At 43.4% G+C, this 67971-nt stretch overlaps 13 protein-coding genes and 2 non-coding genes across 17 annotated transcripts; 12 read left to right on the forward strand and 3 right to left on the reverse strand.

Annotated features, from left to right (window-relative positions):
- The first annotated feature begins 29236 nt into the window (after positions 1-29236).
- Positions 29237-29310, forward strand: TRNAI-AAU. The gene has a single exon. It is a non-coding gene; the product is annotated as a tRNA-Ile (tRNA).
- A 106-nt stretch (positions 29311-29416) lies between these two features.
- On the forward strand, positions 29417-29998 carry LOC112345666 (18.0 kDa class I heat shock protein-like). The gene has a single exon (XM_024672909.1). It carries the CDS (start codon positions 29512-29514, stop codon positions 29929-29931), a length of 420 nt encoding a protein of 139 aa, XP_024528677.1. The 5' UTR covers positions 29417-29511; the 3' UTR covers positions 29932-29998.
- A 409-nt stretch (positions 29999-30407) lies between these two features.
- On the forward strand, positions 30408-32439 carry LOC112345648 (pentatricopeptide repeat-containing protein At2g13600-like). Its single transcript, XM_024672852.1, has 2 exons — positions 30408-31170; positions 31226-32439. Exon 2 carries the CDS (start codon positions 31227-31229, stop codon positions 32352-32354), a length of 1128 nt encoding a protein of 375 aa, XP_024528620.1. The 5' UTR covers positions 30408-31170; position 31226; the 3' UTR covers positions 32355-32439.
- Positions 32440-32515: 76 nt separating this feature from the next.
- Positions 32516-33172, forward strand: LOC112345590 (pentatricopeptide repeat-containing protein At2g34400-like). The gene is made up of 2 exons (XM_024672712.1): positions 32516-32992; positions 33107-33172. Exons 1-2 carry the CDS (start codon positions 32516-32518, stop codon positions 33170-33172), a joined length of 543 nt encoding a protein of 180 aa, XP_024528480.1.
- Positions 32952-34383, forward strand: LOC112345649. 2 transcript variants are annotated; one of them, XM_024672855.1, is made up of 6 exons: positions 32952-33047; positions 33107-33325; positions 33394-33635; positions 33704-33814; positions 33885-34096; positions 34154-34383. In XM_024672855.1, exons 2-6 carry the CDS (start codon positions 33189-33191, stop codon positions 34265-34267), a joined length of 816 nt encoding a protein of 271 aa, XP_024528623.1. In that variant the 5' UTR covers positions 32952-33047; positions 33107-33188; the 3' UTR covers positions 34268-34383. The 2 variants fall into 2 exon arrangements, with proteins under 2 accessions (XP_024528623.1, XP_024528621.1); XM_024672853.1 differs by having other exon boundaries at positions 33885-34383.
- A 4762-nt stretch (positions 34384-39145) lies between these two features.
- LOC112345591 lies at positions 39146-40278 on the forward strand. Its single transcript, XM_024672713.1, has 2 exons — positions 39146-40132; positions 40183-40278. Exons 1-2 carry the CDS (start codon positions 39146-39148, stop codon positions 40210-40212), a joined length of 1017 nt encoding a protein of 338 aa, XP_024528481.1. The 3' UTR covers positions 40213-40278.
- Positions 40279-40425: 147 nt separating this feature from the next.
- TRNAI-AAU lies at positions 40426-40499 on the forward strand. Its single transcript has one exon. It is a non-coding gene; the product is annotated as a tRNA-Ile (tRNA).
- Positions 40500-40625: 126 nt separating this feature from the next.
- Positions 40626-41158, forward strand: LOC112345563 (17.6 kDa class I heat shock protein-like). The gene has a single exon (XM_024672607.1). It carries the CDS (start codon positions 40700-40702, stop codon positions 41108-41110), a length of 411 nt encoding a protein of 136 aa, XP_024528375.1. The 5' UTR covers positions 40626-40699; the 3' UTR covers positions 41111-41158.
- A 391-nt stretch (positions 41159-41549) lies between these two features.
- LOC112345592 (pentatricopeptide repeat-containing protein At2g13600-like) lies at positions 41550-43484 on the forward strand. The gene has a single exon (XM_024672714.1). The coding sequence runs from the start codon at positions 41550-41552 to the stop codon at positions 43482-43484; it is 1935 nt and encodes a 644-aa protein (XP_024528482.1).
- Positions 43190-44111, forward strand: LOC112345593. Its single transcript, XM_024672715.1, has 3 exons — positions 43190-43476; positions 43536-43754; positions 43823-44111. The coding sequence occupies exons 2-3, from the start codon at positions 43618-43620 to the stop codon at positions 44109-44111; spliced, it is 426 nt and encodes a 141-aa protein (XP_024528483.1). The 5' UTR covers positions 43190-43476; positions 43536-43617.
- Positions 44112-44143: 32 nt separating this feature from the next.
- Positions 44144-44759, forward strand: LOC112345594. Its single transcript, XM_024672716.1, has 3 exons — positions 44144-44243; positions 44314-44523; positions 44581-44759. Exons 1-3 carry the CDS (start codon positions 44144-44146, stop codon positions 44757-44759), a joined length of 489 nt encoding a protein of 162 aa, XP_024528484.1.
- A 3473-nt stretch (positions 44760-48232) lies between these two features.
- Positions 48233-49400, reverse strand: LOC9632626 (peroxisome biogenesis protein 19-2). Its single transcript, XM_002967764.2, has 5 exons — positions 49305-49400; positions 49191-49233; positions 48896-49142; positions 48530-48828; positions 48233-48480 (listed from the first exon to the last, which is right to left on the reverse strand). Exons 1-5 carry the CDS (start codon positions 49342-49344, stop codon positions 48408-48410), a joined length of 702 nt encoding a protein of 233 aa, XP_002967810.2. The 5' UTR covers positions 49345-49400; the 3' UTR covers positions 48233-48407.
- Positions 49401-49730: 330 nt separating this feature from the next.
- Positions 49731-52684, reverse strand: LOC9632627 (protein pleiotropic regulatory locus 1). Of its 2 annotated transcripts, none has more exons than XM_024672605.1 (16): positions 52494-52684; positions 52408-52432; positions 52088-52290; positions 51933-52029; positions 51783-51875; positions 51643-51706; positions 51491-51576; positions 51339-51440; positions 51199-51282; positions 51081-51141; positions 50953-51019; positions 50825-50902; positions 50687-50751; positions 50551-50628; positions 50296-50496; positions 49731-50237 (listed from the first exon to the last, which is right to left on the reverse strand). In XM_024672605.1, exons 1-15 carry the CDS (start codon positions 52652-52654, stop codon positions 50324-50326), a joined length of 1437 nt encoding a protein of 478 aa, XP_024528373.1. In that variant the 5' UTR covers positions 52655-52684; the 3' UTR covers positions 49731-50237; positions 50296-50323. The 2 variants fall into 2 exon arrangements, with proteins under 2 accessions (XP_024528373.1, XP_024528372.1); XM_024672604.1 differs by having other exon boundaries at positions 49731-50243.
- Positions 52685-54444: 1760 nt separating this feature from the next.
- LOC9630842 (GDSL esterase/lipase At4g28780) lies at positions 54445-55470 on the forward strand. Its single transcript, XM_024672717.1, has 3 exons — positions 54445-54630; positions 54921-55142; positions 55201-55470. Exons 1-3 carry the CDS (start codon positions 54445-54447, stop codon positions 55468-55470), a joined length of 678 nt encoding a protein of 225 aa, XP_024528485.1.
- A 1212-nt stretch (positions 55471-56682) lies between these two features.
- LOC9632628 lies at positions 56683-57447 on the reverse strand. Its single transcript, XM_002967766.1, has 2 exons — positions 57443-57447; positions 56683-57289 (listed from the first exon to the last, which is right to left on the reverse strand). Exons 1-2 carry the CDS (start codon positions 57445-57447, stop codon positions 56683-56685), a joined length of 612 nt encoding a protein of 203 aa, XP_002967812.1.
- Positions 57448-67971: the final 10524 nt, after the last annotated feature.

Here is a 67971-nt window from a genome sequence, read left to right on the forward strand (position 1 = left end):
CATATATATACATACATATATACATATATAAACATATATATACATATATATACATATATAAACATATATATACATATATATACATATACATACATATACATATATATACATACATATATATACATATATATACATACATATACATATACATATATATATGTATAGATATGTGAGTGTATGGAATATGGAAAGGGAATACAGAAAATGTGCATATCAATTAGCACAAAAACCCTAGTTTATATACAAGAGTGAGTAGTCTAAATTGAAACCAATTTGACAGTTACCAAAATCCCATTACGCTAATATTAGTATACAGCATTGTAGCCGTACACTTGGACCTCACATCATCCCCTCCTCTCGGAATAATGGAAGACCATCAGGGTTCTTTTGTAGATGGGCCAGGATCGAGAGGAACGTTAGGAGGAGGTATCGGTGAATCTGTAGATGGTATTAACTGCTTTTGATCCCTTGGTATGAAGCGTTTCAACCACTACATATACACAATCTTTGGAGGATCGGCCTATTATACATCATGCCGAACCTCATAAACTTGCGGTCCAACTTGTTGCAACACCTGATATGGTCCTTTCCACTAAGCAAGGAGCCCCTTAAATAAACCATGTACCATAAGATGGGGAAAACAGACTAACACTAAGTCATCCACTTTGTATTCCATAGGTGGACGATGATGGGAGTTGTAGTGCCGTTATTATCCCACTTATATGCGACCTAACTGTTTGGTAGACTCTGTTTGGACAAGTGGAAGAATGCTCGTCAAATACTGATCCCACGACCTAGCATCGGCAGCTCGTGACAATCGTGAAGGTAAACCCAGCTCCGTTGGTAATATTGGATCATGACCATATAGGAGTTTATATGGTTAGAACTCTACACCCCTGTGACATATGCATACTGAAAAGACAACAAATAACTATCCCAATCTGAATATTGAAAGTTCTCGTACTTCGTGATCATTCCTTTGAATGTCTGAACGAGCCATTCCACCAAACCGTTTGACTGTGGATGATAAGCACTCATGAAAGTGTGGCGTATCCCCAACCGAGATGTCAAAACATGAAATGCCTTAGCCATAAATGCGGGACCATTATCTGAAAGAATCCGCTTCAGACAAGAATGCTGGAACACCACTCGATTGAGGAGGAAGTATCCAACAGTAGTTGCAGAGGTGCTAGCAAGAGCACTAACTTCCATCCAACAAGTCAAGAAGTCAAAAACAATAATAACATACTCATTACTAGTAGTCAACCGTGGAAAAGTTCCCATAAAATCAAATGTCACCAACTCAAACGGATGGGAAACTGCAATTGACTCCAACCGTCCTTCCGTGGCACGAGGGGGAGTATTACGAGAGCTTGGTGCCAAATGTAGCTATGCACATACCAGATAATATCACGTCGCATCTCCAGCCAATAGAAAGACTTATGCAGCTTCTCGGTTACACAACAATGTCCTATATACCCACATAGAACAAGAGAATCTTGGTAGATATGGAAAAATTGCAAAATAAAGATAGAAGACACCACCAATTGTAAATGATCATCAGGATCCATCCCCACAAAATAAAGAAGGCCATCTTCAAGGCGATATTGAAAATGTAAATGCTGGAATGCCAAGTCATCAGTAAGTGATGCAAGATTCTCAAACCCATATTGAAATCTTTGAATCCACGGCTCAATTGTTTGAGCCTCGCGAACCTCATCAAGAGAAGGTAGATCTTGCTCTGTGCCTTATGGACACTAAATGTTAAGTATAGCAACCACCAATGGCACTAAATCCATGTCTAAAAAATCCATAGATGCTAGAACAACAGGCTCATCAGAAACATGAGAAGAGAGTGGAGAAGGAAGAAGAGCTTGAGAAAGAGCATTAGCATCAGTTATAAAACTCCCTGAGCAATGAACAACATTAAAATCATATATATAAAGCTTCAAAGCCCACCAAGTAGTACGACGAACCAAGTTCTTTCACTTCAATATTGAAATAACAGTAGCATGATCACCTTCAAGTAACATTTGAGAACTATGTAGATATGCATGAAGTTTCTTAAAACTTCAAACTGTTGCTAAACACTCTTTTTCCATCGTGGAGTAGTTCACCTCCGTTGGTTGTAATGTATGGCTTATATACGTAATGGGATGGCACTAACCAAGCACACTCAAGCTCTCTTGCATCAACACACTTCCAACATTAATATCAGAAGCATTCACGCACAAAATAAAAGGTCAAATGTAGTTAGAATATGCCAAAACCGAAAGAGTTGTCAATAGCTCTTTGAGATCCACAAACACCCACTCATAATCTGAAGACCAGATGAACGATGACATTGATGACTTCAAAAATACTCACAATGGTGCAGTGCGATCAAAAAGATGATCCACAAAACGACCAAGATACTGCATCTTGCCCAGGAAGCACTGCACATCATTCACACACTTTGGAGTAGGGAACTTTAGAACAGCTAGAAGTTTGTCAGGATCAACTTGCAAACCCTCACGAGAAATGCGGTACCCAAGATAAGTCGTGTCCCATGACCCAAATATGCACTTCGACCACTTCAACTTTAAACTAACATCCCATAACTGATCCAACACTTTATAAACATCACAAACGTGCTCCTCTCACATCCCCTCCAAGTGGACCAAGACATCATCAATGAAGTCAGCAATCATCTTTAAAGCTCTATTTCGTTAAAGTGGGAATTGTCATTATCCCACTTGTAAAATAAAGTTTCCAAACCTTTATATAGTATATAAATATAACAAAATTCAATTGCATTGAGGCACATGCCATTTTATTTTAAACAAGGAAATGTCTACTCAATCACTTCTCCTCCCCCTGCCACTGCTTCACCTCTCTCTTCTCCTTGTCATCGTCGTCCAATTTCTTTCCATCCTTTTAATATTGGCTCAGTTGCTCCGAGTCTAGGTGGAGCCCAAGTCCCCATTCAATCTTTACTTTCCCCTTATTAATAAAACAACTTCGTAGACTTCCAATAACATGCTGTAACACTTCTAGTATAATGCAAATCCTCTCAAAGAATTGTCTTTTAATATTAATACAATGGCATGGAACCCCATGCCATAATAAGTTACATTTTTAAATAAATACATGCCATCTCAGACTGTTATTTTTTGCCTCCAACGCCTATACAATAATCTTGGAATTTCATCACTCTCCACACTATCAGGATTTAAACCCAATAGTAATGCCATCTCTTCTCTAATACGTCCACGCTCATGTTTAGTGGTCGAAGAACCCATTCGGTTGAGCAGATTATGGAGATGCGGATAGTGCTTGGCTAGACAATATACATGCCATAAATGATGACTGGTGTCTGTCCGATCAAATGGCTTCTGATATACCGTTCCATCTGCCATTTGGTTGATTTCTGCAGCCACCTCCTGGACTGGCCGGTTCTCTATCACCATCGCTCCAAGCCGTTTTGCAAGGTCCCCCAGAACATACGGTTTCTTCTCCCTAGTTTCCATACTGCAAGAGATGGGGTGCACTGCATATGTGTGCGTGTTCGCTGCAGTTTTAATCGGCGAGTCATTGATGATGAGGATTTCACTTGACCTAGCAGTCCGGTTCATCACTACAGCCTCTGGCTTGACGAAGATGGGCTTGCTACCCCTCACATGGACCATAGTCAAGCAATCCTCCTGCGTTAGGAGAAAGTCAAATGGTAATATTACTCGCGTCTGATCGTGCATCATCTATAGCAACGTTAATGCATTGTGGCGCATCATGGATGTCCAAACTCCCAATTGCAAATTGAACCCGGCCCTCTGTTTTAAGTGTCGCATGGTCATTATTAATGTGAATCTGTCTCTTTTGACCAACTTGCGACCGCAGGCTTTGGAGGGTGCAGTGACATTCGAGGACGAGCCACGCTCATGGGAGAAAAGGACACCATTCAGATCAAAAACGATACAGTACCTTCGCCGTGACTCTGAAATGAAATGCGTCAGCATAAAAAATGGTACAAGTCAATTTTACCATCTACAATATTAGCGAATGGTGCTCCCGATGGTCGTTGAGAGGGTTTTGGTCGAGGAAATGTGAAGGGCGGAAATACTCTCCTCTGCAATGTGGGGTCAATCACATCCGATGGCGTGTGGGCACATGCCATTTCAGCTGTAGACTCTGGTACAATTGGCTCAACAGTGGCATGGGGTGGTTCCGATGGTGTGTGATCACACGCCATTTCAGCTGGTGCCTCCGTTGGCAAAGTGGACATGACCGAATAGGCAGCAGGGGCGGTGTAGGGAGGTTCCAACGGCGCGTAGTCAGACGATTGGGCACACGTTGAGTCCGTTGGAAATGAGGATACGACCAGCTCGGCGGCTGGGGCGGCCTCATGCGGGTCCAATGGCGCCTGGTCACCGTCAGTTGGATACGTGGACAAGATTGACTCAGTGGTATGGGCAGCATCAAGTGGAGCGTGGTCAGCTTGCTTGGCGTTGATATGGATAGTAGCCTCCACCAGCTCTGATGACTCTTGCAGGCAAGTAGAGTCCACTGGCAGATCCATATGCATGTCCAAATATCTCCTTTCGATTGAGATGGTATCCTCTCTACTGGCTACTAAAAACAAACTCATTAGCACATTGAATCGACTATACTGTATTTACCATCAATTGCTATTGAGGAACTAGGACCAATATCACTTGGGCGCACTACTGATTCTGAAGGATTGGACATACGTTTCGACCCTTGCTTGGCACTATCCTTCCTCAACACTAAAGGCTAGAGTTTGTATCTTAATTCAACTGAATAATCTCTACTTACCATTTGCTTTGCAACCTACATGGACAATGTTAGAAATGGTAAAAGGTTAGGAATGGATGTACTATTATTTACCTGATGGTTTGTCTTGTATGACCTTCCTCCGCTGCTCTTTGGCCACCTCAGGCTGGCCATCGTCATCATCATTGTCGTCATCGTTATTGTGATCGTCACCATTGTGAGGACCATCCAAGTCCTCTTCGTCCTCCTCTTCTTCGTCCTCCTCTTTTTTGTCCTCCTCTTCGTCCTTCTGCTCTTCCTGCTCATTATCTTTCTCTGGCTCCTCATCCCCCTCCTGCATTTCTTCCATAGGCTGCTCAGGTTGGATGGCTTGTTCTTCCAGGACCATCTTGGGAAAATCATCTGGCCGAGTCTCCATCTCAAAATACAAGACATCCATAGCCTGTTTTAGTGCATGACCTAGGACCGTATCCTCACCCGACTGTCTTAACATGGTTTCTGCACGTTCTTGCACCCTTCGAAGACGACGAGATGAGAAAAACGTGGCCTTGACTTGAAAAGCATCCCTCATCCATTGTACCTCTCCATTGAGATTGGGGAAGGGGAGTCCGCCATAGGAATCTGAGTCAGGAGGTGGTGACTGCGAGGCATTACCTATCATCTTTTCGTTGCCCTTCTTCCATTTCGAATCAAACGCCTCTGATCCCGACGACTGTCCAACGTGCTTTCGCTTTTTATGACCACTGTTAATTTGAGCTTGGCTGGTGCTTGCCTGTTTTGCCTTTGAAGAAGTGTCTCCTGCAAGGAATGGCATGAGACCACACGCCATTGCAAATATAATTTGTACCTCCTTTTTTCCTATTGCTTGTCTGTTTGTCCTTCTTCGACGCACCACCAGTGCGCTTTTCAGTCCTCGTGTCTGAATATTCACAACGATCTATAATCAAAATGGCGTGAGGCCTCACGTGACCTTACCTTGTGCAGGTTGTGAGCTCGGCCCAACATGGGTATCTTCAACAGTAGCTGTTAACGCCGTTTCAGCATCTGGGGGTGGCCATGCTCCTGCATATAGAGCTTGTGAGATAACATTTAAACTTAAAGTGCGTACTCACCAGGTTCGCAGAGAAGATACTGTTTTTCTTTGGCAACTGTAATTATATGCTCCATTGAAGTCACCTCTTCAATGGAGTTTGTCACTGCAACACACGGGACACCCTTGAGTAGTGCGGCCGCAGTTGTACTTGACAACGCATTTGCCCTTGGAGTCGGAAGCAGGTGACCCACCCGCTATTGCGTTGAAGACCCAGCTGAGCATTTCCCATGCTGCACTTGGAGCTTTCTCTGGATTCGAAAGCTCCATAGCCGTCTTCAGTTCCTTAGGCATGGGTAAATTGACCTCCCTCAGATCAATTTGATCGGCCTTGTCGAACGAAGCTGGGAAGTCACTCTAGTCCCACTCTGCTGCAGGACCAATAACAAGGGCGAGTGTGAAGATGCGGACATTCGTCGGTATCTTCTTCTTAGCCATTATCCCATGGATCTCCTGCATCTCCTTGCCTTTCAACCGAGCCTTCACCTCGTTCAAGGCCTTCTAGAACTTGTGATAGGATTCGGAGTCGTAGATCATATAGTGGACTGAAGATTCCACCTCTGCAAGTCCCACCATTAAGTCAATGATGGAGCTGACTTCGTCTGCATAAGTGATCTCCTCGTTTGTGAAGTCCATCACACAAAAGATGTTCTTGACCTGCTCATCTCCATGGGAAACGATGCTCCTCCACCTTTGATCCTCATCCGAATTCACGTATACCCGGTAAGGTTCTCGATAGGCCTCTGCTGCGGGGTCGAGCTGTTTCTGAAGCCGGCGGTCGACATCCCTCTTAATGAAATTTGGATACTGATCCAACTTCTCAGCTTTACTTTTCGTGGCATCCCGCAGCAGATCGATGAACTTGGGGGCCCCCTTCACGTACTCGTCGATGTCTTCATTTGACAACTCCAACTCTTCCATCATCTTTTGCGTGGTGTCGATGCTCACCCTCTCCACGGCCACTTGCTCGAAGATCCAATCCTTCAATAGCGCATGAGCTCTCAGAGTCATGCACAAGTCCTCGTATGTCACAATATGGCCGGGAGTCATTTTGGTCTTGTTGAAGACTACCACGTAGAAGAGCATTAGCCACTGTCAGAAGGTCGTTGTCGTCTAGAGCCCGCAAAAAACGCAAGGCGTTGAGCTTCAAATCATTGGGTTTCCGGCTGTCCTCCACACCCATTGAGTTTAGCAACTCCCCGTCATGGTACTTCCTCAGCACATCTACCCATTTGTCAAAAACAACTTTTGTCGCGAGTAGAATGTTATGGATGCTGAGTTGTGTCATTGACCCCCAGTGTTTTCGAGAGAAGACTCGAGAATTCCTACAATGGAAATGGCGTGAGGCCACATGCTATGCCACATGCAACGAGGCTTACCTGCCAGGCGCTAGTTGCTAGTGCACGTCCTTGTCCTGGTTTTTATGGCTTCTTCAGTTGAACCCAGAGCTTCCGTGTTCGTGCCAATGTCTCGTGTAGACCCGATTTGTAGCACGTTTCTTGCTTGACATTCTGCGCGTGGGAGATGGATATGATAGATCGGAGGGGCGAGTTGCCTTTTATCAGGCGGACAACTCTTGTCTTGAAGACTTTCTTCACCTCCTTGCCCACCATAATATCCACAACTATCTCTTGCATCGCCAAGCTAGAATGCTGCCCGGAGACGGCATAGAACCGGATGTTCTGATCATCCAACACCTTCCTATTGATGAAGTTTGGAAACCTCGTCTCGCCCTTCATTGTTCGGTAGTAGGGGATCACGTCTGCGATGTCGGGTGTTACTGGACTTGCCAGCATCTTCTGCTTCAGTTTCTCCACCCACTCATCAGATACTAGCCTGTGGTTGTATTTGCTTTGGATGTCGATACGGCTCACGTCGATTGTATATACTTTGTTGGAATAGTAACAAGTACTATTATTTGCGACGATTTTTGCTGCCTCTTCTTGCTCTTTCTGCTCTTTGCGGCTCTTCTTTTTGGTGGGTGTAGTGTTCGAACCCGAGGCAATGGCATCACCGAGTAGCTTCTTTTTTGGACCAAGAGAGTCGGACGTCAGCTTGAGCTTGACCACCCTTTTTTGCTTCGGGGTAGTTTCCAGATCGACCCCCTTCCCCTTCGCTTTGCGAACTGGAGGCACTCTCAACGGCTCAATGTTGGAATATAGTTTTTGAACATCGCCGTAGGTGAGGTCCGTGAATTCCATGTGATCTTCATAGACCCGCAGCGTCTTTGAAATTGTAGGCCTCCTGGACAACCTCTCCCTAGCTCCCTCTAGGAATTCCTCATAGCCGCTGCCCCCCTCCGGGAAGCCGCTAGGATGTGCAAGGTGGATCTTGAAGGCGGACGCTGTCTCTACCACAAGTGCCAGTCCATATTCTTGCATGGAACTGCATGGAGTGTCTGTCACTTGGATGAGGATCCCCATGCATTCTTTTCTCCCACCATCTGTGTTGTACAGCCTCAGATCCTTGCCTTCCATCCCGAAAGTCCAACTGGTGAGCTCCTCCCCCTTCTCTACATCCACATTGACAGTGGCTGGAAGAAGAACGCAATTCCTCACCTGTTTAGAAATGCACAACAATTAGAGCTGACAGATGAAAAGCTAGCAGCTAGAAATAACGTGAGGCCACACGCCATTCACCACTGCATCAGATGTCTTGAGGTTGCATCCTAAGATGGCGTGAGGCTACACGCCATCTGTAACCGGACTGCACTCGAGAGCCCAATCGGTGCATGCCAATGTTGCTACTGAATGGCATGTGGCCTCATGCCATTTTCTACTTGGCCTAAAAGACTTACCATTTGAAGCCGAATGGAGGCGTGACAATCGAGGCCGGACTCGCTGGCGAATGTGCACTGTGTGTGCAGCGGATCGTAGCAGCAAGGCTACTCTGCCACTTACAGTTGGAGAGTGGCGCTGAAATCTCCCGGGACGCCAAGTGGGCTGCATGTGGGTGGCGGAGTGGGCGGCAGAGTTGGCGGTGAAGTTACAAACTGGGTGTGTCTTGAAGTGGACGCCAATGCACACGAGCGCGATGCGAGCGCGATGCAAGCGCGAGTGTGATGCAAGCGCGAGTGGACGCCGATGCACACGAGAAACCTGTAGAGAAGGTAGATGAGCGCGAATGTGAGTGTGATCGCGAGTGGGAGCGCGATGCGAGCGCGAGTACGATGCAAAACCTAACCTCACACGCGCGAAATGTCACGACAGTTGGTAATCCCGCCACGTCATCATTCCTCGGACTTGGGCGCCACCATTAATTTCTGGATTGCCGCGCGCATGCATGCACGTGAAATCCAAAAGAAATCTGCAACGTCATCATTCCTCGGACTGCATGCATGCGAAATCCAAAAGAAAGATCATGATTGGGATATCATTTAATACCCTCGCTATATTTATACCATGCATGATTGGATATTCCAAAGCATCTTGTATTTCCAAAAATGCCAGATGTTCAGCTAAATAAAGAATGGTATACAATGTCCTTCTTGATGACCCTGCAAAGAAGCATCTCGATCGGACACCACATGAGACCACACGAGCTTTACAATGTTTCAGGGGCATTTGCCATAGATCCAACCGTTATTTTGCTCCAAGATTCTACAGTTTGGTGTGCATTGACCTTTCCATCGACACTGCAAAGGGACATCACAATCAGATGCGGGATCACAAGAAACCAACTTCACTAACTCTGGTTTCACCAAGATCTATGTAAGGAGTTATGAAATGAAAGGACCCTCTTTATTGAAATGTGTTTATGGTCCTGACATATCAAAGGATTTTGCATCAAGTTCTGTATTTGCATATTTATCAAGCTACTGAATTGCTAAACCCTAAACCCTAAACATGTGGCAAATGTTGCGTGAAGAAAGATGCCCTTTCTGGGCAAATGCTGTAAAAGGCAGATGCCGAGCAGTTACACGGCGAATAATCTTGGCGCGGATCGCTGACATGGCATGGCAAAGTTTGAATCACTGACATGGCACAGCTGGATCGAGGCAAGGACATGATGTGACAAAGTTCAACGTCTGACAGCAAAGTCTAGAAGCTACTCAGTTTGAAATTTGTTAGAGGAATTATAAGATCTGGTTTGTCAGAGGATTTGATGTGACGTTTAAGCGTGTGGGCTCATGCAATTTTGATCCCAAAATATGCACCAAAAAATGCTCGGCGTCATCTGGCGTTATCTCTTGAATGGCGTGGGGCCGCATGCCATTTTCAGGGGCACATAGGAGTATATTCCTAGAATATTCTGACATGCGCGAGATTTTTTTGAGTTTTCTGGAGATCCAACCGTTAGATCGCAACTAGATTTTACAGAATGGTATACAATGTCTTTCTTGATGACCCTGCAAAGAAGCATCTCGATCAGACACCACATAAGACCACACGAGCCTTACAATGTTTCAGGGGCATTTGCCATAGATCCGACTGTTATTTTGCTCCAAGATTTTACAGTTTGGTGTGCATTGACCTTTCCATCGACACTGCAAAGGGACATCACAATCAGATGCGGGATCACAAGAAACTAACTTCACTAACTCTGGTTTCACCAAGATCTACGTAAGGAGTTATGAAATGAAAGGACCCTCTCTATTGAAATGTGTTTATGGTCCTAGGGGCATTGTGACATATCAAAGGATTTTGCATCAAGTTCTGTATTTGCATGTTTATCAAGCTACTGAATTGCTAAACCCTAAACCCTAAACATGTGGCAAATGCTGCGTGAAGAAAGATGCCCTTTCTGGGCAAATGCTGTAAGAGGCAGATGCCGAGCAGATGTATCTCAGGCTAGCAAAGGGGACAAACGAAAGCTAGCTATAAACATGACGGGATGCAAATAGATTACTAGGCTGGTCCTAACCATAATTGAAAACATTGAAAATGCAAAAAGAAAGGTTTATAATATTTTTGAATTTTAAGCAACCAAAGGAATGTAAGTAGGGCATGTGTTTGTAAGTTTAAAAATGCCTCAACCACTTAAATTCCCAAATAAATAAAGCTGTTTCTATTTTTGGTACAGGTAAACTTTATAGCGTGTGGGCTCATGCAATTTTGAACCCAAAAATGCACCAAAAAATGCTCGACTAGCATTATTCTTTGAATGGCGTGTGGCCTTATATTGCTATAAATGGACGTACACACACAGCATAATTATTCCTTTACACGGCGAATAATCTTGGCGCGGATCGCTGACATGGCATGGCAAAGTTCGAATCACTGACATGGCACAGCTGGATCGAGGCAAGGACATGATGTGACAAAGTTCAACCTCTGACAGCAAAGTCTAGAAGCTACTCAGTTTGAAATTTGTCAGAGGAATCATAAGATCTGGTTTGTCAGAGGATTTGATGTGACGTTCAAGCGTGTGTTATTTTTGAATTCTCGAACTCATTCCTAGGTCTATCATTTTTGTGCGCCGTGTTCTTGGTTCCGCTGAGCGCAGTGAGCGTTGCTTGTGTAAGCGGCGTTGTGAGCTGTGGTTTATGCGTCTACGAGCGGTTGCGGCATTGCGAGCGCCATTGCGAGCGGCAGTTTATGCGAGTGGCAGTTTGTGCGAGCGGCGCTACGAGCAGTTGCGGTGTTGCGAGCGGCGCTACGAGTAGTTGCGGTGTTGCGAGCGGCACTGTCTTTGGTGTGGCTACCGCTTCCTCTTGATATTCGGCACTTGTGCTTCCTGGTATGTTCACCATGGAATGGCTTAGGACCACATTTAGAAATGGCATGAGGCCACATGCCATCTTGGGCCCTTGCAATTTCATGGCTAGCGTATTGTCATGTATGTATTCACTTGCCTGCAGCTGTGTGTATATCAAGATGGCATGATGCCTCATGCCAATTTTGTGAATGCGAAATTTCACGTGGGTGTCAATAGCATGTTTGAATAATGGCATGTGGCCTCATGCTATTGAGGTTGTTTGCTATGTTATGATTTAGGCCATTCTCCAATCATTTTCCGTATGGTCTTAACTTCTTTTCTGCACTTTCAGAATGGCCTCCGGAATTGCGACGCATGTTCCCTCCGTGGATCTTAAGAACCGTGCTACATGGATTCAGGCAAAGGTGTTACTAAACAACCCCTGAGGGGGAGGGTGGTAGCCTGAGTGGTCTTAAGCCAGCAGATTTGTTCGAAATCGCAAGAAGGATTGCGTGTTTGCTAAATCAATGAATATGGGCTGCGGATGATAGTTGGAGTTGCGATTGTAGAGGATTGTTGACACAGAATCGAAAACAGTCTGACTATTGGAAGCATTGTGCGGTGGAAATTGAGGCACTTAGTGTTTGAGAATGTGAAGGATCACAATCAAACACCACTACAACTGATGACAGAACATCTCTTCATGGGAAAAGAAAGTACACCTTCCTAAAGCGCAGCCAAAGGGATCTGAGCAACGAACCGAAAAGGCAGAAAATGGCGATGGAGGTTCGAATGGTCTCGACAGTTGCTTGTTGCAAGAGGAGGTGCTGTCAACATGCTGATTGGGATGCTATTGAAGAGGAGAGAGCAAGATACAAGACATTGTCCTGGAAGGCAGCTCGCAATTTTGTGTATGAGGCATTACGGTCATCTGTTGATGCTTCAGAACATCAGGTGTGGGGCATGGTCTTCCAGAGGGGTTTGGTCTGCATGAAGGCATGGAGAATCATTTATGGAGTCCCTCGAACCACATTCTACAGAATCAAAACTAAGTTCGAGGAACAAAGGGTTCAACAGGCAGTCCATGGGAACGATGGTACTCACAAAACCAGGGGTCATGTTGTATATGGAGAGGCAATCTTCAAGAGGTTTGTCGAGACATGTAGCGAGCAGCAACCACATAAAACCCGCCTCTTGGAAGATGGAACTCGAGACACCCAACGAGTTCTCCCTTCCATATATACCAAGGGGGCCATATTGGAAGATGTGAATCGGGAACTCCAGAGTAATGGCTACAGGAAGCTGAGCCAATCTAGATTTAGTAGATTGTGGAGCAACAGGTTTAGGGATGTGAGTATAGGAAAGTACTCCAGCTTTTCAAAGTGTGACGAGTGCACTGCTATCAAAATGGCTTTGTCGAAGAATTCTTGCATCGCTCAAGAGCGAGAGACGTTGGTTAGAAGGCGGCTCGACCACAACATCGAGCAGAGAAGCTGCAGGACTGCATATTATCATAATAGGATTCTCTCCATGGAGAGACCTGACTCTTACCTCTGCATCATCCACGACAAAATGGACCAGAAAAAGACGTGCTTACCTTGACTCAATCCTGCCCCCAAGGCAATCTCTTCATCCATGCAGCTGTCTGTGTCTCTGTTTGGCATAATCGCTCATGGGCATGGTGCCCAGAACTATGGGAACTTCTTTGTACCTCTATGGGGTGGCGGGGGTGCAAACATGATGATTGCATCCCTAGCAAAACACTTAAGGTCTTTGCAAAGTGCGCAGACTGAGCTGAACAGCCAACCCTTGCATAAGGCCCTTGTCGATCGAACCCCATACAGGGTTCAGCTGGAGGAGGAGCAAAGGCTTGCAGTATCGCGTGGGGCCCCATGCCATCCCAGTGAATATGTTGGCCGTCAGATTGTAGGGTTATCACGTGAAGCCTCATGCCATTCCGATGAGGCTGGTCGCCCGGTGAATGCACAGCCTCATCCAAACGAAGCAAAATCTCAAGGAAGTTCTTGCGGCCGATGTGGCCTTCCACCCCATCTTCTGCTCCAAACAGACAATGCTGGCAGTGAGAACAAAAACATGTACGTCTTCGCGTACTTGGCGATGCTTGTTGCCAAAGGCATATTTGAAACGGTTACACTTGGCTTTCTCATGGTTGGGCACACTCATGAAGACGTCGATGCCATGTTTAGTCACTTGGCAGAGTCCCTCCGGCGATCCAATGTCCTTACCCTCCCACAACTCTACGATGAATTCCAAAATTGCATCAAAGGCACTGTTGAAGCTGCACTTGTGACAGAGGTTCCAGACTTTAAGGGGTTTGTAAGAGGCTACATCAGGGACGGATCCGAAACGCTGATTGGCCACTCCAAGCCTCTTCAGTTTCATTTCAGCATGCGTGACGGTGCTCCAGTGATGAGGTACAAGATGAGAGAATGGGACACAGTGTGGCTGCCAGTGGACGGCATTGAACTCTTCAAGAGAGATCCCATAACTGGGGAACCTATGATTCCTTAGGGTTCCCCACGGCCGATGCACCCGGATGGACTCAAAGACCAAGAAAGTATAATGGCCGGGATTAGATAGCATATTGCCTTCTGGAAGAGGGGGTTGGTGTTTGGTGGAGAATCCTATTTTCAGAGGTGCAAGCCTTTGATCGAATACTGGGAGAAGATTATATCTGCTATCCAAAATGGGCCGGTTGTATATGAAGAATTGGAAGAGTCCTTTTGGCCAGAACCCAGAGCACCAGATAGTAGCGGAACAATGTCCTCTGGAAATGCAGTGACAGATAACGATGTTGAGGATCACTATTGTGGGCCGAGGAACAAGAAGCCGGATTCAGCATTCAATCCAGTACAGGTCTGCAAAGGAATGGTCGTGCTTGTCAGACCCAGTAATAAAAAACAAATGATATGGGTGGGGCGCTACATCACTGATGCAGAGGAGGACGCGGAAACTAACTCCTTCAATGTAACTGTGGAGTGGTTCAAGCCAAGTTCCGGATATATGAAGGATTGCCTAGAAAAGAGATGGGTGCTGAATCCAAGGGACCCCAGCATGAGCATATCGGTGGATAATGTTGTGCATGGTTGGATGCGGAAGCAGAGTGCCACCATCACCTTGCCAGACCATGCAAGAGATGCAGCAAGAGCATTCATAACCCGGGTTCAAGGTGAGATTCATTAATATTCCTTTACTAAGTTTCTAATGTATTTTATTTCAAGGTGAACAATCCGAATCTGAATCAGAGGAGGCGTGATGGCATGTGGCCTTACGCCATTCCTAGGTGAGATGATACAAATAACAAGTATAAATTCTTAGTTGTTCTAGCAAATCTTACTTAAAGTTCAAGGTGAACAAGCCGAATATGAATTCATCGGATTGTTATAACAAATTGCGAGGTGATGGCATGAGGCGATACGCCATTTGAGAGTGGTAGCCATTCCTATATGAGGTGAGTGAAATATTTATTAGAAATACCTCATTCAATTGTGCACTTCTAAGTCTTGGTCCACTCAGTACTGTTTGCATGTTTTTATTTTAATTCTTTCTCTAAAATGTTATTTAGCATATGGCTTCATGCCATTGCTCTCCACAATCATGCATTGAATTTTTCTATCCTTGCATAATACTTCTCCATATATATAGCATGTGCGCACATGTGATATGGTTCATTAGGCCTGATATAGTGTGTGAGGTAAAACAAAGATGATGTGACATATGCATTTACCAATCACACGTGCATAAATCTAATAATATGGCGTGTGGCCCATATTAATGGCACATAAACCTGCTTTATGTACCATCATTCCCTTGCAGCGTGTGTGTTGGTTTCCTTTTATAACACAACGAACTCCATATTTTAGGGTGAAGAGCGTTCTCATGGCAAGCACAAAATCTGTAAGTGAGGCAGAAAAGGAGACGGAGAAGGAGATAGGTGAAGATGTAGAATATATAAGTCTTCCAAACTCCCCGTACTATACTCCAAGTGATCATTTTTCTAAACAAACAGCAACATTAACAACTATCGAGAACGCCCCAGTAACGTCAGAGACAACAATCCAAAGCAAAACAACTGACCCGGAGAAGGATGATAGTACTACTGAGAGTACCAAAAAGGAGGTGTCCACTAGCGCTTAGGCTTATAATGGCGTGTGCCCTCATGCCATTTACTTGATCACCAAATACCTTTTTCCCTTTGCACTAGTATATCTTAATACCGGTATGAGAAATAGAATGGCATGTGCCCTCAGGCCTTTTACTAAATCACCTTTGAAAGAAATGCAAGCCTCTATGTCGTAAAAAAAAGGTACTAGAGAAATTCCTTAATAATATGAATGTTATTTAGTTTCATGAAAATACACTAAGGGTCAAATGAGTTAAATGACTTCTCCAGACTAGCAATGCCTCTTGCTACACCTTCACAGTGGAGGTCTGGACACAGAGATACATCCGAGAAATGAGGAGTCGCACAAGTAATAGAGGGACCTTATGCGAATAAGTTAGTGACCCTTCCATCTTTCTTTCGGGATCATCACTCGGCACCGGTTCATCCAGTGTTTACTTTCCAAGCTCATTTTTATAACAAAAAGTCTCCTATTATTCTTAACGTGTTGGTTAATACAGGTTCAAGTTTATCTTCTATTGCTCGACCTGTTACCACACATTGCTATCTACACTTGTGTCGTATGGCGGAACTAATTTTCATTCTTAATAGCAACGGCCGTACACATGCATGTGCACGGGATGAGGCAAACCTGGTTGTGCATGTGGGCAATCTTGAGCTTGGGTTGCAATCATTGTGGTGGTGCCAAGTTAAGCTTTTGACCTCATTTTTTGTATAAATTAGTTGCAGTGCAATCATTCCAAGTGTGACTTTGAAGCTTTCTCCCTTTTATCCCATATTTCCTTATATTTTATTCATTCCTCTCACTTTTATACCCCTTTGTCCCTCTATTTCTACCTTTACTTCTATTATTTTTGTCCCCCCATTATTTCCTCCTATGTTTCCATCTTGTTCTACTCTTCTCTTTCCTGATCCCTCTGACAATCTTTGTGTTATAGTAGTTGACCGACTCATGAGGGTGTATTCTAATCTCTTTAAATTTGACCTATTATCTAGGGCCAAGAGTGCCACACGTCATCCAATTTCAACCAAAGGTGCTCGTCCAATCAAAGTTCCTTTTTGTCGTCGGTCATCCAAAGATATCAAGATTTTACGGGCAAACGTCAAGGAGATGTTGGAGAAGGGTGTTATTTGAAAGTTGCGGAGCCTTTGGGCATGTGAACTTCATCTTGTGACGAAGCCTGATGGGAGTATTTGTTTCTGCATTGACTATCATCTGTTAAATGAAGTGACAATCCTGGATGTGTACCCTCTTCCTCACACTGTTGACCTCTTGGATCGTTTGGGGCAAAGTCGTTGGTTCACTAAGCTAGATCTTGCTTTTGGATACTAGCAAATATCAATGGCTGAAGAAGATATTCCTAAGACTCCTTTTCGTACACTGTTTGGTTTGTACAAATTCTTGATGATGCCGTTTGAGTTGAACAATGCTCCAACAACTTTCCAGTAGATGATGGACAAGGTTCTTTGCAATATGCTAAAAAGCTCTATTTCGTTAAAGTGGGATTTATTCAGTAAAATGGGACTAGGTACAAATTTTCAAGTATTTGAAAATGACGTGAAATTATATGTTTTTTGTCTAGGGGCTAGACATATCTGGGGCATGGTGACTAGCTCGGTGACTTTGTGTCCAGACTGAGTCCATCTAGTTGTATAATAAATCTCATTGTCAAGGTGAACAAGCCGAATCTGAAGCTAAAGAAGAGCGATGGCATGCGCGCACACACTATTTGTTTGTTCATTGAGCGTATGGTGAGCTTTCCAAGATGAACGTCATTCCTATTAGCCAAACATATAACTTAATGGTGAGAACATTTAGATATTATTCAATGTTATCTTTTTCTAACGAAGATAATGCAATTATTGAAAGGCATCATCACAATTGTCGGTATGTCCGAATGTGCGTTTGAAAACGTTTGGGAGAATAATCCAATCCCCACAAGTGGCTGCACACAAACCATTGTACAATTGCAACACTGTCCCTTGGAGACATGTGGGAAACTCACACAAACGTTGAGCATCATCCCAAGAATGATATGCGGTAATCACCGTGAAATGCTTAAACCAATAGTACACATCATCCCCAGGATTCCCATGAAAGAACTCTGGCCGAACGCTAGGATTGGCACCAAGAGTAAGAGGAGTTGTACCACGAGCTATGAATGCCACCATCAACTGAGTTTGGTTGTTCAATTGCAAATGCATAGCATCAAGCAATTGTATCAACTACTGCTCCAGAGTCAAAGGAGGAGATTGCTAATCTACCATGAAGATGAACAAAAAAGAAAGAGCAAAAGAAGAGAAATGACAAAAAAATAGAAAGAAATGGAGATCTAGACAATGCAAAAAGCTAGATCTAAACTAAAATCCTAAAAATAATGAATAAAAGAAAGGAAATAAAAAAAGCTAAATTTAACAATGCAAAAGCTAGATCTAAACCAAAATCCCAAATCCAAGCACTCCTTAGGGACAATCAAAAGTGCCTTTCACCTCCACCAATGTGAATGCATGGAATATGGAAAGAGAATACAAAAAATGTGCATATCAATTAACCGAAAAACCCTAGCTTATATATAGGAGCGAGTGGTCTGGATTGAAATTAATCCGACGGCTATTAAAATCCCACTATGCTAATATTAATATATGGCATCATAGCTATACATTTGGCCCTCAACTCAAACATACATATAAGTGTTATTATAAAAATTGAATATAATGTAGACAATGTTATGGGTATTATATGTATTATAAAACTAGAATACAATATGGTTATTAATGTAGATGTCATATGATTCTCTCAAGCACTATTAAAGGACTAAAAAATAATCCAGTTTTTAATATAAGTGTAATACAAAATTGGAATACAATATGGGATAATATGGTTTATATTTGTAATATTTTAAAACTGGTATAGATAGTGTTATTGTTTATGATGCTTTGAACAATAGACCAACTAACATAGTGTGGAAGTGTAAGTGCTAAACAAAAATATGGAAATCCTAAAGAACAAATTACTTCTTTCAAAATGCATGGAGAACTAGGAAAGAGGCATTTCAATAAGAAGAGATTTGATTAGGTTTACACAAAAAGTAAAAGTGAAATATTAGTCAGGCTATATGGCAATTTGAAGTTTAACTTGGTTGAAGAAGCTATAAACTCAAATTGCACGCCATCGAACTTTGTTGGCATACAAATATTTAGCTCTAAAATAAAAAGTTACTGTTAATGTTGAATAATTTGCTATAGAGTTATGAGTGAAGTGCTGTATTAAATTGCTCTAATGCTTCATATAACTTTTGTAATATATCTAAATCTGACTAGAACTTGGATATGAGGAAACCATTGATATGAGAGTGTTTAAATTGTCAAGAGCTTGTCATCAAGAGGAAGGGAAATTATGAATATTAATAATAAAATATTGAATAATAGAGAAGAAAAAATGATTTTTTATATTAAAAAGGGGTAAATTTTTCTTTTCTTATTCTGAATATATTCAAAACCTTATCTTTATAGGGTCTTTAGAAATTAATTTGGTCCAATCCATAGTTAATCCAGAAATGTAATCTAGTTATAGGTATCTAATCCTATATGCCCATCTATATGCATAATATATTTTAAATTTAAATCTGATGAGCAGAGGTTTAGGATTTAATTCTTCCTGTTGCTAGTAGTAGTGCTTGATAAATATAGAAAGATAACAAATATGTGATAAATTGTATGAAATTTTGGCAAACTCATCAATTGTAAGTATGATGAAAAGGTTGCTTAGCTCTAAATTAATGTTATTGTTGTATCTCTATTGCATATTTTCCTCTTTAACCATTTTTATAAGTCACTTCCTATTGTGATTAACATAACAATGGTGCATGCTCTCAAAATTTCTAGGGCTACTTGTCATACACCTCTAATAAAGTCATCTACTATAGTAGTTGTAAAATATAAAGAAAAACCAATTTTCATCTTTTTTTTTTCAAACCTTTACTATTGGTTGTTTGCTCAGTTTCTTGTTATAAAGAAAACTAAAAATAAAAAACAATTATCAAAATACAAAGAACTCATTTTCTTCCTTCTCAATTAGTCTTGGTTGGATCAATGTCTGATAATGATCATGCTAAGATCATTTGCATATTAGATACCTTCCCCTTTTTGAAAGAAAAAATAAATAAATGACTCTAGAAAAAAAGAAAAAGGCATACCTAAGCACAATTGAAATTGAAACTATAACCTAGTGTCAAATGTGGCTATTCACAGTCTTGCCTTATTTTATTAAAAATCCAACAATAACTCAAGTTGAGTAGATAATGGCTTCTTTACAGCTCTAAACACACACAACAGAAGATCAATGACTAAACCCTAGAATGGCAAAAAACTTTAACATTTTTTTGAGGGAAGTGTCAAGACCCCCAACAAGATCAAGACTGGAAAATGCTAAAGACAAAGAGAAAAAGCTAGTGAAAACAAAGAAAAGGCCTTAGACTGGTGTTGATTCAGATTGTGGAGAAATGGAACAAGGCTAACCTATATATACTATAGGTTGATGAAGCTCCACCACTCTTGGATCGAGGACAGCCTAAATACAGCTGAGGTCGAGGAGGCGCCACATCATCATCAGGAATGTGGCTCGAGACTCAGGAATCGGGAAGTGTCTCGAGAGTCAGGAATAGGGAAGTGTCTCGAGAGTCAGGAATAGAGAAGTGTCTCGAGAGTCAGGAATGTGGTCTGCAGGTCAGGAATCCGGCGAGAGTCAGGAATGTGGCAAGAATTGGGGGATTCCTGACAGGAAGGTTGGAAGTTTTCTATAGGTAAATATTTCCCATCAGGAAAGACTAGGCAAAATTTTGCTATTGGGACAGGAGAACCACAAATCTCTAGAAAAATATAAACAAAACACTAAGTAAGCCACTTGAACCTAAGTAAGCAAAAACATTTGTGCATTTCTACCCAATCTATCTAGAAATAAACTTTCTTTAGCACATGAAAAATAATCAAAAATTAATTATATACCAAAACCAGGCTGAGATAATGGCTATCAGGTAAGTGTAGAGGTAAATTGTTGTACGAGACCCAGGTTCGATGCCAAAGGGTCCAATCAACAAGGACTTCAATGCAAAAATCTTGCTCTTTAAGTAACCCTTGTTCTGGTTCGCTAGCTCACTAAAACAACTTAGACTAGTTGGTTAGGACATTGGGTTCCCAGAGCATGCATTTCAGGTTTGATTCTTGCCAACGTTACTTGTAAAGCAAAGGATATTCACATATTAACATCAAACCAAAATGTTTATAATTCTTAAACTCAAATTAGTATTGAAAGAAAACATCATTTTATGAGTGCATGGAATGTGGAAAGGGATTACAGAAAATGTGCATATCAATTAGCCCAAAAACCCTAATTTATATATAGGAGCGAGTAGTCCAAATTGAAATCAATCTGACGGCTACCAAAATCCCATTATGCTAATATTAGTATATGGCATTGTACACTTGGCCCTCACATCATCCCCTCCCCTCGGAATAATGGAAAGCCATCAGGGTTCTCTTGTAGATGGGCCGGGATCTGGAGGAACGTCAGGAGGAGGCATCAGTGGATTTGTAGATGGTATTAATTACTCCTGATCCCTTTGTATGAAGCGTTTCAACCACTGCACATGCACAATCTCCGGAGGATCAGCCTGCTGGATGTCATGCCGAACCTCATAAACTTGTGGTCCAACTTGCTGTAACACTCGATATGGTCCTTTCCACTACGCAAGGAGCCCCTTATATAAACCATGTACTATAAGATGGGGAAAACAGATTAATACCAAATCATCCACTTTGTACTCCGCATGTGGACGATGATGGGAGTTGTAGTGCCGTTATTATCCCACTTGTACGTGGCCTAAGTATTCGGCAGACTCTTCTCAGACAAGTGGAAGAATGCTTGTCAAATACTAATCCCATGACCTAGCATCGGGAGCTTGTGGCAATCGCAAAGGTAAACCCAGCTCTGTTGGTAATATTGGATCATGACCATATAGGAGTTTATATGGTGAAGCACCAACCAAACTTTGCACCCCTGTGACATAAGCATACCAAAGAGACGGCAAATAACCATCCCAATCCGAATACTGAAAGTTCACATACTTCGCAATTATTCCTCTGAATGTCCAAATGAGCCATTCCACCAGACCATCTGATTGTGGATGATAAGCACTCATAAAAGTGTGGCGTATCCCCAACTGAGATGTCAAAATATGAAATACCTCAGCCATAAATACGAGACCATTATCCAAAAGAATCCACTTCAGACAAGAATGTTGGAACACCACTCGATTGAGGAGGAAGTATCGAATAGCAGTTGCAGAGGCACTAGCAAAAGCACCAACTTCCACCAACGAGTCAAGTAGTCATAAGTAATAATAACATATTCATTGTCAGCAGTTGATCCTAGAAAAGGTCCCATAAGATTAAACGCCACCAACTTAAACGGGTGGGAAACTACAATTGACTCTAACTGTCCTTCCGAGGCACAAGGGGGAGTATTATGGGCTTGGCACCAAACACAACTATGCATATATTGAATAATATCACATCGCATTTCCGGCCAATAGAAAGACTTATGCAGCTTCTCGGTTACACGACAATGTCCCATATGCTTGCCTAAAATAGGAGAATCATGGTAGGCATGGAGAAAATATAGAATAAAGACAAAAGGCACCACTAGCCGTAAAAGATCATCAGGATCCATCCCCACAAAATAAAAAAGGCCATCCTCAAAGCGATATTGAAAATATAAATGTTAGAATGGCAAGTCATCAACAAGTGATGCAGGATTTTCAAACCCATTTCGAAGCCTTTGAATCCATAGCTCAATCTTTTGAGCCTCCTGGACCTCATCAAGAGAAGGTAGATTTTGCTCTGTGCCTTATGCACACTAAACGTCAAATACAGCAACTACCGATGGCAAAAAATCCTCATCTAAAAAATCCACAAATGCTGAAATAATAGGCTTGTCAAAAACATGAAAAGAGAGTGGAAAAGGAAGAGAAGCTCAAGAAAGGGCATTAGCATCAGCCATAGAATTCTCTAGGTGATGAACAACATCAAAATCATATATCTGAAGCTTCAAAGCCCACCAAGTAGTACGACCAAAATAATGAAGTAACAGCAATATGATCACTTTCAAGTAATGTCCGAGAACTATATAGATATACATGAAGTTTCTTGAAACCCCAGACTGTTGCTAAACACTCCTCTGTCGTGGAATAATTCACCTCCGCTAGTTGTAATGTACAGCTTATATACACAATAGGATGGCACTGACTAAACACACTTGGGCTCTCTTGCATCAACACACCTCCAAAACTAATATCAGAAACATCCACCCGCAAAATAAAAAGTCAAGTGTAGTTAAGATATGCTAAAACCGGAGGAGATGTCAATAGCTTTTTGAGATCCATGAACACCCGCTCACAATTCGGAGACCAGATGAAAGATGACATTGATGACTTCAGCAACACTTGCAACAGTGTAGTGTGATCAGAAAGATGATCCATAAAACAACCAAAATACTGCACCCTGCCCAGGAAGTGTTGCACATCATTCACACATTTTGGAATAAGGAACTTTAGAACAGCCACAAGTTTGTTAGAATCAACTTGCAAACCCTCACGAGAAATATGGTACCCAAGATAAGTCGTGTCCCATGACCCAAACACGCACTTCAACCACTTCAGCTTTAAACCAACGTCCCGTAGCCAATTCAACACTTTACAAACATCACGAACATGCTCCTCCTATGTCCCTTCCGAAAGGATCAAGATATCATCAATGAAGTTAGTAGTCACCTCTGGCATATCTCAAAGAACCTCGTCTATCATCTGCTGGAAAGTTGTTGAGGCATTGTTCAAACCAAACGGCATCACCAAGAACTCGTACAAACCAAACAGTGTACGAAAAGCAGTCTTAGGAATATTTTCTTCGGGCATCAATACCTGCCAGTACCAAGAAGCAAGATCAAGCTTGGTGAACCAATGACTTCACCCCAGACGATCCAAAAGATCAACAATGTGAGGAAGAGGGTAGACATCTGGGATCGTCACTTCATTTCACAAACGACAGTCAATGTAGAGGATACTCTCATCAGGCTTTGTCACAAAATGAGGTTCAGATGCCCAAGGACTCCGTGACTTCCGAATAACACCCTTCAACATCTCCTTGACATTTGCACATAAAATCTTGATCTCTTTGAATAACTAACGACAAACATAAACTTTGATTGGACAAGCATCCCCGGTTGAAATCGGATAACATATAGCACTCTTGGCCCTAGACGATAGATCAAATTCAAAGAGATTAAAATACTCTCTCATGAGCCAGTCAACTACTGCAACACAAAGATTGTCAGAGGGATCAGAAAAGGGAAGAGCAGAACAAGATGGAAACATAGAAGAAAATAATGGGGGGACAAAAGTAATGGAAGCAGAGGTAAAAGTAAAAAGATGAAAAGGTATGGAAGTGAGAGGAATGAATGAAATGTAAGGAAGTATGAGATAAAGGGGAGAAGCCTCAAAGTTACACTTGGCATAATTGCGCTACAACCAATCTATACCAAGGATGAGGTCAAAAACTTAACTCGGCACCACCCACAATGACTGCAACCCAAGTTTGAAATCGCCCACACGCACAACCAAGTTTGCCGCATCCCATGCACATACATGTGTACGGCCATTGCTATAAAGAATGAAAATTGGTTCTACCACATGACACAAGTGTAAATGGCAACGTGTGGCAACAGGTTAAGCAATAGAACCTAAATTTGAACCTGTATCAACTAATACGGAAAGAATAATAAAAAATTACATATTTTGCATCATATATTTGCATCTATTGCATATTTTCCTCTTTAACCATTTTTATAAGTCACTTCCTATTGTGATTAACGTAACAATGGTGCATGCTCTCAAAATTTCTAGGGCTACTTATCATACATTTCTAATAAAGTCATCTATTGTAAAATATAAAGAAAAACCAATTTTCATCTCTTTTTTTTCAAACCTTTACTATTTCAGTTTCTTGTTATAAAGAAAACTAAAAATAAAAAATAATTATCAAAATACAAAGAACTCATTTTCTTCCTTCTCAATTAGTCTCAATTGGATAAATGTCTGATAATAATCATGCTAAGATCATTTGTATACTAGATACCTTCCCTTTTTTGAAAGAAAAAAAAAACAAATAACTCTAGAAAAAAAGAAAAAGGCATACCTAAGCACAATTGAAATTGAAACTATAACCTAGTGTCAAATTTGGCTATTCACAGTCTAACAAGAGTCATGAATTGTATGCCTTATTTATTAAAAATCCAACAATAACTCAAGTTGAGTAGATAATGGCTTCTTTACAGCTCTAAACACACACAATAGAAGATCAATGACTAAACCCTAAAATGGCAAAAAACTTTGGAAGTTTTCTATAGGTAAATATTTCCCATCAGGAAAGACTAGGCAAAATTTTGCTATTGGGACAAAAGAACCACAAATCTCTAGACAAATATAAACAAAACACTAAGTAAGCCACTTGAACCTAAGTAAGCAAAAACATTTGTGCATTTCTACCCGATCCATCTAAAAATAAACTTTCTTTAGCATATAAAAAGTAATCAAAAATTAATTATATACCAAAACCAAGCTGAGATAATGGCTATCAGGTAAGTGTAGAGGTAAACCATTGTACGAGACCTGGGTTCAGTGCTGAAGGGTCCAATCAACAAGGACTTCAATGCAAAAATCTTGCTCTTTAAGTAATTCTTGTTCTGGTTCGCTGGCTCACTAAAACAACTTAGACCAGTCGGTTAGGACATCGGTTTCCCAGAGCATGCATTTCAGGCCTCCCGGGTCGCTGTGAATGCAATGCAGGTGGATATCGGACTGGGACTGATCGACACATCGCCAAAGCTCCTCGTCTTTGACTGCATGCGGATCTTCTCGGACAGGCTTACGAGGATCTGCCGCAAGACCTGCGAAAAGGAGCTAAGCTCTGCGATCAGAGCTTCATTCGACAAGCCACTCCGCAAGGCCTGCAAGGGACGCACTCTCCATGCAAAGAAAGCGGATTTGACGTGCTCTGCGACTTTCGCAATGTTCGCGGCTGGTTTATACAAGGCTATGCAGGAACCCGTGGAGACTGCCCTCTCTGAAGAAGCCGTGAAAATTATGGCTAACTTCTACCGAGGCGTTGTCGAAAGGTACGTTGCGAACTGGATATGGACAGCCTTGCTAACTTGCAAACTTCTACTTCTTGCAAACTTCAGGTACGTTGTGGAATCCAAAGGAGAGCTTGACGAGGAGGCTGAAGATCTCTTCAAGGCATTGGCACCAGAAAGCAAGCCAGAACTCGAGCTCGTTCTGAAGGAGTGGGCGACCTTCTACAGTCAACGTGACAAACCCAACAAAGCTGCTCACCCCGCAACTTTCATCGAGGGCCCTCAGGAGGATACTCAAACCGAGTATGCACGCCTGGTCTACATGAAGGAGGCATTGGAGATCCTGAGCAGGGGCAATAACCTTGACGTGGTGGGGAAATGTGCGGTCGTGCACTATCGAAACTACGTGGAGCATCACAGGCTGGCGAGTATGTTTTGGTTTCTTACCAGAAATCTTTATAATGGTGAAGTGCAGGTGCTGGAGGTGCTGGAGAATCGAAGGAGTAAAGGAAAGCTACGAGTGGTAAAGCCGGCTATGCCTGGTATGTTTTCGCCAGCTTTTCGTTTTTCCCTTTTCTAATGGTTTTCAGGTCCTGGCGGCGGGACTGAGATTTTTTTTCCAGGCTTTTCAATCGCCAATTATATATTCATCTTTGTTCCAAAAAAACGCTCGTTCGGCAAGCAATGTGTGAGTCAGAAAATCTCTCGTTTAGTAATGTGCAGGCAATCAACGTACACCCCCAGAAAACAAGAGTTCGCAAAAGGTCAAATCACGCGTGCTCTACCTTTAGATCAACAACTGGATGATCCGAGCTAGACGATTCCAAGGCAAGAAGAAGGAGCTTTTGGCCGGACGAAAGACGCAGGATACCGTGTCTTCTATCATCGATGCCTTGGACTTAGCCGAGGAAGAAGGGACAAGGTTGGGTATAATCTGTAGCTCCAAAAAGCTCACCATTTCAGGCATGTATTTGCAGGAGGCTGGAGAATAAACGAAGTCCCAACTCAACGTGATGATGCTCGGTCAAGCAGTGGATCCTTGAAGCCTTGAAGCTGCTGAAATACGTCAAGCAGTGGATCCCAGGTACAAGCTTCTTCTTTTCGTGTGGATCTTTCTTTCACTGATTGGAGTTCTTACGTTCAAAGGTGGAAACTGTAGGAAGAGTAGCGACGATGCTACTGCGCATCCACCACGAACAACTCATTGCCACACCGTCAGCTCGTGCTACTCTAGAAACCAGCAATCAAGAAATTCGCGGGAGCGTGCGAGTAAACTTCTCTCCCTCTCTTTCCCCTCCTGTTTCTTCCCTTGACTGACCTGTGGATTTTTCAGAGGCGAGAGGAGTTTCTCATCCACTGAAAGCTCTTTATCAGTTTCTAAACCAGCAAGAAACTTCTCCAGGCAAGTCCCTCCGATCCAGAGAATTTCCCTTTCATTGTTCTCGGCAACAAGGGCGGAGGGAACAGTAGAGTTGTGCTTAATCTCTCTCGCTTCTTTCTCTTACGCTTGTGTGCCTAGGTAGCCAAGGCCTGGTGTGCTTCCAAGGGAAACATTCCAGGGAAGTCTACAACGTAGAAGCAGCCTCTCAATGCATTCCCAAAATGCCTTGAGGACGAAGACTTGTATATTTTCTTCTTGTGATCTTTCGAGTGCTAAGTTTCCATTTAATCCTGGCAGCTTCTTCCGGACAACGATCAAAACCGGGCGCTGGCCTCCACACGATCCACTTGCCTGGAGACCAGGCAAGTTCTGTAACTTAGATCCTGGCTTTTCACAGGTTTTACAGCAGTTTGTGTGAATGTTCTTGTGAGGTTGTTTGTTTCCTCCTTCCAGGAATTCGATTCGTTGTCGAGCTTTAAATTTTTCCAGCGTTGTAACCAGCGGGAACAACCAGGTCGAGAGGGCTATGGGAAGAATCATGGAGCGAAGCGTTTCTGAAAGGAAAAAAATGGAGAACAATCGGCCTACCAGAAAGAATCCGCCGAGCCCTTGACGAGCTTTCGGGCTCCCTCCATCTCCCTAAAATTTAAATTTGAAAGGGTCTATTAATATTTAAACGTTGATTATTAGTTTTGGGTTAGGTCAAGTGGGTTGTTTCAAGGATGCTGTCTGTTGCGCGGAGCTTCTTCACGGGCAAGGATCGCTTCTTGGATGCGAAGAAAAAGGTGGTGTTTGTGGGGTCTTTGCCTTTTACTCGTCAGCGGGTACCTGGTGTGATGTGCTGCAGCACCAAGGAAGACTTCGAGACCATGCGGCAGAAGCTGCCTTCTATGGACCTGGGTGGTTTGGAGCGGCCTCTGGGAGATCTCGCAGACGTGATCCACAACCTGGGTGCTTGGGCTGATGCAAGCGAGGCGCTGCAGTCCGAACTGAAGCTGAAGGCCAACTACAGCCGCTTCACCGGGGGCCCTCTTTTCTTCCTTGTCTATGACTGCATCAGGATGGTCGCTGAAAGCCTGACCACAATCTACCGCGACTCGTGTGAGAGCGAGCTCGATGCTCGCACCAGATCCGTGCTTGCGAAGGCCCTGCGACAATACCGTAAGGGTCGTCGGCGTCGGATCGTCAGGCTGGAAAACCGGGACCCCACTGCCTGGGCCAACTTCCAGATGTTCGCGGCATGCTTGTGTCTTTCGCTGGAGAATCGTTTGGGCCTGGCTGAAGCGGAAGTGGAAATCCTAGCAAACGTCGTGGTTCCATTCCACCGAGCGGTCGTCACCAGGTATGCCCAGGGGTTTGGCGAGGAGGCCCGGGGTGTGATCATGGAGGCGTTGGCTCCAGATAACGGGGCGGAACTAGGGCTAGCGTTACGAGAATGGGTGACGTACTGTAATGTTTGTGGTTATGGCTGGCACAAAGACACCCCTGGGCCACATCCAGCGGTTTGGAGCCGGTACACCACTGATCCAACAAGGGAGTATGCACGCCTCCTAAATGCACAGGCTATGTTGTCCAAGCTGATCGAGAAGAAGAACCCCCATGCGGCAAAGCTACCAAGAACGAGCAAAGTGGCTGTGCTTCACTATGGCGAGTACGTGGAGCAACACAGGCCTGCTGGTGTCACTTCTCCTCCAGAGTTACCACCGCCGGTATGTTTTCTTAGTTTTGCCAGCATTCTTTTTAACGGCAGGACATGCAGATAAGATTGGATCCCTTTCTATATTTTTAGGTCCGTGCTCTCTCCTTTCCACTTTCGTCTCTTTCTAGGCCTTATAGGTTTTTAGCACCAAAACAAAGCCAAAGTCGAAAAACACTAAAATTCTTGAAGTCCGAAGATCCAGTGGAATTTAAAACATTAATGCAATTTTTGTTTAGCAAAATAAACTAATTGAAGTGGAATGCCACAGGCCTCAAACTTGAACACTTGAAAAACACGTGGCTCCACATTACAGGAGTTTAACCAATGACTAAGGCCTATTAGCTCAGTTGGTCAGAGCATGGTGCTAATAACGCCAAGGTCGCAGGTTCGAAACCTGCATAGGCCAGTTATTCTGAATGTGACTATTGTTATACAATTTTGTTTAACAATCAATATGAATATGCTAGAGTCCTCTAGAATATATGGGAACACTCTAGAGTGTCCTAGAGGTGTCATCCCAGTGTATAAAAGAGGAGCAATCGCTCACATCCAGCATTGATCAAGTCTATTTGTTTCTAGCATTCACCCAGCAAATCTCTTTGCCCACATGGCTTTGTATTTCTACGGCAATGGCGGCTCAAACATCTTGGATCCCTTTGAGGAGATCTCGTCCATCTTTTCTTGTGACAACAGCAGCGCCGTCGCCAACACTCGCGTGGATTGGCTCGAGACACCCGAGGCACACATCTTCAAGGCCGATCTCCCGGGTGTGAGTAGAGAGGAAGTGAAGATCAGCGTGGAGGACGGCCGCACCCTCCAGATCAGTGGCGAGAGGAAGAAGCACGAGTCTGACAAGAGCGATAAGTGGCACCGCGTGGAGCGCAGCCATGGCAGCTTCTTGCGGAAATTCCGGCTGCCCGAGAGTGCGAATGTGGAGGCAATCAAAGCTACAGTAGAACACGGTGTCCTCACTGTCACAATTCCAAAGATCCCCAAGCCACAGCCAAGAACAATCCAAATAGAATAGAGAGCGGTAAAATGATGGGAATAAAGTGAAAGCTCTCTTTTAACTTTCATTTCTAATTATTTTACAATTAATAATATTAAATGATGTTTTCTTTCAATCTTAATTTGAGTTTAAGAATTATAAACATTTTTGGTTTGATGTTAACATGCGAATATTCTTTGCCTTGCAGATAACATTGGCAAGAATCGAACCCGAAACGCATGCTCTGGGAAACCGATGTCCTAACTGACTGGTCTAAGTTCTTTTAGTGAGCTAGCGAACCAGAACAAGGGCTACTTAAAGAGCAAGATTTTTGCATAAAAGTCCCTGTTGATTGGACCCTTCGGCATCGAACCCGGGTCTTCTATACCGGTTTACCTCTACACTTACCTGGTAGCCATTATCTCAGCAACCGGGTTCCAATAACAATATATCATACCATCTATTTGAACCATATGGCATCCATGGCACTCTGTTAAATCCCGGATCGACCCGCATTCTCGCTGCTCGAGGCCAGCGTTTCGTCCTTGGCAGAAGCGCTTCCCCGATTTTAGAGGTAAGAGGACGGGATCTAGATGGATCCGGGCGCCGCTCCTCTTCCCAAAATACTTGACGACCACCGCGTGGTGGGATCCAAGGACGATAGTGGCGCTCTGGGTGTGGGGAGTTCGCTCAGTGGTGGATTAAACCACTCGGCCAAGGAAGGAAAATCGACAGGAGAGTTTTGTTCGAGATTTTCTCGCGAATGAAGAAGTGAGGAGAACAACTGGTAGCTCATTCCCGTCGCTCTGCTCGTCTGTAAATGTACCCAGGCAAGGATCGTAGATTGGCAGATCCAGGACCGTATCGAAAACACGGCCAGGTTTTGGGAGGCCTGATCAAATCTCACAAGAACGCTCTCTCGGCATCCAGTGAGTTTGCATAGAGCAAGCACAGTTTTTTTCATTATCCTCCTATTGTTCTTACTATTTTTATTTTCCTGTAAAAGAAAGAAAACGAACCCAAAAATGGTCATGAGTTATATAAGTTCTCTGAATGAAAATTTTCCACAGCGCCGCTCCTCCACCGCCAGATAGCCGCCAGAGCGCCACCACATCTGCCCAGATTTTACTACGATTGTTTTTAACGGTCAGGATTTGTTCTTCGTCTCTAAACCTCAAGAACCCTAAAATCAGATGATTGGGCAAATCAATGTCGCGCTACGAGAAATGGCTCCAATCCAGCTGGACGGCGACGGCCGCGAGCGCGATCTCCTCTCCGGTAAGAACATCGGCTTGATCAACGCAATCATTGATGGATTTGCGAAACGGGGCAGGATGGATGAGGCACGCCGCATTTTCGATTCCATGGATCGGCGCACCGCGGCGTCGTGGAACTGCGTCATCGGCGGCTACGCACGGTGCGGCCAGCCGGATCTCGCGCTTCTGTTCTTTGGGCGGCTGCATGCCGAGGGGTTGGATCCAAACGGCCGGAGCTTCGTCGCGGCTCTCCAGGCGTGTTCTTCGCTGGCCGCTACAGAAAAGGGGGTGAGAGATTTACAGGGGAGGATCATCAAGCTCAGGAGCCTCAAGAGAGGATTGGCTCTTCATTCCCAGCTCCGGAGTGGTGGATTCTTGGTGGACAGGTTCGTGGCGAGCGCCCTGGTGGATTTCTATGGAAAGTGTGGCACCGTGAGAGAAGCTCTAGAGATTTTCCAGGCTGCCAAGTTGGGAACAAAGGACGTGGTTTTGTGGAGTGCCATGATCAGCGCTTGCTCGCAAGGAGGGGAAGACGAGCTAGCCTTGGAGCTCTTTGAGCTTATGCTTTTGGAAGATGGAGTGGAGGCGAATGCTCGGACTCTGGTGGCCGTGCTCGACGCTTGCACGAATCTGGGATGGCTGGACAGGGGCGGAGAGATTTACTCCAAGTTTGCAAGAACAGGGACAGGGATTTCGTCCAGCGTTTTCGTCTCCAACAGTCTGATGGATATGTATGCAAAGTGGGGGAGATTGCTGGATTGCCAGCGAGTTTTCGATGGGATGTTAGAGCGGGATTCGGTCTCCTGGAATGTTTTGATCATGGGATATGCAAAAGGTGGCGAGGCCCAGCGAGCTGTCGAGCTATTCACGGCCATGCAAGCGTTAGACGTGGTCGTCAGCTCCAGAACTTTGGTGGCGGTTCTCCAGGCATGCTTGGATATGGCCGAGAAGGAAGAGGCTCGGCTTGTGGATGGAAGGCCCTTGAAAGTGGCGTCGTTGGAGAAGGGATTGGCTTTTCATTTCCGGTTTCTCGACGGGCTGGAAGATGTTTACGCTGCAAACAACTTGATCAGTCTCTACGCTTGGTGTGGAAGTTTGGATGATGCGGCTCGGGTTTTTGACAAAATGGTGATCAAAGACTTGGTTTCGTGGAACATCATGAGCTGGCCCTGCAGGAGTTTTCGAAAATGGGACTCCAAGGACTGAAACCGGACTCGCAGACTTTTGCATCGGTACTTAAGGCCTGTGGTGGTCTTGGAGCACTACAGGCTGGACAGGCAATCCATCGTCTGATCGAAGAAACTGGGGCCGAGAGCTCTCCGGCGGTGGCAAACTCGCTCATAAGTTTCTACGGCAAGTGTGGTGACATGGTGGAATCTCGGCGAGTGTTTGATGGGTTTCCAGACAAGGACGCAGTGTCTTGGAGTGCACTGATCGCGGGATACAGCCGTCAAGGGGACAGTGACGCGGTGTTTGATCTGTTCGAGAGAATGCAAGAGTTCGCCAAGCCGGACGCTGTGACATTCTCTTCAGTTCTATCGGTCTGCTGCCACGCTGGTTTGGTCGACAAGGGGATGGAATACTTTCACGCGATGTGCTCGGACTATGGACTTAGTCCGAGTGTGGAGCACGTAATCTCCATGGTTGATCTACTTGGACGTGCTAATCGGCTGGAGGATGCGCTTGCGATGGTGCAAAGCCTGCCCGTGGAAGAGGTGTGCTCCAGGATATGGATGGCTTTGCTTGGGGCTTGTTTCAAGTGGAAAAATGCAGTGATTGGAGAGGTAGCCTTTGATGCTCTGCCAAAGGTTGACGATCAAGGTGGTACAGCTTATGCTCTCATGGCAAACATATACTCAGGCTCAAATAATGAAAACTATGACAACCTTGAAGTGATTGGTACGTAATGAAGTTTCTATGCCTTTGCAGTTATCTAACTCTTGTTGTTTTCTTTGCAGCTGGATCTTTGTGCTGTCACTTCAAGACATGAAGTGTGGACAGAGTTGGATCTGATGCTCCACTGATGGTAATTCCTGAAGCATGGGCTTGCTTCAAATAGCCAAGAGCCTCCTGCGAGACGAGCTCTCCACTCGAGGAAAGAGCACAGAAATACCAGGTGGATACGGGCACACGAGCTCAGCACTCGCTAGACCCACTGCTTCTTCAGCTTTGCAGCAGTAAGTTTCTGCAAAGAATGCCTCTCTTGGACTAACTAGTGCTTTCCATCCGATTTTGTAACAATCAGGCACTCGGGGTCTGGAATAAGAATCTATCGTCAATCTGAAAGAACTCGAAAGCTCTTGAAAGCCTTTGATAAGTTTCTCAATGTCGCTGCTGCTAGTGCCGGTTCCCATAGCAAAAGTTATGGAGTTCAGAAGAGGAAGCTCGGCCACCACCTTGCATTTATCGCACAGAAAGTCATCGGCAAAAGTTCCTGTGACTCCGAGCTCCCACAAACCAATGGTGATCCTAAGCTCATCAAAAATGGTATCAGCTTTGGCTGCCAAGCTCACATTTTCTCTATCAAGGACTAAAACTTGTGGGATTTGTTTCAGGCGTCGTCGAGCTGTGGAAGCCAGCTCCAGAGCTGTATCAAACAATGGATGGTCATCGCTTGCTGCACAACTCATCTGGTCCCTTGCGGCATCGAGAGAGGCCAAGAGAAGGTAACTCGGACTGGAGCTTTGCAAGGTTCGAAGGCACTTGCTAATTCTCTCGTGCTTTACAATCTCGCAGCCTCTCGCAAGATGGAGCATCCCGGACTGCGTAAGAGACGAGAGTACCTTATGCGTGGATTGGACAACAACGTCGGCTCCCTGCTCGAGTGCCGTTGCAGGAAACCTCGAGTGGAACTTGAAGTGCGCTCCATGAGCCTCGTCAACTATGATCGGGATACCATGCTCGTGACACACCTTTGCGATCTCCTCCACTGGGCTACACACTCCAAAGTAAGTTGGCGAGACAATCAGAACAGCTCCAATTCTCACGTCTTTTCTTTTCTGCAGATCCAAGATGGCCAACTCGATGCTCTCGGCGGAGACGCCGTGAGAAATCTCCCAGAGCTCGTCATAACAAGGAAGAACATAGTGAGGCATTGCTCCAGCAAGAACCATGGCTGAGAATGCCGAGACGTGGGCGTTCCTGGGGAGGATCAAAACGTCTCCGGGCTTGCAGCAGCTCATCACCGCCGCTTGAATTCCACACGTAGAGCCGTTCACCAAGAACCACGAGTACCCTGCTCCGAAAAGCTCGGCGGCCATTTGCTGCGCTTCCGCTATAGCTTCTTGTGGCGAGTGCAAGTTATCCAGGCCTGGCAGCTCCGGGAGATCAAACTGGAAGGGTTGAGCTCCGAGAAGCTTGGAAATCGAAGAGGGCGCTGAGGAGCCGCGGCCGTGGCCTGGGAAGTGAAACGCAGCGACACGCTCCTCGCCGGTTCTCTTGAGAGCTTCTAGCAAAGGAGCTGAGGAAGAAGGGAGCAGTGACGGAGGATGATTGTTGAGCACCGTCGTCGGCATAGCCATCCACGCCATGAATCGCTGAAGCACGAATACTCGATAAACGGTATTGTTTCAGGAATGTGAGATCCACAAACTTTTATCCAGCGACACAAAAGCCTCCAACCAATTCTTCTCTTCCACAAAAATGTGGAGCAAACGGAGGTGCTGTCATTCCTCCAGCAAAGGAGATATAACTCAAGAATATCTTAGCTTTTGTAATATCGACCAGAATCGAACCTGAAACGCATGCTTTGAGAAACGGAAGTCCTAACTGACTGATCTTTAAATAGTCCTTGCTTAAAGATAAAAGAATAACCAATTCCTCGTATGAACAAGTAAATTTTGGCTTTTCTCACTGCTCGACCTTCCCAGATTCTGGGGGGATATTATCTATGGGTGGAATGTTCTAGAGAGTTGACTCTGGTGGTTGATGAAAATGACTCAGCCAAAGATCCACAAATTTTCACAACCCATTTTCTTCCACAAGAAAGAACCTGGGTGTGGTCACTTGAACTCTAAGGTGAACTCGCTGTAAATACTCTGACCAAATTCAATCAAGTTTAGTAATTAAATAGCAAGTGATATGTATTATACTAACTTGCACTTGCTCTTAGGATTGTTCCTTGTGGCAAATTTACACAGAGTCAAAAAGAGATTACCACCAATCATGTGGGATAGGAGTTCTTGGTGGACACGTTGTTACTACTTTCTTTCTGTGATCCACAGGCTCCTATTAACCTCATCTTCCTATCCGGCTCAACCATCTTCAAATCAAATCTTCCAACCAGTCAAAACAATTTACAGCCAACCTGGCTTTGGGTTTCCACACTCCCGTTGCCCAGATCATTTTTCAGTTTGACATGATAGCCATATTTCATGGTACTTATTACGAAAGGTTTATGAACTTAATAACATTTCTCAAAATAAGTCTTTGATAGCAACTGTTCAAGTTCCTACTTTTTGCTGCAAGACCTTAGTGTTGCAAGAAGCTCATTTGTGTCGCACAATTTTTTCTCTTAGTTGATCATCAAAGTATAAGTTGTGAGGTTATATTCCCACTTCTATGATGGTCGGAGAGAGCATTGGAATGGTTTTCTGTTAGTGATACATCTAAGAAAGAACAAAAAAACATGCTTGTCCAGCATTGGTTCCCTGGTTTTTCTTCAAGGAAATTCAAGGGAAAAAATAAAATCTCAACTTTTGTACAAGCAATAGCTTATCTAGGTAGAAATCTTGGTGTTAGTATAGTTTTCATTCCATACATGGTGTTTTTATTTTTATATAGGTTTTTAAGTAGCTCAATATGGTTTTGTGAGTGCATGGAATATGGAAAGGGAATATAGAAAATATGCATATCAATTAACCTAAAAACCTGAGTGAGTGGTCCAGATTGAAACCAATATGATTCTCACTATGCTAATATTAATATATAGCATTGTAACCGTACACTTAAACCTTATATCATCCCCTCCTCTTAGAATGATGGAAGACCATTAAAGTTCTCTCATAGATAAACCAAGATTTAGAAGAACATCAGGAGGAGGCATTGGTGGATTTGTATGTGGTATCAGTTGTTCCTGATCCCTTTCTATGAAGCATTTTAACTGTTGTACATATACAATTTCTGGAGGATTGACCTATTGGATGTGATGCCGAACCTTCTAAACTTGCAGTCTAACTTGCCGCAACACCCAATATAGTCCTTTCCACCAAGAAAAGAGCCCCTTAGATAAACCACGTACCATAAGATAGAGAAAACAAACTAACATTAAATCATCCACTTTGTATTCCACAGGTGGATGATAATAGAAGTTATAGTGCCATTGTTGTCCCATTTGTACGCGGCCTAGATATTTGGCAAACTCTACTTAAACAAGTGGAAAAATGCTCATCAAATACTAATCCCACGACCTAGCATCGGCAGCTCATGGTAATCGCAAAGGTAAACCCAACTCCGTTGGTAATATTGAATCATGACCATATAAGAGTTTTTATAGTGAAGCACCAATAGAACTCTGCACCCCTGTAACATATGCATATAGAAAAAATAGCAAATAACCATCCCAATCTAAATGCTGAAAGTTTATATATTTTGCGATCATCCTTTTAAATGTCTGAACGAGCCATTATAACAAACCGTCTATTTATGGATGATAAACACTCATAAAAGTGTGATGTATCCCCAAAGTACAGCTATAAATGTGGGACCATTATCTGAAAAAATTCACTCTGGACAAAATTGCTAAAACACCACTTGATTGAGGAGGAAATATCCAATAGTAGTTGTAGAGGCACTAGCAAAAGCTTTAACTTCCATTTAGCGAGTCAAATAGTTAGAAGCAATAATAATATACTTATTGCTAGCAGTCAATTGTGAAAAAGGTTATATAAGATCAAATGCCACCAACTTAAACAAATGAAAAACTATAATTGACTCCAACCATCCTTCCACAACACAAAGGGGAGTATTACGAGCTTAGCACCAAACGCAACTACACATATATTGAATAACATCATGTCATATCTTTGGCCAATAGAAAGACCTATGTAACTTCTTGGTCATATGACGAAATCCTATATGCCCGCTAAGAATAAGAGAATCATGGTAAGCCTAGAGAAATTATGGAATAAAGATTAAAGGCACCATTGGCCATAAATGATCATCAGGATCTGTTCCCACAAAATAAAGAAAGCCTTCTTCAAGGTGATATTGAGAATATAAATGCCAGAATGGCAAATCATCAGCATGTGATACAGAACTCTCAAACTTATTTCGAAGCCTTTGAATGCACGACTCAATTTTTTGAGCCTCACAAACCTCATCAAGAAAAAGTAAATCTTGCTCTACACATTGTGGATACTGAACATCAAATACAATAACCGTTGACAGCATAGAATCCTCATCTAGAAAATCCATAAATGCTGGAATAACAGGCTTATCAGAAAAAATGAGAAAATATCAAAGAAGGAAGAGGAACTCGATAAAGGGCATCAACATCAACCATAACCGATTGGAAAAGGAGGTGCACTCTTGTTCATAGGCCCTTTCCCTCTATATTTGAATCTCTATGGACCATCTTTTAAGTCGTTCCCTTTGGTTGCTTACAACGTGGTTTTTACCCTTTTATCTTATGGTTACCATAGGATAACGGAACCTAAACCCTCTATATGCCACATGTCATATGCCACATGTCCAAAGGATAATGGTGTGGAACCTGAGTTTCAGAGCCTTGAGCCATTGAACGAAAGAACAATGCCAAACTCCCAAGTATGGAGTTAATGAGTGATTGTAGCGCACATGAATTTTAAGCTAAACTCTAAGCCCATTGCGCTACGAAACAAGGGTTCGATACAATCCCACAAACACCAACTCCCCATATCCAACACTTGCACACAAAATGGTGTTAGACGGTGTTTGGCACAATTTTGGAATATTGGTGGCCTAACGCAAGGAGGAGTACCCCATAGACTACAGTAGCATGGAGCTTAGACTTAGACCCAAGCCAAACGCAAGAGCAACACAGCCTAGTGGGAGCTAAACTAATGTCTCAAATTGTCAAACATGCATTCCAACCACTATCCTTACACCACGAACAACTCATTGCCATACCATTAGCTCGTGCTACTCTAGAAACCAGCAATCAAGAAATTCGCGGGAGCGTGTGAGTAAACTTCTCTCCCTCTCTTTCCCCTCATGTTTCTTCCCTTGACTGACCTGTGGATTTTTCAGAGGCGAGAGGAGTTTCTCATCCACTGAAAGCTCTTTATCAGTTTCTAAACCAGCAAGAAACTTCTCCAGGCAAGTCCCTCCGATCCAGAGAATTTCCCTTTCATTGTTCTCGGCAACAAGGGCGGAGGGAACAGTAGAGTTGTGCTTAATCTCTCTCACTTCTTTCTCTTATGCTTGTGTGCCTAGGTAGCCAAGGCCTGGTGTGCTTCCAAGGGAAACATTCCAGGGAAGTCTACAACGTAGAAGCAGCCTCTCAATGCATTCCCAAAATGCCTTGAGGACGAAGACTTGTATATTTTCTTCTTGTGATCTTTCGAGTGCTAAGTTTCCATTTAATCCTGGCAGCTTCTTCCGGACAACGATCAAAACCGGGCACTGGCCTCCACACGATCCACTTGCCTGGAGACCAGGCAAGTTCTGTAACTTATATCCTGGCTTTTCACAGGTTTTACAGCAGTTTGTGTGAATGTTCTTGTGAGGTTGTTTGTTTCCTCCTTCCAGGAATTCGATTCGTTGTCGAGCTTTAAATTTTTCCAGCGTTGTAACCAGCGGGAACAACCAGGTCGAGAGGGCTATGGGAAGAATCATGGAGCGAAGCGTTTCTGAAAGGAAAAAAATGGAGAACAATCGGCCTACCAGAAAGAATCCGCCGAGCCCTTGACGAGCTTTCGGGCTCCCTCCATCTCCCTAAAATTTAAATTTGAAAGGGTCTATTAATATTTAAACGTTGATTATTAGTTTTGGGTTAGGTCAAGTGGGTTGTTTCAAGGATGCTGTCTGTTGCGCGGAGCTTCTTCACGGGCAAGGATCGCTTCTTGGATGCGAAGAAAAAGGTGGTGTTTGTGGGGTCTTTGCCTTTTACTCGTCAGCGGGTACCTGGTGTGATGTGCTGCAGCACCAAGGAAGACTTCGAGACCATGCGGCAGAAGCTGCCTTCTATGGACCTGGGTGGTTTGGAGCGGCCTCTGGGAGATCTCGCAGACGTGATCCACAACCTGGGTGCTTGGGCTGATGCAAGCGAGGCGCTGCAGTCCGAACTGAAGCTGAAGGCCAACTACAGCCGCTTCACCGGGGGCCCTCTTTTCTTCCTTGTCTATGACTGCATCAGGATGGTCGCTGAAAGCCTGACCACAATCTACCGCGACTCGTGTGAGAGCGAGCTCGATGCTCGCACCAGATCCGTGCTTGCGAAGGCCCTGCGACAATACCGTAAGGGTCGTCGGCGTCGGATCGTCAGGCTGGAAAACCGGGACCCCACTGCCTGGGCCAACTTCCAGATGTTCGCGGCATGCTTGTGTCTTTCGCTGGAGAATCGTTTGGGCCTGGCTGAAGCGGAAGTGGAAATCCTAGCAAACGTCGTGGTTCCATTCCACCGAGCGGTCGTCACCAGGTATGCCCAGGGGTTTGGCGAGGAGGCCCGGGGTGTGATCATGGAGGCGTTGGCTCCAGATAACGGGGCGGAACTAGGGCTAGCGTTACGAGAATGGGTGACGTACTGTAATGTTTGTGGTTATGGCTGGCACAAAGACACCCCTGGGCCACATCCAGCGGTTTGGAGCCGGTACACCACTGATCCAACAAGGGAGTATGCACGCCTCCTAAATGCACAGGCTATGTTGTCCAAGCTGATCGAGAAGAAGAACCCCCATGCGGCAAAGCTACCAAGAACGAGCAAAGTGGCTGTGCTTCACTATGGCGAGTACGTGGAGCAACACAGGCCTGCTGGTGTCACTTCTCCTCCAGAGTTACCACCGCCGGTATGTTTTCTTAGTTTTGCCAGCATTCTCTTTAACGGCAGGACATGCAGATACGCTTGGATCCCTTTGTATATTTTTAGGTACGTGCTCCCTCTCTCCTTTTCAGTTTCGTCTCTTTCTAGGCCTTACAGGTTTTTAGCACCAAAACAAAGCCAAAGTCGAAAAACACTAAAATTCTTGAAGTCCGTGGAATTCTGATAACACATTAATGCAATTTTTGTTTAGCAAAATAAACTTGTCCAAATTTAAACACTTGAAAAACAGTAACGTACAGGAGTTTAACCAATGCCTAAGGCCTATTAGCTCAGTTGGTCAGAGCGTGGTGCTAATAACGCCAAGGTCGCAGGTTCGAAACCTGCATAGGCCATTTATTCTGAATGTGACTGTTCTTATATAATTTTGTTTAACAATCAATATGAATATGCTAGAGTCCTCTAGAATATATGGGAACACTCTAGAGTGTCCTAGAGGAGTCATCCCAGTGTATAAAAGAGGAGCAATCGCTCACATCCAGCATTGATCAAGTCTATTTGTTTCTAGCATTCACCCAGCAAATCTCTTGCCCACATGGCTTTGTATTTCTACGGTTCAAACATATTGGATCCCTTTGAGGAGATCTCGTCCATCTTTTCTTGTGACAACAGCAGCGCCGTCGCCAACACTCGCGTGGATTGGCTCGAGACACCCGAGGCACACATCTTCAAGGCCGATCTCCCGGGTGTGAGTAGAGAGGAAGTGAAGATCAGCGTGGAGGACGGCCGCACCCTCCAGATCAGTGGCGAGAGGAAGAAGCACGAGTCTGACAAGAGCGATAAGTGGCACCGCGTGGAGCGCAGCCATGGCAGCTTCTTGCGGAAATTCCGGCTGCCCGAGAGTGCGAATGTGGAGGCAATCAAAGCTACAGTAGAACACGGTGTCCTCACTGTCACAATTCCAAAGATCCCCAAGCCACAGCCAAGAACAATCCAAATAGAATAGAGAGCGGTAAAATGATGGGAATAAAGTGAAAGCTCTCTTTCTTATTATTTTACGATTAATAATATTAAATGATGTTTTCTTTCAATCCTAATTTGAGTTTAAGAATTATTGGTTAACATGCGAATATCCTTACATTGGCAAGAATGGCCTAACTTACTGGTTTAAGTTGTTTTAGTGAGCTAACAAGGGCTACTTAAAGAGCAAAGATTTTTTCATAAAAGTCCTTGTTGATTGGACCCTTCGGCATCGAACCCGGGTCTTCTACACCGGTTTACCTCTACACTTACCGGATAGCCATCATCTCAGCAACCGGGTTCCGATAATAAAATATCATACCCTTACTACGATTATTTTTAACGGTCAGGATTTGCTCTTCGTCTCTAAACCTCAAGAACCCTAAAATCAGATGATTCGGCAAATCAATGTCGCGCTGAGAGGAATGGCTCCAATCCAGCTGGACGGCGACGGCCGCGAGCGCGATCTCCTCTTGATCAACGCAATCATTGATGGATTTGCGAAACGGGGCAGGATGGACGAGGCACGCCGCATTTTCGATTCCATGGATCGGCGCACCGCGGCGTCGTGGAACTGCGTCATCGGCGGCTACGCGCGGTGCGGCCAGCCGGAGCTCGCGCTCCAGTTCTTTGCGCGGCTGCATGCCGAGGGGTTGGATCCAAACGGCCGGAGCTTCGTCGCGGCTCTCCAGGCGTGTTCTTCGCTGGCCGCTAGAGAAAAGGGGGTGACAGATTTACAGGGGAAGATCATCAAGCTCAGGAGCCTCAAGAGAGGCTTGGCTCTTCATTCCCAGCTCCAGAGTGGTGGATTCTCGGTGGACAGGTTCGTGGCCAGCGCCCTGGTGGATTTTTATGGAAAGTGTGGCACCGTGAGAGAAGCTCTAGAGATTTTCCAGGCTGCCAAGTTGGGAACAAAGGACGTGGTTTTGTGGAGTGCCATGATAAGCGCTTGCTCGCAAGGAGGGGAAGACGAGCTAGCCTTGAAGCTCTTTGAGCTTATGCTTTTGGAAGATGGAGTGGAGGCGAATGCTCGGACTCTGGTGACCGTGCTCGACGCTTGCACGAATCTGGGATGGCTGGACAGGGGCGGAGAGATTTACTCCAAGTTTGCAAGAACAGGGACAGGGACTTTGTCCAGCGTTTTCGTCTCCAACAGTCTGATGGATATGTATGCAAAGTGGGGGAGATTGCTGGATTGCCGGCGAGTTTTCGACGGGATGATAGAGCGGGATTCAGTCTCCTGGAATGTTATGATCATGGGGTATGCAAAAGGTGGCGAGGCCGAGCGAGCTCTCGAGTTATTCACGGCCATGCAAGCGTTAGACGTGGTCATCAGCTCGAGAACTTTGGTGGCGGTTCTCCAGGCATGCTTGGATATGGCCGAGAAGGAAGAGGCTCGGCTTGTGGATGGAAGGCCCTTGAAAGTGGCGTCGCTGGAGAAGGCATTGGCTTTTCATTCCTGGTTTCTCGACGGGCTGGAAGATGTTTACGCTGCAAATAACTTGATCAGTCTCTACGCTTGGTGTGGAAGTTTGGATGATGCGGCTCGGGTCTTTGACAAGATGGTGATCAAAGACATCATGATCGAAGCATACACCGAGAGTGGCAACCATGAGCTTGCCCTGCAGGAGTTTTCGAAAATGGGACTCCGAGGACTGAAACCGGACTCGCAGACTTTTGCATCGGTACTTAAGGCCTGTGGGGGTCTTGGAGCACTGCAGGCTGGACAGAAAATCCATCGTCTGATCGAAGAAACTGGGGCAGAGATCTCTCCGGCAGTGGCAAACTCGCTGATAAGTTTCTACGGCAAGTGTGGTGACATGGTGGAATCTCGGCGAGTGTTCGATGGGTTTCCAGACAAGGACGCAGTGTCTTGGAGTGCACTGATCGCAGGATACAGCCGTCAAGGGGACAGTGACACGGTGTTTGATCTGTTCGAGAGAATGCAAGAGTTTTCCAAGCCGGACGCTGTGACATTCTCTTCAGTTCTATCGGTCTGCTGCCACTCTGGTTTGGTCGACAAGGGGATGGAATACTTTCAGGCGATGTGCTCGGATTATGGACTTAGTCCGAGTGTGGAGCACGTAATCTCCATGGTTGATCTACTTGGACGTGCTAATCGGCTGGAGGATGCGCTTGCGATGGTGCAAAGCCTGCCTGTGGAAGAGGTGTGCTCCAGGATATGGATGGCTTTGCTTGGGGCTTGTTTCAAGTGGAAAAATGCGGTGATTGGAGAGGTAGCCTTTGATGCGTTATCAAAGGTTGACGATCAAGGTGGTACAGCTTATGCTCTCATGGCAAACATATACTCAGGCTCAAATAATGAAAACTATGACAACCTTGAAGTGATTGGTACGTAATGAAGTTTCTATGCCTTTGCAGTTATCTAACTCTTGTTGTTTTCTTTGCAGCTGGATCTTTGTGCTGTCACTTCAAGACATGAAGTGTGGACAGAGTTGGATCTGATGCTCCACTGATGGTAATTCCTGAAGCATGGGCTTGCTTCAAATAGCCAAGAGCCTCCTGCGAGACGAGCTCTCCACTCGAGGAAAGAGCACAGAAATACCAGGTGGATACGGGCACACGAGCTCAGCACTCGCTAGACCCACTGCTTCGTCAGCTTTGCAGCAGTAAGTTTCTGTAAAGAAAGCATCTCTTGGACTAACTAGTGCTTTCCATTTGATTTTCTTACAATCAGGCACTCAGGGTCTGGAATAAGGACCTATTGTCGATCTGGAAGAACTCGAAAGCTCTTGAAAGCCTTTGATAAGTTTCTCAATGTCGCTGCTGCTAGTGCTGGCTCCTATAGCAAAAGTTATGGAGTTCAGAAGAGGAAGCTCGGCCACCACCTCGCATTTATCACACAGAAAGTCATCGGCAAGAGTTCCTGTGACTCCGAGCTCCCACAACCCAATGGTGATCCTAAGCTCATAAATAATGGTATCAGCTTTGGCTGCCAAGCTCACATTTTCTCTATCAAGGACTAAAACTTGTGGGATTTGTTTCAGGCGTCGTCGAAATGTGGAAGCCAGCTCCAGAGCTGTATCAAACAATGGATGGTCGTCGCTTGCTGCACAACTCATCTGGTCCCTTGCGGCATCGAGAGAGGCCAAGAGAAGGTAACTCGGACTGAAGCTTTGCAAGGTTCGAAGGCACTTGCTAATTCTCTCGTGCTTTACAATCTCGCAGCCTCTCGCAAGATGGAGCATCCCGGACTGCGTAAGAGACGAGAGTACCTTATGCGTGGATTGGACAACAACGTCGGCTCCCTGCTCGAGTGCCGTTGCAGGAAACCTCGAGTGGAACATGAAGTGCGCTCCATGAGCCTCGTCAACTATGATCGGGATACCATGCTCGTGATACACCTTTGCGATCTCCTCCAGGGCTACACACTCCATAGTAAGTTGGCAAGACAATCAGAACAGCTCCAATTCTCACGTCTTTTCTTTTCTGCAGATCCAAAATGGCCAACTCGATGCTCTCTGCGGAGACACCACGAGAAATATTCCAGAGCTCGTCATAACAAGGAAGAACATAGTGAGGCATTGCTCCAGCAAGAACCATGGCTGAGAATGCCGAGACGTGGGCGTTCCCGGGGAGGATCAAAACGTCTTCGGTCTTGCAGCAGCTCATGACCCCCGGTTGAATTCCACACGTAGAGCAAGAACCATGAGTACCCTTGGCGGCAGGAAGAGATCAGAGCGCTCAATTCCACTCCAGGCGACGCTAATATCAGACTCCAGGGATCCATGTCATGCAGCTCCGAAAAGCACGGCGGCCATTTGCTGCGCTTTGGTGGCTTCTTGTGGCGAGTGCAAGTTATCCAGGCCTGGCAGCTCCGGGAGATCAAACTGGAAGGGTTGAGCTCCGAGAAGCTTGGAAATCGAAGAGGGCGCTGAGGAGCCGCGGCCGTGGCCTGGGAAGTGAAACGCAGCGACACGCTCCTCGCTGGTTCTCTTGGGAGCTTCTAGCAAAGGAGCTGAGAAAGAAGGGAGTAGTAACGGATTGAGCACCGTCGTCGGCAACGCCATGACTCCTGAAAGGGAAAGAAGCACGAATACTTGATACACGATATTGTTTCAGGAATGCGAGATCCACAAGCTTTCATCGAAGTCTCAGACGTAAAAATTTTTACCTTTTATCCAGACCAAAATCGAACCCGAAACGTATGGTTTAATCTAGAATAATAACTTATTGAGCAAAAATTTTGCATAAAAGTCCTTGTAGAGTGGACTCTTTGGCATTAAACCAGGTAGTTTACCTCTTGATAGCCATGATCTCAGCATATCATACTATGTACTTGAACCATCAGTAAACTTTTGGCTTTGGGAATTTGCTATGAAGTACTCATAGAAAGATTCTTTTTAGCACCACAAGGTGGATTTTAAATTGGTGGGTTTCTCTATTAATCACAATGTTTTTTTCAATTCCTAAGGGAAAGCAAGCTAGATGGATTAGTCCAAGCCCCAGGACTTTGCAGGTTGCAAGCTCAATTATATTAACTCTTGATCCTCTATCGAGAATTACTGAAATTGGGTTTATATATTAAGTTAAGGGGTTTTCATACACCTTCTATGGTTATATTTGAATGCACTTATATGTCTAAGATTTTTTTGGCTAACTATGGAGCTAATTAGAGAATGCGGAAATATTAAAATATTCCCTAAGGATTCCCTTAAGGCATATTCTAGGGATGCTCAGTCAATCTATCCAGTTGTTTTAACTAGATTTTAGCTCCTTGGTTTCTGGCCACTAGCGAGCAGGAGGAGCAAAAGGAGGATCTCCAGAGGAGTATCAGGAAAATGTTAGGCCAGGATATTCTTAGAGGAAAAGAACAGCACTCTAGCTAGAACAAATGGAGCAAGCAGCTATGGAAGCCCCAACAAACAATCACAATCACCTTACAGATTATATCGGGATTCTGCAGTAGGAACACCTAAAAGCGCTGTTGACTAATGCGCATGCCTAGTTGGCACGCTGGTGAAGCCATTCTTCTCCCACTATATAAACTGGGTAGTGTGCATATCGTCTCTGCGCTTGTTCCAAGCACTATGAAGAATTCCAAGTGCGCTCTCCTCATCCTTGCTTCCCTTGTTCTTGCATCTTCAATCAAACAGGCTTCTTCTGCTGCTCCAGTAATCGATTGCCTCAACGTCATGCTTCCTGAAGCTTGCCTTGTTCCAATTCAAGGCGACAAGTGCTGCCAGCTCCTGATCGACATCGCTGAGACCTGCGGCTGCGAGCTCAACCTGTTCCAGAATCTCAAACTCACCTGCGACGATGAGCTGTGCCCCTCTCCAGCTCCATAATAATCCTAATCCCGGAACAGTAGATTACACCTCAAGTTGAAGCATGATGTAAGGTCTTGTAATAAGAGATTCGCCCTGACCTGAGCTGTGTGTCCTCATGGTGCCGGCTGATTTTGAACTAGTGCATGCTGGAGAATTCTGCATTGCAGCCGTTTTCTTAGGTCCTCCAAGCTAGCACCAGCTAGCTGATAGAAGAAAATATTTCTACGCATTTCTTCTGCCTTGGAAATGTGACCATCTCATCTCTGGAGGAAAAAGAAACAAACAAAAAAAAGGCAGCATACCTCACTCTCCGGATTCGTGGAACCCCGTTGCTCATTTTCGAGAGGCCAGACAAAGTTCTCGACCGGGAGAAAACTTCGAATGCAGGGACACGAGGAGATAGATTTCGCGAGATCATCAAATAGATGTGGGAGTGAACAAGACCACGTCAGCGCGCAGGGCCACGACGCCGCCACAAGTTGTGACGATAAACTCATACATTTAACCATGTATCAACCGTCATAACAATAATAACCACATGGTAAAGGAACTTATTGGAATATTCTTTGCTTTACAAGCAACATTGGCAAGAATCGAACCCAAAACGCATGCTCTGAGAAACAAGGGCTACTTAAAGAGCAAAGATTTTTGCATAAAAGTCCTTGTTTGATTGGACCCTTCGGCATCGAACCTGGGTCTTCTACACCGGTTTACCTTTACACTTACCTGGTAGCCAATAATAAAATATCATACCATCTACTTGAACCATATGGCATCCATGGCACTCTGATAAATCCCGGATCGACCCGCATTCTCGCTGCTCGAACTAAAATCGGGGAAGGGCTTCTGCCAAGAACGAAACGCTGGTAGATGGATCGGGGTGGCGCTCCTCTTCCAAAATACTGGATCCGAGGATGATAGTGGGGCTCTGGGTGTGGGGAGTTCACTCGGTGGTGGATTAAACGATGGAGAAACCCCACTTGGCCAAGGAAGGAAAATTGACAGAAGTTTTGTTTGATATTTTCTCATTCACTCGCTGTTTCTATGAATGAAGCAGGGAAGAGAACAACTGGTGGCTCATTCCCGTCGCTCTGCTCGTTTGTAAATGTACCCAGGCAAGGATTGTAGATTAGTAGATCTAGGAACGGACTGTGTCTATTGAAGACCTGGGAGCTTTGGAATGTGTCCTTTCCTCACTATATAGTACTTTTGCAGGATCATTATTTGTGATAAATTATTATATTTTAGTAAAGTTTCAAGATTGTTAATAGTATTTTTGACACTCTCTTATACAATTTACCAACGAAATAGTTTTTGATTAATCCCACAGTCAGTTAAAAAACTAAAATCCATTGTGAACTAACATATAATTCACAAAAATTAAAATATAGTCAATGGTCTTATTTTTAGAATTTTAGAGCTTTGTTAACACCTTTATAAAGCTCTAAAATTAACAGTGTTAATGTAAATTTTTTAATGCAAAAGACATTATCACTGTGTTTTAGAAAGTTTATAAATTATAAACATGTTTAAAATTAATCTAATTCTATATAGTAGAATAAGTGTTTAGAAATTATAAACGCGTTCCCTGGCGGTATGGTCGCAGGACGATGGAACCGTTCGAGCTGTGGATCGAGAAGCGCGGGGAGAAGCTACGGCGGGAGTACCGCGAGGATTGGACGAGAGCCTTGGATCCTGTGAGGTTTGCAACAAAACGCTGCAAAGTTGAGACTCCTTGACAGCGAAGTATAGTGAGAATATCAAAGCTGCGAGAAACAAAGATCAAAGCTAAGATCAAAGTGCGAAGATAAAAGAGAGACACTTTGAAAGGAGATATTCGTTCTTCTGCCTCTTTTGTGATGCATAGCTAGCTCCTGGAATGCATGAAATTCCTTATCGGAGTGTCTCCTCCACCTTTTTCCTTCCCCCTATGAGCTTGGAGCTTGAAAGTCGGAGCTTTGAACATGGAGCTTGACTCGATCGATCCATGGTCTACATGATACAGCAGTTCGCGTTCTCGTTTGCTAGGCCCGGTGGCAAGGAGGCCAAGTTATCCGGTGAGAACCTGGGAAACAGGAGTTAAGAGAGGACGAAGAACACACACACGGACTTACATTTGCAAGCCAGGAGCGAGTTCTTCGATCATCTCCGCCGGGGGTTGTCCGCAGCTCTGCATGGATTGCATCAGCTCCATGATGGCATTGAAGTTGTCAGGGGTGGTCTCGTAGACGTGACAGAGCTGCTTGATGAGATCGTGCTGCCTCGAGTATCGATCAAACTCCTCCTGGCTGAGTTTCGACTTGTTGGCGCTGAGCCACTCCGGGTATCTCTCGCCAATCTCCAGCATTGGCTGATAGAGCACGTCCTTCGAGAGGAGCTGCTGCATGAAAGTCCCCATCACGGATTGTAGATCCTGAAAGAAAAATAAAAACCTTGAGAATCGCAAGAACAACGAAGAACACGAGATCTTTCCTTTTTACCTCTGTTCCAAGGTAAGACTCAAATTCCTTGGTCATCTTCTCCAGGAGCTCTTGCTCTTGCTCTTGCGCCTGCGGCAATGGATCAATGCGGTGCACCGTGTCCTTGGTCTTCTCCGCGAGCTTCTCCAGCGTCGCGGCCCGCGAGCTCACATCTGGATTAGCGCTGGAGCTGCTGCTGGACGACGATCTCTTCTTCGCCACTTGCAGCGGCGGCAAGCCCTTCCCCAGCGCCTGCGACTCTGGCGATCTAACGACCGATCAATCAAACCCCGGGGGAGGAGAGCCGCTTACTTACCTCGAAGATGGACCATCCGCCGGCTTGAAATCGCCCAGCGCACCTGGCAACACAAGACAAGAAAGAAAACCCCATGAATCCAAGGAATTCGCCGTGCGCGCGCGCATCACTCACTGTCCAGGAGACTATCGAGAGAATCGTCCGCACTCGCCATGGCGGAAGAAGCAAAAACCCAGGCGCTCGGACGAGCCCTAAAACAGGGGAGGAACCCTACACCCTAACAGAATATGCTTTCATATCCTTCTTTTTTGCCCTAATATTTAGGGCCCACGTCACAGAGGGGTGCGCCCTTATAGAATCTTTTAAATTGGAAGAGGCGGGAAGAGGGAGGAGAATGCGAATGCTTTTGGGCGTGTGTGGATGCAGCGATCAGGTCGATGAGCTCTCGGGAACTCGCTCGCCTATACAGTCCCGCAGGAAGATCCACCACACCCATCCACAGATCGTCCAAAAGGTATCACTCTCCCATCAAATCTTCTTCCGTGTGATTCTTTCTTCATTCCTTCTTCCTCCTTTGCATTCTACAAATCTATGCATCGAAACCTTTCAAATCTTCTTCTTTCCTTTCATTCCAATCCAATTCCACTGACCCAAGCCTTTGAAAAGAAACTCTTCACTGCAGCTGGAGGACTTAAGCCACCACCAACGCTGCGAATCCAAGGCCACCAACACGGCGGCCACCAACGGATCATCGCTCCACACCAAGTACGATGAGATCAGCGCCAGCCTTGCCAAGTGCAAGGACGAGCTCCGCGAGCTCCAGCAAAAGTCTCTCAGCGTCACGCCCTCCCACCTCCGCCAAAAGTACGTGACCATGGGCGACGGCCTCAAGAGGATCAAGGAGGAGCTGCTAGCGCTCGAGAACGAAACCAAGTCGCTGGATCCGGAAAGCCAAAAGGCCAAGTACGAGGCTCTCCACATCCAGCTCGCCAAGAGCCGGAAAGAGATCGAGGACGAGTTGCAAAAGTGCTGGACGCAGCTCAAGCTCCACCACCTCGAGTCACAGTTTGCGAGCGCTACGTACGGTAAGGGAAGTTTGATGTGAGCCTGCAACTACAAATGGTTTTTTTCTTCTCAAACATCTTGGAGCAATCCAAAGCCATACCTTTAGCGTACAAGCAATACCGAGAGAACTAAAACCTTCGAATGTCCCTTGGAGGCCTGAAGTTGAGCGGATGCGTCTGAGGCGTGGCGTTCTCGTCTTGCCTCCACATTTTTATCGTCTTGTCAGCTTCGCAAGTTACAAGTCGGGTCCCGGTGATGTCGAAAGAAGCCGCAAAGATACTCGCTTCGGCATCCAGCGAACCTGCCATGAGCAAGAGTTACGCAACCTGGACCACTTCCCCACCAAAATGCGTACCTGGCTGAACGATGGTTTGAGTTTGCTGGAAGTTATGGCCGCTCGTCCAATCCCAGAACCAGATGCTTCCATTATCACCTGATACAGCGCAAACGTTAGATGATTCGAAGCTACACTTGTCGATGCGTTGTTTTACCTCCTGTTACAAGCACGTTCTCTTCGTTCAAAGCCATGCAGTTAACGATAGCCTTTTGCTGTGAGCTGTGAGAAAACACACAAACCATGTCCAATTTTGACGTTTCGACGCTATCAAACAGAAAAGGAATTAACTTACAGCATGTTGTGCACAAACTCGCCCCTCGGCAAGCTGAACTTCTTAATATTGTCCGCTGAGGCAGATGCAAACGCGGGCCTGCAAGGCAAGTTAGTGAAACAAACATACTTAAGAAAAATCGAACATACTGTAGCGGATGCAAGGCCAGTGCGCGCACCGACTTTTTGTGAAATGTCAAAGTCGAGAGTGTCTTTCCTGCACACCAGAACAATCGTTATCAGTGAAACTACAAATTCAACTATTTAGGAGAACTTGCCCGCTGCTAGATTCCATAGCTTGACCGTGCAGTCGTGAGATCCAGTCACCACTTGTGGATCCTGCCAAAGTGTATGAGTCACGCACACAAACAAAATAATCCCTGTTTGAAAACTTACTGTGGCTTGTGTTATCACCGAGCATACAGTGTTGTCGTGCCCAGATAGAGCAAAAATTTGAGCTTTTGTCCGCATATCCCAGACCTGGAAAGCAGTTTGTGTGGATAAGAACAGGCACTCTTCATGAGTTAAAATCTTACTCGACAGACGGAATCCCTTCCTCCTGTTAAGAGTATATCCAGAGTAGGATGAAGCGTAAGACAGTAAACTCCACTTAAGTGCCCATGGTAGGATCGGATAACCTGCCCCAAACATGCATGAGTTTTAAATTAAGAGCAGACGCATTCCTCACCTTGTTGTATTCGAGATCCCAACATTTCACTTGCTTGTCGTCTCCAGCCGAAAACATGTAAGGATGGCGTGGACTAACAGCCAGCCCTTTTTCAAACAAATATACAAGAAACATTTAAGACTAAATCCAAACTTCAAATGTAGAATGCAAACCTCGAACTTGCTCAACATGTCCTGTTAACGTCAACTTCAGGGTAGCTGAGGCAGTATCCCAAATCTAAAAACGAACACAACGGTCAGAACGAAGTAGCGGCATAAAAATGAAGGGAAAAAAAAAAAAAAACAAAGCTTACTTTTATTGTACGATCTGCAGATCCCGTACAGAACCACTCGTTTCCTGGATCGAAGGCTATCGCTCGAACCCATCCCAAGTGAGCACTAATAACCTGTGAAGTTGCAATAAGATCAATACACAGTACTCGTGAAAAAATGTGAAGTCTCACTCTATAGTTCTTCCATGGAGCATGCCACTCCGGCTTCGGCCACCTACTGGGAAGCCTTCGCATTACAGCCGCACTCGGTTGGTATCTCGCTATACCACTAGACAATGGAAAAATCTGTTAAAACCGGAAACATATGAGCGTGAGTCGCTACATACCTTTCTGGTGTTCCGGAAGGAGTAAACGCAGGCTGAGGACCGACAGGGCCCGCACGAACAATCTGACCGGGTGAAGCATCTGGCAAAGCCGCAGGCTTCACATCTGTAGCGGCAGTCACAGCAGCATTCGTTAATGCGTACGCGTTTTTCAGAGGCTGCTGTGTGATTTGTGGGAGATCTTTCACCACAGCATACTCCGCGTGCTGAAAGGCACAAGGGAAAAAAAAGAAGAGGAAAAATTAATGTAAGCATGCGCTAGAATGAGAAGAACAAAAGGAGTACGAAGTTCCTTACAAAATCATTCTCAAAAGGGCACACACCTTATAAGCAGTCCTGATTCTCCGGCTGCCAAAGAAAGACGCCATCAGCTCTTTGGTTCGCTACATCGCTACTAAAGAGATCTCACCTCTCGGCGCCTACCGGATCTGGAGGAGCGTTGCCGAAGAACTCCGCGGCTTGCTGCAGCGACGAAAGCGTGAGCTGCTCGATCGATTGCGGCTTCTCTGACGGCACCAAGGGCGCCTCATCGACGTCCATCGCCTGCGTCGCCTCCATTGCCGCGGGCATACTCTCTAAAACCCTAGCCAAAAAGCCCTAAATTCGCAAAGCCACCAAAGAATATACCCAGCTATAAATACCAACATGTTTTAACAAAAAAAAGTGTTATAGAGCATTTCCAAACACACAGTGAGATAGTGAGATAATGAGAGAAAGGAGAGGCATAGCAATCATAAAATGAGTCCACTAATGCCTACCTCTCCCAGTGCTTGTTCCCTGCAGCTAAGTCATGGTGGAGGCCACCGATGGTCGATCCACAGTCAGGGCACCGCGACTCCGTATATGGTCGACCGCAATCTCCCACAGCGTAGACATGGCCCTCTGGGCACTGGTACCATTGGCCTCTGAGATTGGATTCAGCCGTGTGCATGGCTTCCATTACCTGGTGAGTTAGTCGCTTTCGCACCATCTCTTTCAAGCTCTCGGCGCTAGCGTTGTTCTTGTCATGCCTGAGAACAATCTCACACAGAGTCGCAGCGTCGGAGAACTCGCCCAGGCTTGTCAGTGCCGATCCCCACTGGATGAGCGATTGGATCGCGAGAGACTGACTTGGGGCGGAGATGAAGTTCGGGTTTAAGCTGCTGGAGTCGAGCGGATTATCAGCGCGTTTGGCTGGCAAACTTCGAACTTCGGTGCCCAGGCTGCTACTCTCCTGCTATAAACCGGGACGGCGTGCTCGAATTCTTCCATCCCGCACAGTGCTCGAGCGAATCCGAAGTGTGCTTCAAAGTTCTCCGGCTGGTTTTTTATGACCTCTTTGAAATGTCCGTGTGCTTGCTCGTATTGTTTCCTCTCTAGCATTTCCATCCCTGCTTTTACGTATCCATAGACTTTCATCTTGACGAGCTCTATCTGATGCAGCTTTTCCTTCATAACGTTTCCGTAGCGAAAGGACTTCCAGACTGGCATCTTGCATGCCGGACTGCAAGAAAGAAAGCAAAAACAGGTCAAATCAGGAACGATGCTTGAGTTACCAGGATTTCGGGACGATTGCTTTGGCAGAATCTGGCTCACCGTGAGCGTCCATATCCATCCACTGGTCAAGCCCCGTTACCTCGAAGATGTGGCCGCAGTCGAGAAGCTCGATGAATCTGTCGGAGCTCTCGCTCTCCTTCAGAGTCATGCGTGTGATTGCATCGAAAGTATCCGGATGGCAAATGCGGCAGGCACTTGGGCAAGGCTCTCCACACAGGCCAATGCAGGGATGCCCACAACCGAGCAGCTTCGTGCACGGGCTGTCACAGCGTGGCCTCTAGCAGATCTGGAAGCAGAGAAGCTTGCAGCTGAAATGCTCACAGTTCCAGGAGCAAGGCTCGAGGCAGGGCTTGCATAGAGCTCTACAGACGTCTGCTGTGAAAGCAGCGCTTCTCACAAGGCTGTGAGCAAGGTGGGCATGAATTAAATAAAGCGCAGCTCTCAGCCTCGGCGTTGCAGTGGTGCGCGCAAAAGAGATATCTTTTGCACTGCGAGAAGAAGAAAATTAGACAACTAATCATTTAAAGTTTCTTGCAGTTACCACGGTTTCTTGCGGATCTGAAACTTGTTCACTTATCTGTATCTGTTCTTGAACGACTTTGTGCGTTACACACCTCAAATGCTTGCTGATCCATGCTTTCATTCTCAAAGATGCCTCAAGAGAAAATATGGCGGTGTGGGACGATTTTATAATGATACGCACTTTTTGTTTATGTGAACCAAGAAAACGATATATTAAGGCAACATAACAATAATAATAACACTTTGACTCTATACTTATCGCCTCATTTGGGTATTAAAGCTAGCAAGCACAAGAAATGCAAATGGATTTCCAGGCATTTTTCTTGATCTTGGCCACATTGTCGCTAGATTATTTGGTTGCGACTGCATCAGTCCCAGCTTTGTTTGCGTTTGGGGACTCCCTTGTGGATGCAGGCGACAATGAACACCTCAACACTCAAGCAAGGGCGAATCACCCTCCTTATGGCATTGATTTTGAGAATCACCAGGCAACTGGAAGGTTTAGTAATGGTCGCCTTGTTGTTGATTTGATTGGTAAGTTGAGATAAAAATATTTCTTTCTAATCTACATATATACAATGGCTTTTCCTTGATGGCACAGCATCTTACCTTGGCCTTCCATATCCACCTGCATACTATGGCACAAAGAACTTCCAACAAGGTGCCAACTTTGGGTCAACTAGCTCTGGAGTTCTTCCCAACACTCACACGGTTAGAGCTCGAATCTTCTAAATCTTCGAGCTTTGATGTAATTAATCCTCTGATCTAAATGCTGTAGCAAGGTGCCCAGACACTTCCCCAGCAAGTTGATGACTTCCAATCCATGGCCTCTCAGCTCCAACAGCAGCTTGGATCAAACGAGTCGTCCAGCCTTGTTTCCCAATCCATCTTCTATATATGCATTGGAAACAACGACGTCAACGATGAGTTTGAGCAGCGTAAGAATCTCAGCACTGATTTCCTGCAAAGCGTCTTGGACGGTGTCATGGAACAAATGCATGTAAGTGTCGTTTTGATCTTCATGGGTAACTTTGCGATGATGATCATGATTATTGCAGAGGCTCTACGAGATGGGAGCTCGCAAGTTCGTCGTGGTTGGGTTGAGCGCCGTGGGATGCATTCCCCTCAATGTGCAGCGGGATGGGAGCTGCGCTCCAGTCGCTCAGGCCGCGGCGTCATCCTACAATACAATGCTCCGCTCGGCCCTGGACGAGATGTCGAGCACCCACCAAGGTATCCATATCGTGCTCACCAATTTCTACGATCTCATGGTGGACACCAACACCAATCCCCAGCAATTTGGTAAGAAAAAGATTGATGAGTCATAATTCTCATCCTCATGGCCTCTTGATCAACACAAAGGTTTTGAGGAATCGACGCGGGCTTGCTGCGAGATGGGCTCTAGAGTACTGAATTGCAACGATGGAGTGAACATCTGCCCAGACCGATCCAAATACGCCTTCTGGGATGGCGTCCACCAGACCGAGGCCTTCAATAAGATCGCTGCGGCAAGGTGGTGGAATGGAACTTCCAGTGACGTTCACCCCTTCAGCATTAGCGAGCTCGCAGCGCTGTAATATAATGTATTTACAAGCGGTTTTTTCAAGGTATTGTCAAATGAGCAAGAAAGCCCCCACCAAGCGTCATCTTTGCTGAATGAAGCTACAGGATCAAAAAAAGCTAGCAGCTCGTCATAACATCAGTCGCTTGATTTTTTTTCCAATCCCTCTGGTGGAGGACTTTCGAAGCGGCAGCTTGTTCTCTCCTTGTTGGCCCAGAGACAAGAATTTCTTTTGAAAATGTAGGATTCATCTGCTCTACACTAGGGAATTTTTTCTCCTTGTGCTTTGAATCTTCATGATCCATAGTCTTCTTTCTACAAATGTTGATACTGATGTTGATGTCGTTGTTATTGTGCTTTCTTTAGTTGGAGGAGAAGTGGAGACTTTCGCACGGTGTACGTTGCTTATAAGGAGCCAGAGAGAAACGTAGAATTGGAGGTGTTTATCGTGGTCACGGGTCGGGAACTTTCTTATCTCATCCTCTCTTTTTTGTGCGTTTTTCGTCTTTATATTAATCACAAGCTCCGGGTTTGAGATCTTTTATAATCATGTCAGTATTATCAACATGGTTTAAATCCTTTTGTGCCCAACCTTTTGAGCAGCGCTTTGCACCATTTGCAGATTGGCGTGACGGGCGGAGGAGAGTGATGATTCCAGACGGAACTTACAGCTTTGTGGATTTATTTGAGTACCACGAATTGTGAAGAAGATTCTCTGCGCGTCCGCTGAAGTGACTCTATATGTACTAGAAATAGTTTCTATGGCATTACAGAAAATTGTTGTGAGCTGCATGATCCGAACGTACTGCAGGAGCTACACATATAGTGCTGACCTCTACACTTCAAATGGCGAATAGACACACTCCCAAGCTTATAGAAACTTATGTATGTTCAGTGTCACAGGCTGTTCGATATCACATAGGCTAACAAAGTTCTCTCCACAGAAAGATCGCTCTGATTTCCTTAGCTGTGCATACCTTTAGTCTTCGAATGGCGAATCAAGCAGCTCCCAAGCTTGATCAAGCAAGGCCCTGCTACGCTTGTACGACTGGAAGAAGTCCCCAAACCCAGAGCGAGTCATCTTCCTCTGCGGAACCATAAAGTCGCCTTCACTATAGAGGTCGAGCAGGTGAGACAAAAACATCAACACGGCCTCCAGGTGCTTCTCATACAGCGGCTTCCTATCGTCCCTGGCTACCACTGCTGTTCCCACACCATCCTGGTACTCCAGCGGTGCAAAGCCAGAGTCCGGCTGAATCATGAGATAGGTGATGCCCTGGTTCTCGTACAGTCCGCGCAGAGGGTGGCCGAGCGGGTTGGGCAGCGGGTCCACCTGGAACACTCGCAACGGCAGCTTGATCAGCTTGGACACCGGCGAAACGGGCGCGGAGGAGAAGATGGGGTGGCTGGTATTCAGCACCACCGCCTCACTGGACACCAAACCAGGGCCACGCTTGCAGAAGACGCGCACACACTGGATCATCTCACCCTCACCTGATGTTGTTGAGTACGGCAGCGTTGGTGGTGCCTCGTGCGTCCTTGCCTCGTCGTCATCAGACGAGCTGGTGTCGATCCGATCCCACTTGCTGTAACAAATATTATCAACATTAATAGAAAATAAATTTTACTAAATCTATAACTTTACTAGTGCGTGTAGAGTAAGTGTATAAAAAAGCTGCCTTGTGAATTTGGCCACCAATGTGGGGAAAAAAATCATTTAAAGTAAAGGTTTTTTATACCCCATGAAGAAACTTTGACAATATAGTCACTTATCTAATAATATAAACCACTTGGTAAAGTTTTTCTTATCCAAATAAAATTATACATATTATCTTATTTTGCCATCTTAAGTACAGTTGCCTTTTTAATAAGTGTATTTCCCCCAAAAGTTGCCATCACAAATTACTCTCCCTCAATTTTATTATCTTAAAAAATTGAGGGAGAGTAATTTGTGATGGCAACTTTCAGGGGAAATACACTTATTAAAAAGGCAACTGTACTCAAGGTGGGTGGCTTGGCAAAATTTAGAAGCATATAAAATATATAAAAAAAGACATATGTATGTGTGACTCATAAAATAATATTTTGAACACAGCTTTTTTGAACATAACTTGCATTGGTGCCTACTATGTATGCATCACAAAGTCTAAATTAACACTAAATATGCATTTTTTTGTGTTCTAAAAATTTCAACTCCACATCAAATATCATTAAGGTTTAGACTTAAGGCTTTTAAGAGTAATATTCTCTAGCACATAAGCTAGAGTTTGACTGCTTTTTGGATGTTACAAGCCAATTTGCCATTGTTAAGGTTGTTTCTTGGCTAATGATAATAAAAAATGTTTTGCATAATAAACTTAAACACAACAAATCATTACAATGTTAAAAACTTCAAGCTAATGCCTTATTATGGCTATAACAAAATCCATTAGCTTGCAAACAACCCATTGCACTCAACACTCCAAGCACTCAAGAAATATTTTACCTCCACCACTATGCTTCAATTAATCAAGTATGGAGCCTAACTTTAATCAATTAAGCTTGCCACCACACTCTAATTGATCGTGATTAGGGCAATGTGTTGCAAAGAAGCTACAAGATATAAGAGGTGAGATCAATTAAAGCACTGTATTTACATTAGGGCATATTGCAATCGATATACACCTCTAGGCCATAAGAAATGAGCCATAACCATGAAAGATGAAAGGAAAGAGATGATCACAATCAACAAATCACAAATCTACACTTATAAGAATGAAGAAAAATATTGTTGGCTAAATTTGTGGTGACATCCCATTATTTAGGATGATATGACATTAGCTTTATATAGAAGCCTAAGGTCTCATACCCCATGCATATATAGCATACCCCATAATAGAAATATTATGTGAGTGCATGGAATATGAATACAAAAATGTATATATTAATTAACCCAAAAATGTGTATATTAATTAACCTAATATGTTTATGTGTATATAAATATATTAATTAATATGTTTATATTAATTAAACATATATATAGAAGCAAGTGGTTTAAATTGAAACCAATCTAATGGCTATCAAAATCCCACTATATTAATTAATATACAGCATTAGAGCCATATACTTAGACTTCAAATCATCCCTCCTCTTGGAAAGATGGAAAGTAATTAGGGTTTTTTGGTTGATAAGTCGGGATTTAAAAGAATATCAAGAGGAGGCATTTAATGGATCCATAGGTGGTGTCAGTTGTTTTTAATCCCTTTTGACAAAGTATTTTAATTGCTACACATACACAATTTCTAGAGGATTGGCTTACTGAATGTCATGCTGAACCTCATAAACTTGTGGTTTAACTTGTTACAACACCTAATATGATCCCTTCCACTGAGCAAGAAGCCCTTTCAACAAACCATATACTATAAGATTGAGAAAGTAAACTAATGCCAAGTTATCTACTTTATATTTCACAAGTAGATGATGATGGGAGTTGTAGTGCTATTGTTATCTCACTTATACATAGTGTTTAGTAGACACTACTTGGATAAGTGGAAGAATGCTCATTAAATAGAATCCCAATACCTAACATTGGCAACTTATAGTAATCATGAAGGTAAACTCAACTCTATTGTCAGTATCGGATCATGACCATATAAAAGTTTATTTGGTGAAGCATCAACAACACTCTGTACCTTTGTGATATAAGCATACTAAAGAGATGGCAAATAATTATCTCAATCCAAATGTTGAAAGTTCATATATTTCATGATCATCCCTTTGAAGGTCCATATTAAGCTATATATTTGTGAATGATAAGTACTCGTGAAAATGTGGTGTATCCTCAATTAAGATATTAAAATGTGAAATGCCTTATAGGATCATTATCTGCAAGGATCCACTTCAGACATAAATGTTAGAACACCACTTGATTGAGGAGGAAGTACTCAATACCAGTTGCTAAAAAGTCAAAGCAATTAATATTCTAGATATATATAAAAATGTTTTTGCTTAGTCTTTGCACTAGTAAGAGCACCAACTTCCATCTAACGAGTTAAATTGTTAGAGGCAATAATGATATACTCATTGCCAATCGTAAACCGTGGAAAAGGCCCCATCAAATATAACACCATTAACTCAAATGAATAGGAAATTACAATTAATTCCAATTGTTCTTCCACAATACAAAGGAAAGTATTATAAGCTTGGCAAACACAACTACAAACATATCAAATAACATCATATCACATCTCTAATGAATAGAAAGTTCTATGTAGTTTCTTAGTGACATATTGATGTTCTATATACTAGCCTAGAATAAAAGAGTCATGATAAGTATGGAGAAAGCATGGAATAAATATTAAAGGCACCACTAACTATAAATGACCATTAGGATCAATCTCAATAAAATAAAGAGTATTGTTCTCAAGGTGATATTGAGAATGTAAATACTGAAATAATAAATTATCACCAAGTGATGCAAGATTTTCAAACCCCTCATGAAGCCTTCAAATCCATAGTTCAACTTTTTGAGCTTCATTAAAAGAAAGTAAATCTTGCTCCATAACTTATGGACATTGAACATCATATATAAAAATTGTCAATAGTATAGAATCCTTATTCAAAAAAACCACTAATGCTGAAACAACAGACTCATCAAGAGTAGAAGAAGAAAATGAAAAAGGAAAAAGAGCTTAAGAAAAGGCATTAGCATTAACTATCCTTGAGCAATAAACAACCTTGAAATTATATACTTGAAGCTTTAGGATCCACCAAGTAGTACGACCAACTAAGTTATTTTGCTTTAATAACAAAATAATTGCAACATAATCACCTTTGTAAGCAACCAAAGGGAACGATTTGAAAGACGATTTATAAAAGTTTGAACAAAAGTACACCTTTTTTTTCCAATTGGCTAAGGGTATTATGATATTTAGGGTTAAGCATCTTCAGGTTTGAATAATATTGGGTTGGGTGACATTTCGGAAAGTTCAAATTTAGAAGTTGACCTTTGGTATTAAAAGAGTATTGTGTCTGATTCTATTGGTTGGTTAAGGAAAAATTACACCACATATTGAGATTGACATTTGATAGGTTCGATTTGTTCCAACTAGGCTCGACCTAAAGGGTAGAGTGTCAAGAGAGTTGTGGCTCTTAACTTCAATTCATGAGGGTGTGAACTTACAGGGAAATATGGTGAATTGTAAGCAATCAAAGAAAACAATTCGAGAGACAATCCATAAGAGTTCAAATATAAAGAGAAAAGGCCCATAAACAAAAGCACCCCCTTTCTAATCGGTTAAAGGTCTTAGAATATTTATCCTTGGGTTCAATTAATTAAGGATATTAGAATATTTAAGGTTAAACATCTTTGGGTTTGAATAATATTTGGTTGGATGGCCTTCCGAAAAGTCTAAACTTAGGAATTCACAATCTTTTAATAATGTTCGAAAACCATATAAATATGCATAAAGCTTCTCAATGGTGAACACTCCTCTATTATAGAGTAGTTCACTTTTGTTGATTGTAATGTATGGTTGATATATACAATGGGATAATATTAACCAAATACACTCAGGCTTTTTTGCATCAATACACCTGCAAGACTGATATCAAATGCATCCATGTGTAAAATGAAAGGTCAAGTGCAGTTAGGATATGTTAAAACTAAAAGAGTCATCAACGGCTCTTTAAAATCCATAAATGCTTATTCATAATCCACAGACTAGATGAAAGACAATGTTGAGGACTTCAACAATATTCACCATGGTGCAGTATAATTAAAACAATGATTAACCAAATGATCAAGATATTACACCTTGCCTAAAAAGTGTTACACATCATTCACACACTTTGGATTAAGGAACTTTAGAATAGCTACAAGTTTGTCAAAATCAACTTACAAACCTTTACAAAAAATATAATACCCAAGATAAATTATATTTTTGGACCACACACTTTGACCGCTTTAGTTTTAAACAAACTTCCCATAGCCAATTCAACACTTTATGAACACCACTCTCTAGGTGGATTAAAACATCATCAATGAAGTCAATAGTCATTTATGATATATTGCAAAGTATTTTATTCATCATTAGCTAAAAAGTCACTAGAGCATTATTCAAACTTAATAGCATCACTAAGAATTTGTACAAACCAAATGATATATGAAAAGTAGTCTTAAGAACATTTTCTTTGGCTATTAGCATTTGTTAGTACTCAAAAATAAAATCTAACTTAGTGAACCAATGACTTTTCCCTAGACAATCTAGAAGATTAGCTATGTGAAGAAGAAGGTACATATATAAAATAGTCACTTTATTTAATGGATGATAGTCAATGTAGAATCAAATACTTATCATAAAATAAGGTTTATATGTTTAAGGATTTTGAGACTTTCAAATAACACCCTTCTTTAACATCTTCTTGATATTTGTGCATAAAATCTTGATTTCTTTTGGTCGTTGATGCTGCACGTAAACCTTGATTGGACAAATATAAGGATAATTAACTTTAAGTATCTCAAAACCCTTAAATAATTGGAAAAGGGGGTGCACTTTTGTTTATAGGCCCTTTCCCTTTATATTTGAACATTTATAAATTGTCTTTCAAATCATTTTTTTTTTTTTTTTGTTGCTTACATCCTTCTTGAGTCTATCCACCATTACGACACAAAGACCATCGAAAAGATCTAGAGAGGAAATAACAAAGTAAGATGAAAATATAGTAAAAAGTAATGGAGAAACAAAAGTCATGGAAGTAAAGGTAGAAGTGGAAGGATGAAAGAAAATAAAAGTGGGAGGAATAGAAGAAATATAAAAAAGTATGAAATGAAGTGAAAAAGCTTTAAAATCACACTTGGCATGATTGGGCCGTAACCAATTTATACCAAAGATGAGGTCAAAAGCTTAACTCAATACCACTCCCAACATTTAAAGTTTAAACTCGAGATCTTTCACATGCACAATTAAGTCCACATTATCTCACACATATGTATGTGTATGACCATTGTTATATAGAATGAAGATTAGCTCTATTGTATGACACAACTGTAGATGACAATATACAACAATAGGTTGAGCAATAAAAAATAAACTCAAATATTTATTAACTAATCTGGAGAGAATAATAAAAGACCTCTTATTATAAAATAAGTTTGACAAGTAAACATTGGATGAACCGGTGCCCCACCCCTTTATAATATTCTTGAAAAAAAAATAGAAGGGTCACTAACTTATTTGCACAAGGACCTTTCACTAATTACACAAGTCTTCATTTCTCAGAAGAATCTTTGTATCAAGACCTTCCATGGCAACAACATCAACAAGACATCATTAACATTAAGGCCTCCACCCAAGAAATGAAGGATGCCAATCCAGAAAATGTCAATAATGCTAATATATGTGGCCAACTTCATCACAAGCCTAACAATAGACATTGTTACTACGACTATATCCTTGTCCTTGTCCTTGAATACAAGCATCAATAGCATCAACCTCCATTAAAATAAGATTATTTCTCACAAGAAGTGGATCTGAAATATGTATAACAAGAAGTGGAAGAAGTAATGTCTTATAACGTTGTATCAGTCAAAAAGCATTATCAAAGATGGTTGGAGCAAATGCATACTGAAGTCCTATAAAATTTTGACGAAATGTAGGCCATAATATTCCCATAAATAAGGTATATTCTTACTTATGTTTATTTAAAATATAGTCATTTTTGCTATTGGGAAGGACTTAATCTACTCCAACATATTTGGCTCCACACGAAGCAAAAGGCTCTAAAAGTAAATATCAAATTGCATCACTAACTCAGATGGCCCTTAATGAAAATGATGCAATTGTTAAAAGGCATCATCACAATTGTTAGTATATCCAAATGTATGCTTGAAGATATTCGGGAGAATACTCTAATCCATATAAATGGTTAAGTTTAAACCTTTATACCACTGCAATGCCATCCTTTAGAGACACATAGGAAACTTATATAAGCACTAAACATCATCCCAAGAATGATAAGTAGTAATCATTATAAAGTGATAAAACTAATGGTATATATCATCTTTAAGATTCCTAGAAAAGAACTTTAGTTGGACATAAGGATTGGCAACAAAAATAAAAGAAGCTATACCACCGTGAATGCCATTATCAACTAAGTCTAATTGTTCAATTACAGCCTCATAACATTTAATAACTACACTAATTGCTACTCTAGAGTCAAAGGAGGAGGAGGTTATTACTTTGCCATGAAGATGAATGAAAAGAAAAAAATAATTGAAAAGAAATTGAAAAAGTTACAAGAAAAGTAAAATTTAGATAGTGCAAAAGCTAAATCTAAACTAAAATCCCAAATCCAAACACTCTTTAGGGACAATTAAAATTGCCTCCCACCTCCACTAATGTGCATGCATGAAATATAGAAATGAAAAATGTATATATTAATTAGCCCAAAAAATCTAGTTTTATATACATAAGTAAGAGGTTCGGATTGAAATTAATCTAACAGTTACCAAAATCTCACTATGTTAATATTAATATATGGCATTAGAGCCATATAGTTCCTTACAACACATTTTAATTGCTTATATAGCAATTGAAAAGTGATTGTGTATATAATATTTTTGCATGCAACTCAAAATAAATAAATAAATCCACACATGTGTAAATATAATGACCATTGCCATAGTCTTTTCTTAGTGGGAATGGAATTGAGGGAGCAAGTAACACCATTTTTGATTCTTGCCCAAATGTGTATATTATATGTGTCAAATTTCCTTCTTCTCTCAAAACACCCCTAAACAATTATTAGTCGAGACAAAATCTTATCAAAATATTTCAGTAAGACAAGGTTAAATAAATTGTTATGCATTGCATATAGCAATGCTTGGTTTTCTTAATAGTAGTGTTATTATTACTTATTAATCCAATTGATCAAATGAAGTTTATAATTATAAGCATGTTTTTAATTTCTAATCACAATATTAATCTTATTACATATCAACCATTAAATGATAGAATAAAAAAGAATATACTAGAAATGGTTTAAGAAAGTTTATAAATTATAAACATAATGAATAAAAATCATTAGATGGTAGAATATCCTAGAATATCCAAGCATATTCTAGGTTTATCCACTACCATCTCCCTACAGGTTTGCTAAAGCAAACCAAAAAATAACTCTTCAACATCCAACAACTGGATCTAATGGTTTAAAAAGTTTCTTGCAAAATATAAACCATAGCTGGGATGGATCATGATGTGACACACTCAAGCATGCAAGCAAACATATCAAAGAGGTCTTTTTAGTTTGTGCTCCCTGATGCTACAAAATGCTGCAACATAAACTTGGACTAGTACTGGACACAATTTGATCACATTTTTTCAGCTGTGTTAAGCAGTAAGTTCCTCTCAAAATACAGGCTAATCAAGTGTTCTGTCACAACACATTGAGAAGTGGAGGTGGATATGGAATCTGAACTATTAAACTATAAATAATTTGACCAGCTATGATTGTAAAAGTCAACCAGGAACAGCTTGAAGATGTCAATTATGACATTCTGTAGTCTTCATTTTCAGGCGGTATGACTAACTTCGTGCACGCGAAAATTTAGAGAAGCAAGCATTTGCTGGGCTAGTCAATTGACCACGTGTTGCATTCGTGATAAATTGATTGATGGGTCACAAAACCAGCAAGAATGAGGAGATTTAGCATCACTTTCATTGTGGCGATGGTGATACTACTACATTTGCAGCTTCACTTCGTATGGCCTCTCTTTGGTAGTTCTTCCTCGGCCACTGCACCATTCACAATCAACAAGGGGATTGTGAGAAAGCTGCTGGAGGAAGCTCCTCCTCCAAATCCTAGTAAGTATTCGTTTGAAAATCTTTAGCTTTCTCTTTACCATCGCTGCAAATTTCCAGCCGAATTTGGAGAATTTCGACCGGGGAATCGTCAGCCACCCCTCTGCTGCAACCCATAAAACGCGATTCGAAAAGCCCCATCCCATATCTCACAACGGGAAATGCTGACTTCACAAAGATAAAGAACTAAGAATCACAAAGATATCCTTAACATTTTTCTCTTGTATAAAACAATGGACAGCTCCGTACAGTCCGGAATAAATAGAAAGGTAGCATACTTCTGCAAAACTACTATGCTCTAGAATTACCCGGTGGAGCTCGCGGCCAACTTCGGTGAGAGAATGGACAAGGCCAGCTGATTATTCTCTCGAATAATCAAGCATTGGGTGGCAATTTATCCATCGTGAGAATGAACAAGGTAGCCAAGGAGCTGCTCATGCAGATGGTGGCCAAGCATCCCGTGGTCACAAATGTGCGTTGCAGGGAATCTGAGCGCATGCAATGGCTGGGGCTTAACTAATACACAGGGACACTACAATGGCAGCTTGAATGGCATCCCCTGTTGTTGTTACGACTGGAAGTCCTGAACCATCTTTGACCAGAGCTGTAACGTTTTCTTTCGGTCTTGGAGTGGTGTTGGTGAGATTGTGTTCTTGAAAATATTTCTAATACTACTTGAACTATATGAACGACTACATACGAAACACAGCAGGATCAAATTCTGTCCCGTGCAAGTTGTCATGTTCTCAGAGGAAAGTCCATGTTCATTTTGTACGAGTCATGTTTGATCTTCGAGCATACTTTACATGAATTAGAAATATATTTTGGGGTTAGAAGAAAACTTTGCGAACTGGTTTTGAATCTTGTGGCTGTGAGACTGCGGAAGAAGTCAAAGAGAAGCCAAGTAGAAAGTTGCAAATGTTTATCACCAGCAGTGTTGCAATTCTTGCTGATTGTGCGGCAACATGTGAACTCCTATCCCACATGATTGGTGGTAATCTTTTTTTTATTCTGTGTAAATTTGCCACAAGGAACAATCCTAGTTTGCCGAGTAGTACATATATTTATTCAAGTCATGTAAATTTTTGTGGAGGTGCAAAGTTACGTAATCAAGTCAGAACCGGGGCTTTTCCGAAGGCGAGCCTGGGGTGGTGGACCAAGACGAAAAAGACGCTCCAGATGCATGGGGTGAAGAACTTGAGTCCCGTGTCCGACTTGATCTTGACAAATCTTCAATCTCCGTTATCAGGCGGATAACCACGAGTTTAGATCTTTTTAAGAGCTTACCTTTTAACGAAGAAGCCATTTGCCTAGTGGCCGCGTGTTGCATTGCAGCTTGTGATAAATGCATAGTGCTCGCAGAGATCTCACAAAACCAGAAAGGATGAGAAGATTTCATAAGGCTTTTATCACGGCGATGGTGATACTACTACATTTGGAATGTCACTTCTCAGGTGGTACTCGCGTTCTTTTTAATAGTTCTTCATCAACAATCAACGAGCTTCAAAATGAGTGAGAGCTGTGGCAGTCTGAGGACGGGTATCTTAGTAAGTTTTCGAATAAAAATCTTTCGCTTTCTGATCTTGCTCAAGTTTCTAGCGGATGCTCAAGGATTGCCACCCTCCTGTTCCAACCTCTAACGGACGAAGAATCACAGCCGAAGACTGGGCTGCCTCAAGCTTCGGTCAAGAAGCTGCTAGTACCTTGTATGAAATTTGCTATGTTATTCTAAATTTGTTTTTCGTTCATGATCCCTCAAATGTTAATTTGATGTTGTTGTTGTTGTTGGTATTATTCCTCTGCTTGCTTTGGCCATGAACCCCATCTTCATGATCATTATCATCCATCCCATGCATTAGAGAACTAGAAAATGGTTCTACCACTGATGAATCATGCTCAGCAACACCATTATCCAAAGACAAAAGCTCCCTTCCGCACAAAGCTGAAAAAGGCAATGCTTTGGCAAATGCAACAAGAAACACCACCAAAGCAGACTTCACTAGAGCTTAATAATGCCTGCTGATTGCTTATGGTTGAGAATACTCATTGATTACACCCCTGTGTTAAGTAGGGCAAAATGTCAGGATGGCCGGTCTAAGTTGGTAGACTCAACCTCACGAGGGTGTGTGTTCCAATTCCACTTTGACAGTTAGTTACATTCATCCAGCACACAGTTTTATAGAGTTGTAAAGTTGACAGTAGCAAGGTGGTAGAAGAATACTGTTCAATTTGGTGTACTGCATTTGCAACTTCATGCAATACATTGAACTGCCCCGTCAAAGGCTAGTTATAGCCTTATGGTTATCTCTTTGCCTCATACTTCAAGCAACACTGGTCGTCTTTGGTGGCCGGTTTGGGTGCCAACCTCCGAATGGCTTCAACTTAAAGTAGAGAACTAAAGGTTTTTCCGCATATGTTCAGGCAGGCAC

The sequence above is a fragment of the Selaginella moellendorffii genome, unplaced genomic scaffold (assembly GCF_000143415.4).
Source record: "Selaginella moellendorffii unplaced genomic scaffold, v1.0 SELMOscaffold_9, whole genome shotgun sequence".
Classification (NCBI taxonomy): domain Eukaryota; kingdom Viridiplantae; phylum Streptophyta; class Lycopodiopsida; order Selaginellales; family Selaginellaceae; genus Selaginella; species Selaginella moellendorffii.

Coding starts and splice junctions, on each gene's coding strand:
- LOC112345590 (XM_024672712.1), top strand. CDS start 32,516: ATGGTGGAATCTCGGCGAGTGTTTGATGGGTTTCCAGACAAGGACGCA. Junction 32,993..33,106: donor GTACAGCTTATGCTCTCATG/GCAAACATATAC, acceptor TTTTCTTTGCAG/CTGGATCTTTGTGCTGTCAC.
- LOC112345666 (XM_024672909.1), top strand. CDS start 29,512: ATGGCTTTGTATTTCTACGGCAATGGCGGCTCAAACATCTTGGATCCC.
- LOC9632626 (XM_002967764.2), bottom strand. CDS start 49,344: ATGGCGAGTGCGGACGATTCTCTCGATAGTCTCCTGGACA. Junction 49,143..49,190: donor GCGGATGGTCCATCTTCGAG/GTAAGTAAGCGG, acceptor ATCGGTCGTTAG/ATCGCCAGAGTCGCAGGCGC. Junction 48,829..48,895: donor AGTCTTACCTTGGAACAGAG/GTAAAAAGGAAA, acceptor TTTTTCTTTCAG/GATCTACAATCCGTGATGGG.
- LOC112345591 (XM_024672713.1), top strand. CDS start 39,146: ATGCTGTCTGTTGCGCGGAGCTTCTTCACGGGCAAGGATCGCTTCTTG. Junction 40,133..40,182: donor CTCCAGAGTTACCACCGCCG/GTATGTTTTCTT, acceptor CAGGACATGCAG/ATACGCTTGGATCCCTTTGT.
- LOC9630842 (XM_024672717.1), top strand. CDS start 54,445: ATGGATTTCCAGGCATTTTTCTTGATCTTGGCCACATTGTCGCTAGAT. Junction 54,631..54,920: donor TTGATTTTGAGAATCACCAG/GCAACTGGAAGG, acceptor TAAATGCTGTAG/CAAGGTGCCCAGACACTTCC. Junction 55,143..55,200: donor GTGTCATGGAACAAATGCAT/GTAAGTGTCGTT, acceptor TGATTATTGCAG/AGGCTCTACGAGATGGGAGC.
- LOC112345594 (XM_024672716.1), top strand. CDS start 44,144: ATGTGGAAGCCAGCTCCAGAGCTGTATCAAACAATGGATGGTCGTCGC. Junction 44,244..44,313: donor TCGAGAGAGGCCAAGAGAAG/GTAACTCGGACT, acceptor ACAATCTCGCAG/CCTCTCGCAAGATGGAGCAT. Junction 44,524..44,580: donor CCAGGGCTACACACTCCATA/GTAAGTTGGCAA, acceptor TCTTTTCTGCAG/ATCCAAAATGGCCAACTCGA.
- LOC112345563 (XM_024672607.1), top strand. CDS start 40,700: ATGGCTTTGTATTTCTACGGTTCAAACATATTGGATCCCTTTGAGGAG.
- LOC112345649 (XM_024672853.1), top strand. CDS start 33,189: ATGGGCTTGCTTCAAATAGCCAAGAGCCTCCTGCGAGACGAGCTCTCC. Junction 33,326..33,393: donor GCTTCTTCAGCTTTGCAGCA/GTAAGTTTCTGC, acceptor TGTAACAATCAG/GCACTCGGGGTCTGGAATAA. Junction 33,815..33,884: donor TCGAGAGAGGCCAAGAGAAG/GTAACTCGGACT, acceptor ACAATCTCGCAG/CCTCTCGCAAGATGGAGCAT.
- LOC112345593 (XM_024672715.1), top strand. CDS start 43,618: ATGGGCTTGCTTCAAATAGCCAAGAGCCTCCTGCGAGACGAGCTCTCC. Junction 43,755..43,822: donor GCTTCGTCAGCTTTGCAGCA/GTAAGTTTCTGT, acceptor TCTTACAATCAG/GCACTCAGGGTCTGGAATAA.
- LOC112345592 (XM_024672714.1), top strand. CDS start 41,550: ATGGCTCCAATCCAGCTGGACGGCGACGGCCGCGAGCGCGATCTCCTC.
- LOC9632627 (XM_024672605.1), bottom strand. CDS start 52,654: ATGCCCGCGGCAATGGAGGCGACGCAGGCGATGGACGTCGATGAGGCG. Junction 52,291..52,407: donor GAATCAGGACTGCTTATAAG/GTGTGTGCCCTT, acceptor TGTGCCTTTCAG/CACGCGGAGTATGCTGTGGT. Junction 52,030..52,087: donor CCTTCCGGAACACCAGAAAG/GTATGTAGCGAC, acceptor TCCATTGTCTAG/TGGTATAGCGAGATACCAAC.
- LOC112345648 (XM_024672852.1), top strand. CDS start 31,227: ATGGATGAGGCACGCCGCATTTTCGATTCCATGGATCGGCGCACCGCG.